Consider the following 57791-nt stretch of genomic DNA (forward strand, 5'->3'; position numbering starts at 1 on the left):
AAATGGGTCTTTAAAAACATTTTGGAAATTTCGGACAAAAAACGTTCAGACAAAACTTTCCGTGGAAAAAACTTTCGGATGAAGAAACTTTAGACAGGGAATTTATTACCACAACCTGACCAAGTGCCTAACCTTAAATCTCTCAAGTAATTTTGATTACTTAGCATATAAAGAGTATTCTAATAAATTTTTCCAAAATCTGACGAAATTTTCGTGCGAGCTTAAAGAAAATTTACATGAAGCAAAGTGAGAACCCTGTATAAATCTGTCGTCCACTCAGTACTCGATACTTGGTTATGTCTCCTTTGTGGGATTTTCGCTTGTCCATGAGTTGAAGAATACTGTCCGTCACCCATTCTTTCTTTTTCCTCTTCTGTTGTTTTAGTAAAGATTCTTTGGCTGCTTCGATCAGACTTGATTTTACATTCTGCCATTCCTTTTCAATGATATCCTCGATTTGCTCTCCTTGTTGTGATAGAAGGCTCAGGTATGCATTCTTGATCTCTACCAAGGCCATATCTCCAGTAGTTCTGCCATAGGGGCCCCATAGGGCTCTGCCCCCGCGTTTAAATCTCCCATGCTAAACTAAACACAGTATCATCCGAATTGGCATAGCTGCGTCCTTTACTGATCTCTTCATAGAATATTTCAATTTCTTCATCAGAGTGATCTCACGTTGGTTCATACGTTTGCAAAAGAATAGCAAGGGACGCCTGCACGGGACAGTGTTGGTGCTGAGAGCGAATTGTAGAATTTCCTGCTAGCATAATCGAGTATTCCTGGTTGGGGAGGGGGCGAAGGGGGATCACATAATAAAATATTAACATGGATATGTGCCACCCGTACAGCTGGGTTATTTTTACCATAAAAGATTCTAAACATAGAGAAAAAGTTGACGACACACATACAAATTGGTATTAAATGGTTTTGTCACTATTCACAATGTTTGGTTTAATAAAAATCATGGCTGTTATAAATGGGCTGGTTTTAACATTTTGATGGCATATTAAGTTTTAATACGGATTTATCCCCCTTCGGTTTTTGGAGTACATCCGAGGGAACAGGTCTTTTGTTTATCTACTATCATCTTGTGACCCACCTCGTCACAGGCAAACCTTTCAACCTTTGGGTTTTTGCTGGTGTTATCATCTTTATATTACTATCTAATGAAAATTAACATAACGAGAGTGGTCAAAGTAGTCATCAATTATCGATAAGATTATTTAATCTTTTCTTAGGATTTTTATATTTCAGGGCACTGCTTATCCCCTTTGCCCCTCCAGCCCCCCAGTGTAGGCGCCCCTGGCAATAGCACCAAAATAAAATACACATACATAAATACATACATACATACATACATACATACATACATACATACATACATACATACATACATACATACATACATACATACATACATACATACATACATACATACATACATACATACATACATACATACATACATACATACATACATACATACATACATACATACATACATACATACATACATACATACATACATACATACATACATACATACATACATACACATATTGCAGGCCGCTTTTGGGGCCTGGGGCGTAATACAACAGTCTATAAATAGCACTTGGAGTCATTTTTCAGGTGGGGGTCTGCATTCTTTCTTTTTGAGCATATCAAACTGCTCATCTCGACCAATTTTTCAGCTGGCATTCCAACATGCAACAACATATTTCGAATAAATGCTTTTAGGGCTTGGGACCTAGTGAAAGTTTGAAAATAGCACTTGGGGGCATTTCTCAGCTAGGGTCTGCATCCTATGTTTTTGAGCATATCAAACTGCCAATGTATTCCAATTTTCATGCTGGTATCACAACTTACAGTGATATTATTAGAATAAATGCCTTTGGGGCCTGGGTCTAAGTACAACAGTCTTAAAATACGATTTGGGGGCATTTCTCAGCTGGGGTCTGCATCCTATGTTTTTGAGCATATCAAACTGCCAATGTATTCCAATTTTCATGCTGGTATCACAACTTACAGTGATATTATTAGAATAAATGCCTTTGGGGCCTGGGTCTAAGTACAACAGTCTTAAAGTACGATTTGGGGGCATTTCTCAGCTGGGGTCTGCATCCTATGTTTTTGAGCATATCAAACTGCCAATGTATTTCCAATTTTCATGCTGGTATCACAACTTACAGTGATATTATTAGAATAAATGCCTTTGGGGCCTGGGTCTAAGTACAACAGTCTTAAAGTACGATTTGGGGGCATTTCTCAGCTGGGGTCTGCATCCTATGTTTTTGAGCATATCAAACTGCCAATGTATTTCCAATTTTCATGCTGGTATCACAACTTACAGTGATATTATTAGAATAAATGCCTTTGGGGCCTGGGTCTAAGTACAACAGTCTTAAAGTACGATTTGGGGGCATTTCTCAGCTGGGGTCTGCATCCTATGTTTTTGAGCATATCAAACTGCCAATGTATTCCAATTTTCATGCTGGTATCACAACTTACAGTGATATTATTAGAATAAATGCCTTTGGGGCCTGGGACTAAGTACAACAGTCTTAAAGTACGATTTGGGGGCATTTCTCAGCTGGGGTCTGCATCCTATGTTTTTGAGCATATCAAACTGCCAATGTATTTCCAATTTTCATGCTGGTATCACAACTTACAGTGATATTATTAGAATAAATGCCTTTGGGGCCTGGGACTAAGTACAACAGTCTTAAAGTACGATTTGGGGGCATTTCTCAGCTGGGGTCTGCATCCTATGTTTTTGAGCATATCAAACTGCCAATGTATTTCCAATTTTCATGCTGGTATCACAACTTACAGTGATATTATTAGAATAAATGCCTTTGGGGCCTGGGACTAAGTACAACAGTCTTAAAGTACGATTTGGGGGCATTTCTCAGCTGGGGTCTGCATCCTATGTTTTTGAGCATATCAAACTGCCAATGTATTTCCAATTTTCATGCTGGTATCACAACTTACAGTGATATTATTAGAATAAATGCCTTTGGGGCCTGGGACTAAGTACAACATTCTTAAAATACGATTTGGGGGCATTTCTCAGCTGGGGTCTGCATCCTATGTTTTTGAGCATATCAAACTGCCAATGTATTCCAATTTTCATGCTGGTATCACAACTTACAGTGATATTATTAGAATAAATGCCTTTGGGGCCTGGGACTAAGTACAACAGTCTTAAAATACGATTTGGGGGCATTTCTCAGCTGGGGTCTGCATCTTATCTTGTTCAACGCCTAAAACTACCCTGGTGGACGAAGTTTTATGCTGGTATCCGATTTTGCACAACATTTTGGCTAACAGCCCTGACTAATGCATGCGAGTACCTTCGAGGCATCTATCGAAGTTTCAAAGTTTTGTAGAAGGGCAATATTGTGCTGTCATCAGAGAGCGTGCCGTGCATAATAGTGAGTCAGTAGATATGCTAGAGGGTATGCCAAATTGGTAGCCCATACTTGGTAGCCCATACTTGAGAATGCTAAGCATAGTTATTAGATACTTAATGAAAATGAGAGAAAAACTTTGATATTGCAATCTTTGAAATTGGCAAAAAAATTGGTTTTTGATACACATCCTAATATCCTTATCCTAATATTTAAACAAATGAACATGTTGTCCTTCAATGATGTACCTGAAGTGAGATTCGAAACCATGTTTCTACAGAATAAGACACGAGAGGGGAGGGGGGGGGGAGGGTATTGACACCCCCTTTGGGATTTCACCATGGAAACAATATAAATACTCTCCTAAGTTCAGAAAACTTTTACCTCTTTTGATTCCAACCCTCTACTTTACGTTCGCGCTGTTTTCCTGGACATTTCTAAAGCTTTGGATCGAGTATGGAACAAATAATTAATGTAAAAACTATGTTGATGTGGCATCTCTGATAATTTGCTATCTCTATCTCGAAAAAACGAAGACAGCGCACACTCCTCAATGGTTAATCGTCAGAATAGTCTGTCCCTCAAGGATCTGTTTTGGGACCACTCTTCTTCTTGATTTATATAAATGATTTAACTGATAACATTAGGGTAACATAAAGCTATTCGCCGACGATACTTCACCGTTGTTCGTGATACCGAGCAGGCTGTTCTCGATACGAATCAAGATTACCTTTCAAATCCTGACCCTTTGAAGCAAGCTCTTGAGTTTATGTTCTTTAAGAAACACAGCACCGAAGGACATAGCCGATTTGATAACACACACAAGACCATAAACATTTAGTAATGACCATAAACATTTTGGTTTCATTTTGGACTCTAAATTGATATTTTCTAACAATATTTGGTCAATTGCTTCAAAAGCTAGACAAGGTGCTTGGACGCCCTCATGTTGATTATGGTGGTGTTATTTAGAATATCTCGTCCACAACATGAGATAAATGTGATAACTGTATAGGGGAGCTGAGATTTGTCCAATACTTTGCTGTTCGTGTAATAACAGGTGTACGTGCAGTTCAGTTTTCACGAGAAGTTTTCAGGAGGATTTCGATTCAACGTTTCTTTTGGAACCTACACTATAAGGGTCGAAATAGTTGAACTTTCGAAGAAATTTGAAATTTCAACTCAGCATCTACAAAAATAAGAGAAAAGGCAAAACAAACATAGGTATACCTAAAATGAATTAATACTTTGATAACATCTAATACAGCTGAAAAAGTCTTAAAGTACATATAATAGCTCTAGAGCTTCTTCGTAAAAACGTAATACAAAACCATAAAAACAGATTTGATGGAAGAACCAGACTTAAAACAATGAAATGTTTTCGCCGACGTTCGCTTAATGCCAAAATATCTCGTCAGTCGACCCTCCAAGTTGACAATAGGCTCTGTTACGCATTTGTTATAAAGAAACCATTGAGAGCAAATGCTACGTTGCTGATTGATATGTAACAGTAGCATATTGTGCAATGCAACCAATGAGGATGTATGTGACGACTGAAATTTACATATCCTTTAAAGATCTGAAAAAACAACGGGATCTGAGAAAAAAGCTTTAGGAAACAGGTTCAGCCAGCACCAAAAACCCAACTACTAACGTCAAATGAACATCGCACACCACTAGGCATTTGTCGAACAGAGCGTCATAACACAACACTGAGCTTCAGCTGGTTGAAATAGAGATAGGGCGGTTGTGCTTCCTTTCAACATATATGCATTGCTGAAAATGAAGGATAGACCGTCGCGTTGACTGCATCCAAATGACTGCAGTTATGTACTGCAAGCAGGAGGAAACTTCGTTGTCAAAGCCATGCTCCTCCTTGTTGCTATTTGAACAGCTGGAGGCAGTGTTTTCAACAAAGCCTCTACGTCAAATCTAAAGTTTAAGAACTCGGGTACTGCAAACGACAGTTCCCCAGATGATGTGTTTGATCGTTTACTCTTCAACTCGCTAGAAAAGGCATTTTGGGGAAGTTTGTTCGGCTTTTTAGCTCGGGAAAGCAAAGAGTCTTCAAAATCACTGGGAGATCCTTCAATATACCAGCCTCTCGACTTTTGCGCCATTGTACTTTCGTTAAGTGTTTTGCCACCTCTTATACCGCCAGCAAAAAATGATTCAGGAAACAGTAGATTTCCGTCTATTTTTTTCACGGGCACTGAACGAGCTTCGACCGAGTTCATTGCTTCGTCGCGTTTCGATAACAGAGACAAGAACGCTTCGTTTTCCTTCTCCTTCGCTTCAAAATCTCCCTCGGTTTCCTGGTGCCATTCCTTCTGCAACCCACTTGACAGCACGCCAACAAGCGTGGTGGGCTGAGACGACTGCACAGGAGCAACAGTACCCGTTAGTAGTCTTCGGATTGCTTCTGGTTGATTATCGGCTTTTTTCTCGGCTTTTTTCTCGGCTTTTTTCTCGGCTTTTTTCTCGGCTTTTTTCTCGGCTTTTTTCTCGGCTTTTTTCTCGGCTTTTTTCTCGGCTTTTCTCTCCCCTTTCACTGGACTCTGATGTCTGAATTTACCTGCATAAATATATTTCATTTATTAACTTTTTCGCTAGATATTAATTTATAGCCTTTAAAAACAGTAAAATTCAGCAGTTATTATTGTACAGCCGTCCCTGGAGAGAGCTTGTTACAAATATTTTTTCCAAGCCACAGATTTTTCAACGGTCCAACGTGCCTTTACTCTGAATTCTAGATACAGAACAACTGATTTTCAAAAAAATTCTCGCCATGATTCTAGAAAAGAACCTAGCCATCTGGCTTCCATCTGGCTTATCTTTGTAAAACAACTATTAGCGGCAGACTTATCCTTCTTTATCAATGCCAATTTATCAGCCGCTGGTTCCACTAAAAAATCGCATGTTGACGACAAAGTTTAAAAAGGGTCTTTCTATAACAGGGACCTGAAAATAATGTCACTTTCTACTAGACAAAAACACTGACCAGGTGCACTTTTACCAAGAACATCCCTTAATATTTGCTCCTCGTCAGCGCTTTCTTCGCTCATAAGCGGGTGAATATTCAACTGGGTTTCCTGAAACCTCCTTTGCTCTTCCTCCTTTCTTCTGCGTAAAAAATCATCATCTTGCACCCCAACTCCGAATATTTGCTTATTCGGTTTTTCGTGGGAAACTGGCGTAAATGCAGACAGTACTGAATGGTTTAGTGGTAAGGACACATAGCTTGGAAACGGCAGATCTGTTTTAGCCTTTTCTCTTCTTTGCTTCACCCATTTTCTTAGATCTCTATGGAAAAAAACAAGTAGGGCACATATTGTAAAACGTATAAGGCATTTTTCATCTAAAAAATAAATAAAACGATAACTTTTGAGGGTGTAACGTGCTGTAAGGAGGGTGAAATCAACCGGAAGATTAAAGTAAGGATGGACAACCTCAAAAGGAAATTGAAATAAAAGATGAAGAAGGTATTTTGCGGTTGAAAGAAAGAATAATTACTTCACAAAAGGCTGGACCATGAAGAACGAGGAGGGATTCAATCCAAGTACATCGCGACATACAGTGTCTTTCTTGTGAGAAGGAAGAGCATCTATGCGGAACCACTGCACATCCTGTAAATGGGACAAATTTGTTTAGCAGGAAGCAAGTATTGCACGATGCTTGGTTGATAATCAAGGTTTGACAATTCAAAGTCTTTTTTCTATCCAATGTGCCAAAAAGCAGTTTTCCCGCATGCTCAAACTGAAAACATGCATCAAATTATAAGGACAAGAAGTAGTTTGATGGCAAGCAATAAAATGTTGAGATGCAAAATACATTTATACAAAAATTAGATTTAGTGACATTCAAATAGGCAAAAACGAGTACCTCGATTTCTTGTCGTGTCTGTGGCTCGAATTTTGAAGAACTTGGAACTCCGGGCACGATGTACAGTCGAACCTAGCAAAAAGAAGCGAAATTGACTCAACAAGGAATGAAAGATTAGGTGAGTTTATTAATAAGAAAATTATTGGGAAAAAGGCATGAACGGTCGAATCTTTTAATTTTAAGACGGCCCCGACTGAAGGTGTCATAGCTCACACTTCATTATACGAACTTTCGAAGCAGAGCTTTCAAGCTGAGAGACGAATAATAATCATATTCCTTACATGAGTTCAATTCAAATTTAGAAGTTTATTTGAAAATTTGATCGGGTACCTCAGTTGGTAAAGTGACGGCGTACAGTATTGGAGGCTTTGAGTAGCAGTCGCTTTAAAAAGGTTCACCGATAAGAAAGTTGGATTTCAATGATACAGAATTTAGCCAAACATTAAAAACGACTAGCTTCAAGGGATGCGGCCAAATTTGCATATGGAAAAATCTTCGCACTGAAAAGCAATGTTTTTAATTGCAGCGACACCCTGGACTTCAAGCAATAGAAAACATTTGAGAAAATCTTACAATACCATAAGAAAAACACACACAAAGTTGTTTCAAACTTACAGCTTTAAAAACTGAATATCGAAAATAAAGAAAAAGAAAAGATCCTTACCCTGTGATCATGAAAGTCCCTCTCTAAATATTCGTTTTTATCGATGTAATTTGTTATATCGAAACCCGTCTCTTCGATCACCTTTGTGCATAAATGAATACAATAAAATTACACGAAAGGAACATAACTGATTTGAATCAATCATTATGTGAAACATGATCAAACCTGACATTTAAAATCATTACATTGTCAGAAGAAGCATTTCACACTTTTGCTTTATAAAAGGAGATAATGTTGAAAAAACCATGAGAACACGAAGGAAATGTAGCACAGGGAAGACCCATATAGAGACTGAAGAAGCTGGCACAAAAGATAAAGTTGCCGAAAGAAAAGCAAAGCTGGACAATCCGCAGTCAATGGTTTAGATAGCCAGATATTAATCTTTCTGCCTTTAACAAACAGGGTTCATGCAAAAATAGTAAAATTATAAGACAACAAATGACAGTAGAACAAAACCTTTTTTAAATAAAAGATTCCATTAAAAATTCTGAAATATTTAAAACAGATTTAAATATTCAAACAATTTACTCAAATATCGCTGACCTCTCTTACAGCACACTCAAAGTTCTCCTCATCCTTGTTCACTTTTCCTTTGGGAAATCCCCAGCTAACTCTTTTGTGGAATGGCCTAACCAGTATGCACTAATAAAAAAGAAAAAAGTTAAAGGATTCACACCTAGGAAAAACTCTGAGACCATAAGAGTGCATTAAAATTCCTAACGAGAAATTGCCGCTAGAAAAGAATAAGAACTTTTAATGTGAAATGCAAATTAGCGGCTTTGCCAATAAATTAACAATATCAGCAATAGGAGGTAAAACTAGGATTTAAGAGAATTCTGGTTAATGCATTACTTACATGGTCAAGGAACTCATCTAGCATGATAGCACCGTAGACGGGGACCTCCAGTTTGTATTTTTTCCAGTTTGTAAATATTTCTTGCGTACTAATATTTGATTTATTCAAAAACGGAAACTCCGAGAAGACTGCATGAAATTAAGGAATAATTTTCAATCACAGGATGAATGCAAGAATGGTAGTTTCTTTATTAGCAGAAGTACTGCAGAAAAATGCAAGGCTTGTGGCAATCCTCTGATGGAAAGTGTTCTTAATGCATCTGTATAATAAAATTCATTATTTCATTTGATGTTTATTGGCTAGAAGACAATTCAGATACTAAAGGTCAACTTATTTTTAGTTGGCGCTACTTGGGCACCGCTTGGAAAGGCACCGCTTGGGAAGGCACTGCTTGAGAAGGCACTGCTTGGGAAGGAACTGCTTGTGAACGCACTGCTTGAGAAGGCACTGCTTGGGAAGGAACTGCTTGTGAACGCACTGCTTGAGAAGGCACTGCTTGGGAAGGAACTGCTTGTGAACGCACTGCTTGGGAAGGAACTGCTTGAGAAGGAACTGCTTGTGAACGCACTGCTTGGGAAGGAACTGCTTGGGAAGGCACTACTTTGGAAGGCCCCGGAGTTTAGAGCAATGCCCTAACGAAAAAAGGGAAGGAAAATCTAGCTTGTTCATGTTAGCTTCGAAGAGTATATGAGATAAGAACAGGTTGTAACTGTCTGAGAAGCAGGAAGAGGGTAGGGTGTTCCAAAGTTTACAGGATTAGGAAAGAAAGGATGAATTGATAGACAGAATTCGCTAATTTAGTGAAGAGTCTCACTAATTTGGAGAAAAATGATTTTGCACGAGGAGTTATCGTCGTTTACTTTCAAAGTAATTGGAACCATGGTGCCTGGGATATCACTTCACTGTTTGCCGTCGCTATTTCAACATGCTATAACTATTTGTCATGGCAACAAGCTCTATTAAAATACTGTTGATTATCGTTATCTATTTAAGAAGAGTGGTTCAGTTTCAAAAATGGAGCTCTTGAAAACAAAAAATAGAAAATATGTCTTTGGGGAGCTTTCGGTTGCAGTTTTTAACTCAAATGAGTAGAACTGCAATAGTTTAGATGCTAGTTAAATATTAGTTAAGGAGCATTTGTCTCTTAGTTACTTTCTGAAAGTTTAGGTTTTTTGCATACTGCAATGCAATTAATGTTACAATGCTGTTGTACAACTCTGTTCCTTGCAATTCTATCAATACAGTCCTCGTATATCTAAAAAAATCCACATTTATCCATCTAGATATAATTTAGTTATTGACATAATCAAGGAATATCTGTAGATACCTTCCATAAAGCTGAAAAGCCATAATAAATATTAATATCTCGTACAATTGTTTTTAAATGGTTTGCTTCTCAACTGTGTCCAACAAACCTAATAACTTAATTGCTTGGAAGTGCTATTTACAAGTCGACAGATTTACGGCCCTGCTTTCCACTACCTATAACAAATTCCGCATTTCACTGAAACGGTCATTGATAAAAAATAAGTGTTAAAAGTATTTCAATATTCTGATGCATCTATATAAACCCCATTAAAAGTTTCGCTTATCTAATTTAACAAAAATTACTTTTTTAATTATTTTTAAAAATTAGGGTAGATGTACAAGAAAAAAAGGTTTCAAGAAAAAGGATACTGATTTTCATGAACTCTTGTACTCCACACCCAGGTAGTAGTGGATTTTCTTGACGATAAAAGTCAAGGTAAAACCAATGTGCAAGCTCAATTTGAAAGCATATTCTGACAATGTCACTTTTTTCTTCTTCTGGTATATTAATAAGAAACCGGCTAGGAATAAAAAAGGATAGTTTGTAACAATTCATTGTCCCACAAAGCTGCAAAGATAGAATTCTAGTATTTTTCATATTATTTGCATCTGTTTTTAGATAAAAGAATACTCAGAGACAAGCAGAGTCAATGGTAACAGGGCCATTCTACCACACCAGCTGAAAGTTAGACCCATTGTGGAAAGGTTGAAAGCTCTTTTGTTCTGTGCATTTTTTCTCAAGCGAAAATGAAAACTGACTAACTAGAAATCTATTGGTAAAGTACATACATTTGATTTTTTAGTTGACTGCTAATTGTGTAAAACAAACAAGATAGTGCAGGGAAGGACCGGCTAGCCCTAGTGTGAATAGTTTCTGAATAGAGATGCATGTAGATTTGTTAGGTTGAAGTAAACCTAGACAAAAGACAAGGAATTTTGACATCATGATATGCATGTAGAGTGTTAAGGAAGTGATGGTAAGAAGTTTCTGTAAGAGAAATAAACAAGTTGGAAAACTAAATGGTGATAATGAGGAAGAAAGGAACAAATGATGTTTCAAACAAAGGCCTGTTTATAGTTATTTTGATTTGAAATTTGAACTCAACAGGGGTCAAAGGGTTTGGTAAAATCAAGAATAGATAAGTGCTTTGATTATTCTGGAACTTGATATTTAAGCCAAAATCCTGACAATGTGTTTAGCCTTTTTGAAGTGGTATGCGGGTTGACATTTAATTTCAACATGAAAACTCACAGAATAAATAATTAAAATTTTTTGCTTTCAAAATAAATGAAGGGGTGCAATATTTTGCACACTTGGGAAGCTGCAAGTGTGCCCTAGGGCATGCACATGCGATTGCAAACCTTTCCCATGAAAGCCTGCACCATATTCTCCTCATTACCGTCAAAGCAACAGCTAAGCAGCCCTAGGGACAGTTAAATAGTTGCATAAGAGAAGAAGGATCCATATTGCCTCAACAAAATATAGAAACACAACAGCGCTATTCCAGCTTTGTTTAAACCCAAATAAAGAGGCTTTTCTCAAAAAAAGTGACAAAGACCATGATAGGCATTATAACAAAGGATCAAGGAAAATTTCAGAATCAAAAGAATGCCAAGAAGTTTGCATAAGAACAACTCCAAAACATCACCTAAACAGAAGACGCAAAATTTCTACAGAAAAAAGACAAGAACTTCATTACTTTGTAAAATTTGTTGAAATGCTGTGGCTCAGTCTTAATATAAGAATCAGACAAAGCATCATCCGAGGAGACCGTCAGAGTCTGCATGGATAAAAAGAGAGGCTGTGGGTAAACAGGCTCATTGGTTGTTTGGTGTTTGTTGTCAGTACTACTAAATTAATATTATTCAATGCAATTTAATTATCATATTTGAGAAGCCCCATTGTGATGTCACAACATTGTGATGGTAGTTTAATATTGATGTTTATATGGCATAACCTACCTTCTTTCTTCTCACATTTTATTGCTTGTTTCAAGGTTTTTATTGTAGCAAGGTATTCTTGACTCTTATTTTCAACACTTATTTTCTATAGAATGATTAAATCTGCTGAAATGACAGATCCTCAGTTTCTAAACTTTTCAAGAATCTTAAGGAGTGCTCCTGCTAAATTTCAGCCCAAAAACAATTCCTGTGATTACCCCCCCCCCCCCCACATCCTTTAAATTTGGATGTTCCAGGTCCATTAAATTCAGCTTGAAAACTTTGACAATATAATGATCCTATTGACATCAAAGCTTCAAGCTGTCTAGTTGTAAGAAAAACATACCTTTTTTGTTCAAAATGAAGATGTGAGCGCAAAAGGATGTGTTTTGCTGAATTCAGAAACAAATGATTTACTGTGACAGTCCCATGTCTTAGACTTACGCTACAGGCCCTATTTGAACATTCAAGCTAATTGTTGGTGTAAACATTATATTTTGTTTACTGAAGTCTCAGTAACATCTGAAGAGTGAGTTGTTCATGAAACAGGCTTGTAGAGAAGAAACCTGTGGTTCAATTTGCTTCAACTCCAAAATATATATTTTGCTTGCTATATAATCCTTGGATTCCTATCAATGATTGAACTATATTGTCTACATAAATCTATATAAATCTTATTGGGCATGACAGGAAGTTGTAACTTCATATTTTCATTTTATTTTCCTTTAAAACATTTAGAGTAGTAACAGGCTAAATCAGCTCCAGTTGAAAAATAAATTTAATCTGCTTGATCAAAAATATTTTTATCTAATGTATGTTTCTTGTCATCAGAGGATTATGCTGAGCCCTTCGTGCAAAGGACCTTGTTGCAATTTCTGAAAGTTTTTAACGTTTAGGGTACTAGGAACTAAGTAAAGATTTAGATCAATGAACTAAATTTGAGAAAGAAAACATCTGGTGGGGCACATCCAATCCAGACGATATTGAGATGTGACTGGCGATATTAAAATTGTTGCAAAGTATGCACAGAATCCAACATCTGAAGTCAGCATACATGAGTATTCAGCGGCAGGTGTAAAACGCAGGTCATGCAGGTTAACAAAACGCAGGTTAAATCGTGCGGGTCAAAATTAGAGGCCATAGGCCTGAGGTTCTTGGCTTACAACTGTTTGCGAAAAAGTCAGAAGTCACGCAGATTTTGGTAGAGAATACAGGAGCAGTAGGCAAAGGTTGGCTAAGATAACAACACTTTTTATAAAAACAATTTTTTAAAAACAGAAGCCTCAAAATTAGTCAAAAGCTAATAACGAAAAATAAAAACAAAAGACGCCCGCCCTACATCAGAACTTTTTCCTGACAACCACGTTTTTGAGATTTTGTCCCGATCTTAAGATAATCTATCATATTTCGTTTTATCATACAGGGGCTCTGACGCAGGTTGGAAAGTGAGGGGCGGCAAAGGAGAATTTAACTATCATAACAAAAGATTTTGAAAAAGTCTATTGTTTTGCAAAAACATGAGGGGAAATAGCAGCGAGCTGACCACGCCCCCCTTCGCGGAGGCGCTGTCATAGTCAAAAGAAAAAGTTTATTTCGAGGGGCAAATTACTCTTTGTTCCCGTTTCCATTTAAGAATCCGTTTGTTTTATCTTAAAATCCCTGGGAATCCTTTTATGTTTGTGAAAATCTCAGTTTATATAAGCTAAAGCATAACAACCACACTCTGAAATTTATTAAAACCATCAAATAGATCAATTCTAATGGTAAATGTTAGGTTGTACTGTAAGGTGGTAAGAAATGCTTCAGCGCGTGCATTTTCCAGTCATCTGGAAACATAAAGAATCAAAAATTTCCCCACCCTTTATCGTTTGCTTGTTTATTGCTCTTATCAAAAAAATCTTGGTAAAAACCAAACCTATATTATTTTAAAACTTGAATGATTGAATGGCCGTACACAGATTTTCAAAAAATTTTAAATGGGGCAGAGGGTCCCTTAAATTTTCGAGTATGCCTATATTTGATATAAATTAAAAATCTCCTATGCCTACACGTTTTATACATAGGAACACTTGGCTCTAGTTTTCAGTTTGCCGTTTGTTATTTTTTCGCATAATTTCAGCCTCACTTTTTTGTTTCGTATTTTTGAAATGGAATTTATTTTGCATATTAGTGTCCGGACTTAAATCCCTTGCTCGGGCTGATTTTTTTAATAAGTTTTTCAAAAAGTTGTTTCAATCTTCGTTTTCTTAACCCTTTCTTATGTTTTGTTGCTACTGCTTTTTTCAATTTTTGCTAGTGTATTTTTTCTTTTTCCTGTTGAATCACAGACCCTTTCTATTGTTTTGTTGCTACTGCTTTTTTCAATTTTTGCTAGTATATTTTTTCTTTTTCCTGTTGAATCACAGACCCTTTCTATTGTTTTGTTGCTACTGCTTTTTTCAATTTTTGCTAGTTTTTGTTTCTTTTTCCTGTTGAATCACAGACCCTTTCTATTGTTTTTTTGCTACTGCTTTTTTCAATTTTTGCTAGTATACTTTTTCTTTTTCCTGTTGAATCACAGACCCTTTCTATTGTTTTGTTGCTACTGCTTTTTTCAATTTTTGCTAGTATATTTTTTCTTTTTCCTGTTGAATCACAGACCCTTTCTATTGTTTTGTTGCTACTGCTTTTTTCAATTTTTGCTAGTATACTTTTTCTTTTTCCTGTTGAATCACAGACCCTTTCTATTGTTTTGTTGCTACTTCTTTTTTCAATTTTTGCTAGTATATTTTTTCTTTTTCCTGTTGAATCACAGACCCTTTCTATTGTTTTGTTGCTACTGCTTTTTTCAATTTTTGCTAGTATATTTTTTCTTTTTCCTGTTGAATCACAGACCCTTTCTATTGTTTTGTTGCTACTGCTTTTTTCAATTTTTGCTAGTTTTTGTTTCTTTTTCCTGTTGAATCACAGACCCTTTCTATTGTTTTTTTGCTACTGCTTTTTTCAATTTTTGCTAGTATACTTTTTCTTTTTCCTGTTGAATCACAGACCCTTTCTATTGTTTTGTTGCTACTGCTTTTTTCAATTTTTGCTAGTATATTTTTTCTTTTTCCTGTTGAATCACAGACCCTTTCTATTGTTTTGTTGCTACTGCTTTTTTCAATTTTTGCTAGTATACTTTTTCTTTTTCCTGTTGAATCACAGACCCTTTCTATTGTTTTGTTGCTACTTCTTTTTTCAATTTTTGCTAGTATATTTTTTCTTTTTCCTGTTGAATCACAGACCCTTTCTATTGTTTTGTTGCTACTGCTTTTTTCAATTTTTGCTAGTATATTTTTTCTTTTTCCTGTTGAATCACAGACCCTTTCTATTGTTTTGTTGCTACTGCTTTTTTCAATTTTTGCTAGTTTTTGTTTCTTTTTCCTGTTGAATCACAGACCCTTTCTATTGTTTTTTTGCTACTGCTTTTTTCAATTTTTGCTAGTATACTTTTTCTTTTTCCTGTTGAATCACAGACCCTTTCTATTGTTTTGTTGCTACTGCTTTTTTCAATTTTTGCTAGTATATTTTTTCTTTTTCCTGTTGAATCACAGACCCTTTCTATTGTTTTGTTGCTACTGCTTTTTTCAATTTTTGCTAGTATACTTTTTCTTTTTCCTGTTGAATCACAGACCCTTTCTATTGTTTTGTTGCTACTTCTTTTTTCAATTTTTGCTAGTATATTTTTTCTTTTTCCTGTTGAATCACAGACCCTTTCTATTGTTTTGTTGCTACTGCTTTTTTCAATTTTTGCTAGTATATTTTTTCTTTTTCCTGTTGAATCACAGATTGCCATGTTTCTTATGTTGTTCTTATTTTTGGCATATTGGCCTGACTCCATACCCATACCCTGTCGCAGAATCGACCCTGAACGCGTACCTGATTGCATAAAGATTTTTCTTTACAACTAATTGTTTCAAGAAAATTCCTGCAATGTCCTCCTTTAAAAGCCATACTTGCAGTGAAAATTGTTACTAATTCCCCACCCTCGAATACGCCATCCCCGAACATGTCATCATAAGCCCTCATAGAGGCTGAATCCAGATGAATACAGCATTTGGGATTCAATTGAAGACAATAAACATGTTGATATCTTTTGACTTAAATAACTTTTTGTTGTTTGATATATTGCTACTAAAATTTAAATGAATTAATAGTTTTCAATGGGTGTAATTCAAGGTTTTAGGGTACCCCATAAATTTTACCGATTACCACAAAGTGACACCGAGCACCGTGATCCGTAAGCCCGAGAATAGGAGCATCCCCTCCTCCTCCTCACCCTCACTTTTATCAACCTGCATGATCTGCGTTTTACACCTGCCAAGTATTCAGATGACTTGCAACTTTTCTCCAGTTGCACAACTCAATCAATTGAAGCCTATAATCTTTGGAACAATGCTGTAAAACAATATTAGACTGGTTCACACAGAATAGATTAAAAGCCAACCCAGATAAACTCCAATTCATTATCTATGGAACAAAGCAACAGCACAAAACATCCCTGCTCAGCTCAAAGCTATAACCATAAAATTAACCATCTTTTACAGCAACATCAGTTGTAAAAAGTCTTGGGATGAAACTTGATAAAAATTTGACATAGAAAGAACATATAACAAGCTTAAAAGGAACCTGTGCTGGGCAACTCGTTCAACTGTCAAAAGTAAGAAGATTCATTTACAAGGAAACATTTAAAGAAAATTGCCAATGCAACATTTATTTGGAAAATAAACTATGGTGACACAGTATATGCAAGTGCTGCCAGCACCAAATTAGAGAAAGTCCAACAAATTCAAAACCTTTCTGCAAGAGTATAAGACAACTTAATTGGATAAAAAACTGAACAGATGAGTTATTTTTATCGTCTCTAGATGATGTACAAATGCTCAAAAGGAATGGCTCCTTTATATTTATCTGAAAATTTAAATTATGATAGAAATATTCACAGTCATTATACAAGACAAATGAGCCAGACTGGAAACTTTGTTTCTTGTGCGGACAAGTTCACTTTGAAAATTTGAGACTATGTGCCTGAAATCATACATTCTTGGCAATTTTTAGAGTAATAATGGTCAAGATATTAAATAGGTTTTTTGCACCGCCAACATGCAAAAGCACGCAGATGTGTGCACAGGCAATATATTACAGGCGCTCAAAAAGGTTTCCAGCCAGGAAAGTTAGTAACTTGCATGTTCAAATGTCAACTTTAGCAAGCCACCGCTTTCTTCTTAGGGCACGATATATAATTTTCCGTATTTCGATAGAGTATGCCTAATTTAGTTTTTGAGCCGATTATGGCAACAAAACTTCAGAGTTACTCTCTATTTTTACTCCTTTAAAATTGACAAACAAGTTTCTTGGCAAACCCTGCTGCAATTCTTTGGTTCCTTTATGGAAACTTTTTTATGCCTGTTTTGAACTTTTCTCCAGTAAACTGCTTTTTTACATAAGTTGCAAATTCTTTGGGTAGTAGACTTCGTGTAGCCCACTTGCTGTGCAATTTCATCATATGAATGACCTGCCTGGCGTAAAAACTTCATGACTATTTGCTTAGCTCCATCCATATTTTGTGTTTTAATCAGTGCCAAAAGATAAACATTTTTTGTGCCACTGAGAAAAATTTCCCAGTGAACTTTCTGCAAACAAAATTATTGCTTGTTTATATATTTATTTTGCTTATTTCCTGACGCCATCATTTTATTTTGCCGCCAAAATTTGATCTTGCTTTTTTACTAACATGGCATTTGTAAGAATTAAACCCATAATTTTGCCTGACCGTTCGAATAAGTTTAACAGGGGAGTGTAATATATATGTATCAGGGATAAAAAGGAGGAAAGCTGGATTACCTGCAAAGGTCTTCAAGAATGTCTTTGCGAATTCCAGAACGTATGCTAGTGATACCTACATCATTTTCTGAGTGAATTAGTGCCATTTTCAACACGCGCAGACTTGAAAATCAAATGCAAAATACTTTCAATAGGTGTTTCCAGTTACTTTCCTTTTAAGATTTCCTCGTTATGAAGATGAGACTTTAATAACATCTTTCTGCGGCCTTGTTTCCCAGTGATCGAAGGATGAAAGCAAAGATGGAAAGGAGAAATATGTTTGTGCTGCAAAATCTTTCACATTCGAGCACCTTAAAGTCGTTCGTTTTGATCTTATGGATTTATTCGACATTTATTTTTGGTCTTTTAGTTTTTAGAAAGGGTTTCCTTTTAACAAGAAATGAAATGAAGAACCATAGTTTCCAAAATTGGCACTCAGTGGACTCTCATCTGGGGTACAGGCATAACAACGAGTATCGCAATTGGCAAACTTTTTCAAGACTTGTTCTGGTTGTCATTGATGGATTGAGATTCGATTTTATTGCAAAAAGTACCAATGAAAGTACCAACTTTTACCATAACAAGATGAAGCTCTTACAAAGTTTGTTGGCCAAAGCTCCTGAGAGAACAAAGCTCTTTAAATTTATAGCAGATCCACCAACAACAACTATGCAAAGACTTAAAGGGCTAACAACAGGTAAGGAATCTCAGCAATCCATCATTAAATCGCCTTTTAGGTGCTAACAGCAAGGCGAACACCTTTGGTTGCCGCCTCCAAATCCAAATTGAACACATGATATTCCAGAAGCCAACTTTTGTAAAAGATTCTAACAGGGTCAAGGTCAGGATTGTGCAGGTACCTTCCTGCGAGAAAAATTATGTAATTTTTTCAAAACCCTGACATAATCCCTTTCGCACTCTAATAGAACCGTGAATATGTAAGATATGTAGGAATCAAAATATGTAAGAATTGCAATCAAGCTTTTTTATATCTCACGAACACATGAAAGCAACACATTCAACATGTAAACATTATGATCTCAAAGAGCATAGGAATATTAGCCAAACTGTAACACTTCCTACCAAATAGTATACTTATTAAAATCTTAAACCCTTTCTTTTCTCTACACACTAAGACCCCCTCACATGATAAATAACAAGCCTAGCTGAAACTCAGATCTGCTTGAAATTCATTTCAGTCTGCAGTGTCTGCTCTTGAAGTGCTTACATGAGAGAGGGCAAAATACTTGTTCAGATCAGTCTGAAATTTTAGGTAGACTGGAAGTCCACATATGTGAACTGAATTTTTTTCAAATCAGGGTTAAATGGAACTCATGGAGAAAATAAATTGCACCCTGTGATGAAAAGTAAAATTCTGGGATGCGTAAATGATTGATTTAGTGCCATTAGACCGTTGTTCAGGCCAATTTAAAAATGTTCAATGATTGGGGAATCAATTCACCTCACGCTATCGAATTGTTCATGTGAGGGGGGTTAAACTATGTACATTAACTGGAGTGGTGCCTACCCCAGCTCCCTTCAACCACTACACATAAGTTTAAAGAAAGCAGCAAGATTAATCCTCTTCAAACAAAGAATTGAGCATAGTACTTTTCTTCAATCATCAATTAGGTTTCTTGAATTTAACAGACATTAATTTAATGAGAATGTGCTAAATTTAAGTACAAAATTTCAAATGAAAAATGTCATGATTTCTTCTGCGATCAATTCCAGGTTACCAGTAACAAAACCCTATTTGCAGACTCGCAAAATAACTGTTAAAAATACTTCAAGCCAGAAGGAAAACCATCTATAAACCGTGTAATTGCCACAAAGTATAGCAAAAAGATTTATTCTTGCTGAAGTTTGGCTGATTTTGCTAAAATAATTTCCATGCATTTAACCTGATCTGTTCCTAAAAGACAATACTAAATTATCTTTGTTTTTGGGAAGTCACTTAGTTAGACTCACCCTGTATTAGGGTTGTTGTAAGGAGAGTTGCTGTTTGGCAGGGTTGCTGTTTGGCAGGGTTGCTGTTTGGCTGGTTGCTGTTTGGCAGAAGTATTTTTAATGGTGCTCTCAATCATGCATATAGCTTGTTGCTACTAAAGTAAAGTATTTGCTCTTGATAAGGTTCTTGATTTCATTACCACATTTAAAAGTACTTGTTTATTTGTTTTTCAGGTAGTTTACCAACCTTTGTTGATGCTGGGTCAAATTATGAAAGTGGTGAGATAGAAGAAGACAGTCTGCTTTATCAGTTTCATGCAGCAAACAAAACAATGGTATTTATGGGTGATGATACATGGATAAGTCTGTACCCAAGTTTTTTCAAACGGAAGTTTCCATTTCCTTCATTTGATGTCAAAGATCTTGACACTGTTGATGATGGCATAATAAGTCATATGATTCCAGAAGTTAAAAAGAAAGATTGGAATGTTCTTATTGCCCACTTTTTGGGGGTGGATCATTGTGGGCATAGATATGGCCCAAACCACCAAGAGATGGAAAGAAAGTTAACACAAATTGATTATTTCCTCAGGTATGTTTTTCACCTTAAAGGCACATGGCAGATATAAAATGTTTCTTGTGCCAGAGGTTTGGGCAAGATAAAAATATCAACAAGAAGTATCGGTTGTGAGATTTGGCATATGCTTGCTTGTTCATCTTTTGTGTTGTTTTTTTGCTAAGTGACAGAAAAATTGTTTGCTGGAAAATGGAAACAATTTGATGTTTCACTGTTTGATGAACACCACAAAAAATTGAGAAGCAATTTTTAGCAACTCGTAAATTCACATGAGCAGTGTTTTAGGACGTTTCAACAATTGAGAAGTTTTTAAACAACTTGACTTTATAACCATCCTGTGTCTCTAAATATATGAGTGATATTTGATCTATAATTCTTGCAGCATTTTAATGATCTGCCATAAATCCTTCCGACTTTCGTTGTACATTGACATTGCACTTTTAAGTAGCATAAAAATGATTTTTTTGACAACAGAAAACATTCATTTGATATTAGCTTTGCAATGCAGAAAATACTTTCTTTGCTCAGGGCTGACTCTTTGAAAATATGATAAATGCAATTCATAAAATTCGTGAAAGATTGGAAAATTTCCTTGAAGTATTTTTGGAAGGGACATTTCTTATCTTACCAAAGTTTGTCTATTATTGCAAGTAAACATATGTTTTTTGTTATTAAATGCAGAGATTTGATACAGCAGCTGGACAACGACACCTTATTATATGTTTTTGGGGATCATGGAATGACCCAGAGTGGAGATCATGGAGGGGACAGCGATGACGAAGTGATGTCTGCACTGATCATTCACAGTCAGAAGACTTTGTTTCGATCACGATCGGTAAGGGTCTTGCTACATTTGAAAAAAATGCGACTTTGATGACCTTAGCAGTTTATGATTAGGTTACGACTTTGACGTTCGGGTATGAAGGATGCACCTCTCAGTGGCTAATCTTTAAAATTTAACAACGATCTCTCCAGTACTAGGAATGCGGTTTTGGACAGAGGAAGCCAACTCGTACTTGCACAAGTCGAAATTTTCAAACAAACTGTGACTCAGCCATATAACGTGCTTGCAAGATAAGGAAGACAGAAGAGCAGGTGCACCAAAACATACTGTGATATTGCAATTTTCAATTCACGAGACAAACAAGTCTTCTTTTTTTGAGGCCTTTTTGTATCTTTCTTTACTACAATAAAAACTTTTTTGTGGACATATAACATTCCACGCTCACTTGGACCTTTGAACTGTTTGGGAGGCTAGAGGTCGCTGATTGATCAGAGCAAGAAAAAACCAATGAAATGCCTCATTACCTGATTTATTCATTAAATAGCCTCACCTATATCTTGTTTATCCGGCTGCGTAAATGCTCTGAAAAATGTAGGGCTTTTAAAGTCTTTTAGCATGCAGTAGTATTTAGTACGCAATACATATTTTTATCGCCCTTGTCTTTTCGTAAATCTTGACACTGAAATTGAATTGAAAAATGAACACGATGACTTGGATAAAGGCATTTGTTGATATTCACATTTAGTCAATGACAATATCGATCCAAGTGAATATTAACGGCGATTCTGTTTAATTATCTGTCATGTTACTTGTCTATTGGTTCTTCAATATTATTTCTTATCAATGTGTAAATTTCATATTTTCAATTCTTCAAATTGAATCTTTTTTATTCTCTAGGAGAAGAGTCACTTGAATGTGACAAATGTTGCTCAAGTAGACATCGTTCCGACTCTGGCTTTGCAGATGAACGTTCCTATTCCATTTTCAAATATTGGTTCTATTATCGAAGCCTTGTTTGAAACAAAGCAAGATTATGTTCAAGGTGATCTCCACAAAATAGACGAGTATATGAAACGAACTATACAAGGCATTGAAAATGGCATTAGCGTTCTTGGTGCTTTACATTTGAACGCATTGCAAGTGTTCGGATATGTGAAAGAATATTCGAAAAGCTCAAGTGACCTACCGAAGGAAAAGGTCAGCATTCTCGAAGAAATGTTTCATAGCGCAGAGCGAAAGTTTTCTTTTCTTTCAAAAAGTCACAGGGAAATGTCTAGAAAGCATTTTGAAAGAGAAATTACTATGCCAATTCTCACACAGTTACTTTCTGATGTTCTAGAAAACCAGCAAGATTTTAGAGCATTTCTGCATGGCATTTTTCATGCATACCAAGATGTCTGGGTCAAATTCAATACAGCATTAATGATTGTCGGAATATTTTTCATGGCCATTATTTGTTTGGTAATTTTATGCTTCAGCATCCAGTCTAGGTATTCAACAAAGGATGACGTGAAGTATGTGCTCTTTGCATTCCATTTGAAGCACATAGTTGGCATTACCAGCAGTCTCATCTCGTGGCTAATTCTTCTTCTGAGGCATCCGTTTCAAGAATATGGCATTACCATTTCTTCATGTTTCCAGTTATTTTCCATAGTTTGTCTAGTTTGGCATCAAGGCTTCCTCGAACTACCTAACCTCTGGCGTTGTAAATTCGGCCTAAGTTTTATTGACTATTCTGCAATAATTTCTGTTGTTATTTACACAGTGTCTCAGTTCTCCAATAGTTACACTGTTTGGGAAAATTCAGTGCTATTGTTGCTTATACAAACATTGATCTCAACTTATACCCTCAGCTATCTTCAAAAAAACTTGCGTTCAGGTCAGGAGTCTCGCAAAAGTAAAAGGCAAGATAGGAAACAACAAAAACAAGAAGAATCGTACAAAGGCGACATCGCTGTTTTTGTTTTTTGCCTGTTCATGTCGTTTTCCCTTAGATTGTCTATGTTTTGGTGGAGCTGTAGGGAGGAACAGAGTTACTGCAAGGCGACGTCTTTATTACGGCGTCTTGATTCGGTCTCTTATAGCGATTCCAGCAACATGATTCAGCTGCGGCTTGCCGTTGCGTCAAGCTGCCTCCTAGCTGTTATTATGACTGCTTATTTCTGGTGCAAAAATAAAGGGAACCTTGTCGGCACCTCTGCAGTATCCACATCAATTAAACTATTTACTCCAGTCAGTGGTTTGTGCATACTTCTACACTGGGTCCTTCAAATTCCCGGAAAAAGCAAGCTCGAAAAAGTAATGGACCTTTCTTGGATGCAACAGGTTTTATTGCCGAGAATCGTGTTTTTATTTTTGTTTATATCAATTATTCTCTTAATATGGAATCCATTAAGCCTGCACGCAGTTTTTAGAGGTGGACATTCATCGCATGGCAACATGCTTTTTTCTGAAAGCAGTCTTGAACAAAACATACATACTGTGTACAAAGAGCTGAAAGAAAGATTCGGAGATGATAAAAAAAACATCTCGCAAAAAGATGATTATAATCCGCCCATAGTTTTTGGAATGAAAGATGTTTACACATCAGCATACGTAGCTGTTCTTGCACCAGTTGTTCTATTCCTAATGTTGTTACTTGGGGACGGTTTGGCAGCCAGTGTTCTGTTAATGGTTGTGTCTGCTGTTTGCCTGCTTTGGTTGCCAGAAATTAAGCGTCCTCTTCGCGAAGGTAAGAAGCAATACGACAGTAATGTCAGGCTTATACCTGTCTTTGGTAGCTATGTGTAGCATTTTACTGCATTATACGATGCATCAGAATAGTATTTGGCATAAATTTACAGTAGCATAAAATTACAGTAAAATAAAATTACAGTAAAATAAAATTACAGTGACATAAAATAAAAGTGACATAAAATTACATTGACATGAAATAACACTGACATAAAATTACACTGACATAAAATAACACTGACATTAAATTACAGTGACATAAAAAAACATTGACATAAAATAACAGTGACATTAAATTACAGTGACATAAAATAACACTGACATGAAATGACAGTGTCGTTTCGTGTCGCTTTTTGTGGCTCCAGGTGTAGGTCCAGGTGAACCTGCGTACTTGTTTATGACAAAGTACCCAGGTTCTTATGCTTGTTCTTGGCCGAAGCATCGATTTATCGGTTTCCTTGCCGAATCATGACTTTCTAACTTTATTCGTTTCAGGACCAAGTACTTTTAAACTGGTAGCCTGGGCTCTGGTAACATCTTACTGGTTTTTTGGAACTGGTCATCAAGCGACAATACCTTCGATTCGCTTCGACGCTGCATTTGTAGGACTTCAAGGAGATATTGGGATTTACATACCAGGTTTGTAACAAGTACTGTTGCTACTTGCTACTGAGTTCTGTTGTTGTCATCAAATTTTGCAGCCATTAATGTTCTTACCATTCTTTCGTTTCTTTTTGACTTAGACTTACGAATTTCCTTTTTTTGCTTGCAAGTTTAACTTGCCCCGTACCGCGCCTATGGCTGATTTGGCTCTACGGATCTCAAATCTGACTTAATTGACCATTTTCAATCCCATTCCTCAGATCCTGGAAACTATGGTTTTCTTGATTATATGGTCACAGATTTACTACCTCAACATATTCCTATAAAGAAATACCTTTGCACAAATTATGTGTCCTTTACGATAACAAAACTGTGAAAAGTAATATTCCATCGCAGTAGGATTCTGAACAAATAGAACAAGGCGAAATCTGGTTAGAATTTTGAGGCTTGCAAATGGCAAAGAAAGTGTGTTTAAATGTTGTGCAAAGCCAATTAAACTATTACAAAAATATGGACCTGGAAGATCGTACTGATAATCAGAAGTTCTGGAAATCTTTCAAACCAACCCATACCAGCATCCACCGACAAGCTACGAATATTTTTATCTATCACTCTCACTGAAAATAACGAAATGACCACAGATGATTTCAAAATTTCGAAAATTTCTGAAGATTATTTTGCAAATGTCGCACAAGACATAGAAGTTACTAAAACGAGTGTTCATCTGTGATCCACAGTAAATATGGAAGATCTTATCTATAGAAGGTCCTAAAGCTGTTTAAAAAAATAAACACCATCCTAGAATTAAGAAGATCAAGGAGTTTTTCATTTACCCCAAATCGTTTCAATTCGAGCAAGTTAGTGGTAATGGGGCCTTTTGTCAACTTGAATTATTCAACTTGAAAAATGGCTCCTTTAATTGTCCTTGTTACTTACACTTTAAAACTCGCCTGTAAGTATGTCAGGCTTATACCTGTCTTTGGAAGCTATGTGTAGCATTTTACTGCATTATACGATGCATCATAATAGTATATGCGATCATCCATTGTAAGTTTTATTAGAAAAATTATTGATCAAAAATATAATTTTCTATTTATTATTATTTTAGTAAGCATCAATCAGCTTTAGTTTAGCTGAAATTCCTGTGTAGAGAAGTTAAAAATAAAGTGAAATGAAATTCACTTTCCTAGCATAACTATTGCGTCGATGCTGTGTAATCGTAAAGAAGATTGGCAACTGCTCATTGTCGTTTTAACCCTCTCATTTCCCGTGCACACTTTCCATTATTATGATTTCTTACAAATTTATCATGCTGATTATAAGCAGTTGTCAATATGGACTATCGAGTTAAAGCTAGAAGGCTCTTACATTGCTGCTACTGTATAATGTCTTTACTGTCAAACCGTCGTCAAGTAGAATGAGACACAAAGATAACATTTTCACCTAAAAGTCTGATATTTTCAAAAATACTGGTCTAAAAGTACAGACAGCTGTAGAAATCTACTAATTACTTGCACACAAAAGAGCTATTTGAATACTAAACACATGTTTCATAGCGAGGATTTAGCTGTGAAAGTCTTCTTTGAAAAAACAAGATGTTCATTTCATTAATAACTAAATAAGTCTCTTCTTTGCAGGGATCCTGGTATTGTTTAATCAATTTTCGTCAGCTGTTTTCTTTTCTGCGAGTCTACCATTGCTTTGCGTGTGGAGTGCACGTGCTGATGAAGAAAATCGTAAAGAAGCTCCAAATGATGACTGCAATAACATTGGTGAGATGCGTCTACACGATGATCCATCAACCTCAGAAAGGCTAATGCTCCAAACAGTTCTCGCCTGTATCCTCGCTTCCATGTTAAAGGTAACTGTTTAATCTCTTTTCTTTACGAATAAAACCTTTTAACCGACTCTACATTTTTGTTTTCTTTTTCGTGGTAGAACTGCGACAGGCAAATGTCTTAATTTCATCTTTATAATATTCTAGGTGACTGTACAGGCCTGTGTTGCTTCTTTACATCGACGGCATCTTATGGTGTGGAAGATTTTTGGTCCTCGATTCTTGTTTGAAGCAGTGAGCTCTGTATTCTCAATTCCTTTTTTGATACTAGGATATATCTACTTCACTCGAATTCATCAAACCTTGCAGACATGGACACTTAAGCTGAGATTCCTTTGCAAATAAATTGGCTCCTAAGCAATTTAACTGTTCAAGATATATTTTTGTATGGCGGGCTTTTTGAAAAAAATAATTAAGCCAACAATTCAACGCAATAATTTCTGTTATTTCAGTGAGGCCTTATTAAAATTGGTGCGATTTTTCATTTCATAAAGAATTGACTAGCCCATACATGGATTAGGCGCAAGCCACATTTTTATTCGTTTAAAGAGAACATTGAAAGAATAATCGTAAACCAAAATTAAACTTTAATAATCCGAAGTGGAGCAGCTGTGTTTTGAGCAGCTGCCGGCGAACCGCACGACGAAATTGCATTCGTACAATTCAGATAAAGTTTAGAAACTGTTGATAGAAATTTAACTGCGGACTTGAAAAAGTTTGAATGTGTGCAATGGATGTACCAGGCGGATTGGGGTTGTTCTTGATTGTTTTGCACGGTGAAAGATACTTTTTATTTAGTCTGTCAGAGTACCCAAAGAGAGAGCTAGGCCAAAGAAAAATTGCGTGTCGTTTTCTGCTGCAGGATAAAGAAGATTCTCACCGTACTGTAAAGTTCGACCACTATGCTGATGACTGGGAGTTAGACAAATTTCTCAATACCTTTCGCGTTGATTTAGTTTTGGAAAAACGTTACTTTGTGCTCTATGAATTGAGTTCAGAAAGAATTTCCTTTTTTTATGGCTTTCTACGATCACTTACGTGGAAAGATATTATCTCTCATTTCGAGAGCATGATAATCTTCAGCTACTTGAGACTTTGCACAAATGTTGCCTTTGATTTGACACTTTTGAGAATAGCTGACGGGGAGTTTTGCAAAATGTGTGACGCAACTATTGACGTGCTAGTCGACTGTAAACTTGCAGCATTCTTTAGCTCCGAGAAAGAAGAATTCAACGAGTTAAGAGACAAAGTCAAAGCAATGGCAATAACATTTACAGAAACTGCAACAGAAAGCAGCGCAACTCTTGGTATCGAGTCGGCAGCACAAGCCATCGGGCAAGTTGCAGCCGGAGTATTTGTCACAGTTCTAGTGGACATTGCATTGACATCCCATTGCGTGTACAAGGCGAAAAGGGCCAAAGATCAAGGAATAATAAATGCAAAGGAGTTTGAAACGAAAATTAAAAAGAAGGTTTGTGAATCAGGATTTCAGTTTATTGGAAGCACAACTGGAAGCGTCGTAGGGCAGATGATTATACCTGTTCCAATATTTGGTGCTTTTATCGGAGGTCTCTGTGGCAGCTTGATTGGCACTGGAATAGGAAAAGGCCTCAACTATGGCCTTTTTGGAACTGACTGTAAAGGGGAGAATGAGATAAAAATAGAGGCCTCGTTTGGCTTAATCCTAAAGACACTGAGAAGACTTAAGGAAAGGAATCCCAAATCTTTTATCATTTACAACGAAACAAGTGTTAAATTCGAAGAGATGGATCTTGCTCAAATTGCGAAGAAAAAGCCTTCGTTACAAGTGCGAAAGGCAAGCAGAAAAATTCCCTCTCCAATCCAATTTTTGTTTAATGGTTCCCGAACCAAAGACGAGCAATCTAATCCCACATTAATATCGGACACGTCTAAGTGTATTACGAAACGATTTCGACGATATAGCGACTCAACTGGGCTTTTTAGGGCAAAGGTGAATAAAAATGACAAGAAAAAATTCGAGAAAAAGAATTCTCTAAGTACCGATAGCATTGATAAGGATAATGACGATGAAGTATTTGTTGGAAATGGTAGGTTTACCCTCGCAGAAACTTCGCGCGATGACGCCATGACAGAAAATGTTTTGTCTTTCAAGTGTATGATGATAAATGAGAACATGGAAGAAAAGGTGGTCCTAGATAAGGAGGAGTTGCATGATTGGCCAGGATCTTTTACGGGATTTAGTCAAATACGATCGATGCTGAAATTTGATAAGCACAATCACCCAACTACTGACGTATCAAAAAAGGTTCAAATTGGGAAAGGTAAAGTGCAGCAAACCTCTTCTGGCACTCGTGGCATCTGTGATGCAAAAAGCCATGCACCATGTGTTGCCTTGAAAACGGTGGTCGAGCCTTGTACGCCAGACACCAAAGAACCAATTGATGTTCAGGAACGTCGGTTTTCGGATTTGCCTGAGATTACCATGGAAATGGGAGCGAACGACAAAGAAGATAAAAATGCTTTACCGCGTGTGATAATAAAGAAATTTGCTGACATATGGAGTAAAAACTTTAAATTTGCACCATACAAACAAACATCAAGAGATTCAGCAAACAGACATGACAGCACGCTGGCTGAACCAAGGAAAAAGGCAGAAGAAGAGTTATCTCCAGAGAAAAAAAGGGGCGGCATGCTGCGTAGCTTTATGTCTGCTAGTTGTTTCAGTTCAGAAGTTGGATTCAAATCTGAAAACTCCGAATCCAAGAAGGAATTGACCTTAAGTTCGAGGGAAACCAGAGGCTGCAATGAGAAAGAAGATACACGATTTGTATCAAACTTCGAGGAAGAAATTTTAATGGAAGTTAGAGATCAAATGAGGGATACCCAAGAGGAAATAAAAGCCATTGGGCAGAGAAAATCATTTTTGAGCAATCATCTAGCATACAGAAAGAAGCTTTGTATTGCACTGGAATCAGATGGTACGCAGCAGACTAAAGGACTGGCAGGCCAAGTAACAACTGCAGCAGAAAGTCAGGTGCCTTTATAGTAAAGAAGCTGGGGTGTGTTGTGTTGTCCACTGGGCATTGACCAACAAATCTTTTCACACGATGATTGCAAAGAATACGGTATTTTCATTTCGACAAATGAAAATCTGTACAGATTGCATGCGTGTATTGTGAGGGTGCGTGTGCGTTCATGTTTATGCTTGAGCGTGGATTTTCTTCTTGTGTGTTAAATTTGTTCAATATCGAAAATGTTTGAAAGAGGCTAGCCCCTTAGAATTATTAACGAGCAGACGAAAGCTTTTCTTGTAAATTTCTCTCTATTTACATTGCACGGTTAAAATGCTTTTGTTATTCATCGAAGAAATTGGTTTGTTGTTCGAGCGGCTCTGTTGTTTAATGTTTGACCGGCTCTGTTGCTCTGCGCACACCAAGCCTTTGCCGTTGGATTGTATTTCAAAAATATAAATGCTTTTGAGATATTATTTGAGGCTTACATCGTTAGGATCGTTTACTACTGGGTTATGACCTAGGCTGGGAATGCTATTTCATCGAACAAATTCAATAGGAATCTCGTTTTTATGAAAACCAAATATAGCTTATTTGTAACTAATCTGACCTACTCTTAACATTTTCAACTTTCAAGATACACAGAGTTAAGACCTATCCTGCTATAAATCCGATTTCGGAATAAAATATTTTGCAAAGCCTACAGTTGCCACTTCTCCTTTCCAACATTAAATCCGTTTTTTTTAATGTGGAAGGTACCTGATAGTGTCGTTTGATTCATTATAATCTGCCTCAATTTACCTTTAAGGTAATATATGGTTCCAACTACGAGGGACGTGATTTGCCCCTTTGAAAGCCGGACATTGTTTTCATATGCTAGATTGTAGCTAATAATTCGTTTCCTAATTACATAGGGGGGGGGGCTCTGCTAAGGCACGAAGGGTTTCAATAAAGGAAGAAAACGATAAATAATCATAGAATGTTTTTTCGATCTAAGATGTGGCAAATAAAAATGTGCTTTTGAAAATCAAAATAATCTAGGGAAAGGTAGTTTTATGGGTTGTAAGTATGGTTTTTGAGGGATTTTAACGTCACTTTTTTGTTCAATAACATAAACTGAGTCGATTGGATCATTTGTATAATATGAATTATATACGTCATGTCTGTGATCAACTGTCATCTGAGTCAGCTTGGTGAACTGCAACAACTTGTAGGGCCTCAATTGTGGCCAGAAAAAGCTGGGGCCAGAGAAACATGCGGATTTTCTCCGAGGGCTTACTTTTTCAACTTTTACATAGCTTGTGTCAAAAAAGTTGCACAAACTCATAAGTTCTATATTCTATATTAATAGAATCTATGTAGTGCGCTTATCTTCATGAAATAATGCGCTTATCTTTTGGATAATGGATGAGAGGAGAGAAAAAGGAAAGGCGATGATAACATTTAGGAACATGATGCTGGTTTGATGTTAGAGGGATTGGCTCAATGTGCAATACCCGACGGATTTACACGCCCAAGGCCAGGGATAACTTTCTGAGGGAGGGGGACTAAAAGCTTCAAACTGTAACAAAGTATATAAAGCCAAAAGATGATTTACACAAAAGTTTGCAGCATGCGTTTCTTTTACCAGGTTGGATAAGAAGACAGTGGTGCTATTTTTAGGTTACAACGTTTATATTCGTTAGATCGACTTAATGCACTTGACGTATTTTAAAGTGGAGCCAAAATTTAATGATTACGTTTGTTTTAAAAAGGCCGCCACCATGGTTAGCGGCAAAAAATTTTTATAATTAGATTAAAATAGTCTAGGGAAGGCCAGAAACTGCATCTAAAATAGAATTTGACGGGAAGAAAGCTAACGGTTCCATTGCTCTATCTATTTTAATGTTGACATGAAAAGAGAGGGTCTTCCAAAGTTTTGAAATTATCTTAGCATAATAGTGAATATTCAACTTTTTACAAATGAATGAAACCAAAATAAGATGGAGAGAAAAGTAAATAAAAGACAGTTTGGCAATAAAGCATTAGCCAGTGCCCTAGTCCACACACGCTACCTCATTTGAGGAGTTCCGTAACCAATCATTACAGATAGGTTTTTCGTTACAAACTTAAGAACACATCGAAGGCATGTTAGAATAGCCTCTTTTTAGGATACTTTGTGTGCCTCGTTTCCATCCGATCCTATTTGGAACCGTTCCAGGCGTTGCAACGGGATCTCAATGGGATCGGTTCCAAATGGCATCTGTTAGCCAGGCGTACTCATTAGTGAACGGCTAGCAGTTCAACCATCAGGTCCCGTTTAAATGCGACGCCTAACGGTACCCATTTTGAAACGGTTCCATTTTGAACACATGTAAACGCAGCCTAAGTATCTGATACGTAAACGCAGCCTAAGTATCTGACACGAATAGACACCGTATTAGCTTGCCCCTAGGGAGGGATAAAATATTTTGAGTAATGTATGCAATGCGCAGCACCCTGCAAGGTTCTATCATAAAACATCCAAACAAGTGGACAGTATCTAAAGTGAGCAGTATTTGCAAAAACGAGGTTCAAGGATGAGAATCGTGCGTGTGAGTTTGAACGAACGTGTGAACTTTTTAGGTCATCACAGTCAGAGCACATATGAATTATTTTCAGAAAATCGTTTTGGTCATCGTAAACTGAACGGCTTAGAAAATGGTTTGGTTGTACCAGCTGTATTGCACGTGAGCAGTTACAGCAAAACTCTAAATTAAGCTTTCTTTTAAAAACCTTAAACAACGGTTTTTATTTGTAAATATATAGAAATAACTATAGGTAATGAAGATATAACAATGAAAAATACCTTACCTCAAAACCGCCTTGTTTTCTAAACGTTTTTAAGCGCACATTCTTCATAGTTATAAGCCATACCCTTTCAAATTCGCGATATAATAATAATAATAATAATTCATTTATTTACAGTAGGCGTTCTTTACAGTAGTAGCTAAAACGATAAGCTAATTAAAGCCTACTATTTACAGAAATAAAAATGATAATATTATACAGTGACATAAAAGCTATTTAAAGAAATAAATGAAAATACCTAGGATTTAATTAGATAAATAGTTGAAAATAATTATGTTAGAAAATTCATGTCAAGAACCCGACCTGTGCTACAAAGGTTCTACATACCCTGCAGCTGCAAGTATCCTTCCATTGTTTAATCTTTACCTTAAAGGTGTTAAGAGTATTTAGGTTTTTCAAGTTTTCTGGTAGATTGTTCACTAATCTACTGTTTCTAAGACGGTAATGGCTGCTCTTTTGTATGAATATTTCATTCATAAAAATAATTCATGATAAAGACAATCGGAGGCCTTCGAAAAGTGTCCCTGCAACGCTTACGCTATTCAATGATATATTGTGCCTGTTTGTGCGATAGCCTTCCCGAAACCCACAAAGGAGTATGGTCATGGAGCTGTCGTTACTAAACAATCCATTACTACACATTTGTGCCTCTGTGTGCGATAGCCTTCCCGAAACCCACAAAGGAGTATGGTCATGGAGCTGTCGTTACTAAACAATCCATTACTACACATTTGTGCCTCTGTGTGCGATAGCCTTCCCGAAACCCACAAAGGAGTATGGTCATGGAGCTGTCGTTACTAAACAATCCATTACTACACATTTGTGCCTCTGTGTGCGATAGCCTTCCCGAAACCCACAAAGGAGTATGGTCATGGAGCTGTCGTTCCTAAACAATCCATTACTACACATTTGTGCCTCTGTGTGCGATAGCCTTCCCGAAACCCACAAAGGAGTATAGTCATGGACCTATCAATACTAAACAATCCATTACTACACATTTGTGCCTCTGTGTGCGATAGCCTTCCCGAAACCCACAAAGGAGTATGGTCATGGAGCTGTCGTTACTAAACAATCCATTACTACACATTTGTGCCTCTGTGTGCGATAGCCTTCCCGAAACCCACAAAGGAGTATGGTCATGGAGCTGTCGTTACTAAACAATCCATTACTACACATTTGTGCCTCTGTGTGCGATAGCCTTCCCGAAACCCACAAAGGAGTATGGTCATGGAGCTGTCGTTCCTAAACAATCCATTACTACACATTTGTGCCTCTGTGTGCGATAGCCTTCCCGAAACCCACAAAGGAGTATGGTCATGGAGCTGTCGTTACTAAACAATCCATTACTACACATTTGTGCCTCTGTGTGCGATAGCCTTCCCGAAACCCACAAAGGAGTATGGTCATGGAGCTGTCGTTACTAAACAATCCATTACTACACATTTGTGCCTCTGTGTGCGATAGCCTTCCCGAAACCCACAAAGGAGTATGGTCATGGAGCTGTCGTTACTAAACAATCCATTACTACACATTTGTGCCTCTGTGTGCGATAGCCTTCCCGAAACCCACAAAGGAGTATAGTCATGGACCTATCAATACTAAACAATCCATTACTACACATTTGTGCCTCTGTGTGCGATAGCCTTCCCGAAACCCACAAAGGAGTATGGTCATGGAGCTGTCGTTACTAAACAATCCATTACTACACATTTGTGCCTCTGTGTGCGATAGCCTTCCCGAAACCCACAAAGGAGTATGGTCATGGAGCTGTCGTTCCTAAACAATCCATTACTACACATTTGTGCCTCTGTCTGTGTGCGATAGCCTTCCCGAAACCCACAAAGGAGTATGGTCATGGAGCTGTCGTTACTAAACAATCCATTACTACACATTTGTGCCTCTGTGTGCGATAGCCTTCCCGAAACCCACAAAGGAGTATAGTCATGGACCTATCAATACTAAACAATCCATTACTACACATTTGTGCCTCTGTGTGCGATAGCCTTCCCGAAACCCACAAAGGAGTATGGTCATGGAGCTGTTGTTACTAAACAATCCATTACTACACATTTGTGCCTCTGTGTGCGATAGCCTTCCCGAAACCCACAAAGGAGTATAGTCATGGAGCTGTCGTTACTAAACAATCCATTACTACACATTTGTGCCTCTGTGTGCGATAGCCTTCCCGAAACCCACAAAGGAGTATGGTCATGGACCTATCAATACTAAACAGTCCATTACTACACATTTGTGCCTCTGTGTGCGATAGCCTTCCCGAAACCCACAAAGTAGTATGGTCATGGAGCTGTCGTTACTAAACAATCCATTACTACACATTTGTGCCTCTGTGTGCGATAGCCTTCCCGAAACCCACAAAGGAGTATGGTCATGGAGCTGTCGTTACTAAACAATCCATTACTACACATTTGTGCCTCTGTGTGCGATAGCCTTCCCGAAACCCACAAAGGAGTATTGTCATGGAGCTGTCGTTACTAAACAATCCATTACTACACATTTGTGCCTCTGTGTGCGATAGCCTTCCCGAAACCCACAAAGGAGTATGGTCATGGAGCTGTCGTTACTAAACAATCCATTACTACACATTTGTGCCTCTGTGTGCGATAGCCTTCCCGAAACCCACAAAGGAGTATGGTCATGGAGCTGTCGTTCCTAAACAATCCATTACTACACATTTGTGCCTCTGTGTGCGATAGCCTTCCCGAAACCCACAAAGGAGTATAGTCATGGAGCTGTCGTTACTAAACAATCCATTACTACACATTTGTGCCTCTGTGTGCGATAGCCTTCCCGAAACCCACAAAGGAGTATAGTCATGGACCTATCAATACTAAACAATCCATTACTACACATTTGTGCCTCTGTGTGCGATAGCCTTCCCGAAACCCACAAAGGAGTATGGTCATGGAGCTGTCGTTACTAAACAATCCATTACTACACATTTGTGCCTCTGTGTGCGATAGCCTTCCCGAAACCCACAAAGGAGTATAGTCATGGAGCTGTCGTTACTAAACAATCCATTACTACACATTTGTGCCTCTGTGTGCGATAGCCTTCCCGAAACCCACAAAGGAGTATAGTCATGGACCTATCAATACTAAACAATCCATTACTACACATTTGTGCCTCTGTGTGCGATAGCCTTCCCGAAACCCACAAAGGAGTATGGTCATGGAGCTGTCGTTACTAAACAATCCATTACTACACATTTGTGCCTCTGTGTGCGATAGCCTTCCCGAAACCCACAAAGGAGTATGGTCATGGAGCTGTCGTTACTAAACAATCCATTACTACACATTTGTGCCTCTGTGTGCGATAGCCTTCCCGAAACCCACAAAGGAGTATAGTCATGGAGCTGTCGTTACTAAACAATCCATTACTACACATTTGTGCCTCTGTGTGCGATAGCCTTCCCGAAACCCACAAAGGAGTATGGTCATGGACCTATCAATACTAAACAATCCATTACTACACATTTGTGCCTCTGTGTGCGATAGCCTTTGTACGGAAATGTGCCGCACACAAATCGCTAAACTCTAAGATTCGCCATCTTGTCTCGTGCTCTCGAAGATCTAACTAAAAATAACTGAAACTCGGTCCCAGTTCTCTACTGTCCTAAACTGTCCCAAAATGTCCACTACTAATCAACATAACGAATGATAATAATAAAGTACCGTACACAAACTCCCCTAAAATTTGAGTAAAGTAACATACCTGAGTCAAATTTTATGAAACCTTTACGGTACGCAGTTGTCCTCTTCAATCTTCTTCCAAACAAAGTCTCGTCTTCACTTCTGCATCCACCGCAGCTCTTCTCTTCTCTCTTGTTGTCACATTGGCCTTGGCATCGATTGCTCCGTTGATTGTTTCAACTGTTATCACATTGACTTTGTCATCAGTTGCTCCTTTGATTGTTTCCACTGTCTGTGACTCCTTCGCTTGACAACTAATCTCCAATGGGCAGATAGCTTGAACCGGTCGCTCTATGAGATGTCCTTTGTGTCTCAAAAGCACTCCCCTGACTACGTCGTCTCTTCCTTTCACAAGCTCTTCTACTCTCGCTTTCTTCCACTGCCCTTTATTTCTTTCATCACCAACAACTAGTACTACTTCTCCGATCCGTGGCAGACATGCACTCTTCTTTCTGTTAATACGATGCACTTCCATTAAACTGTTGATATACTCTTTGTTCCAACGTGACCACACGTGCTCTTTCGCATTCTTCAATCTCTTATACATCTTGGTCACTCTTTCTTCGTCTACCTCCACATCTTCAAATGTATGTGAATCCTTCCCCCACATGATTATGTTAGGTGTTAGCACTTGCTCCTCCCCACTTTCACTTTCTACATATGTCAATGGCCTGTTATTCAAATGCCTCTCTATGTCCATGATGACTGCTTCCAGTTGTTCAAATTGCAAATGCGTTTTTCCAAGGGTTTTGTACAATGTCTTCTTTAAATCCTTAATTAATCTTTCATACATCGCCCCCCACCAGGGACTTTTCGACAAGTTGAACCTCCAAGTGATGCCTAGAGTTGCCAAATGGTCTTGCAATTTTTCACTTTTTCGTATCAATTTTATCCACTCAGCTGTTGTCTTGAAAACACTTGCGTTGTCAGAGACTATGACCTCTGGTCTCATTTTCCTTGTAATGAACCCATTTAACTTCCTCTGAAATTCTTCAGCAGTTTGTGACCTTGTTACCTCTAAATGAACTGCTCTCATCACAGCACAAGTGAAAATAATCACTTAAGCTTTGATCTCTTCTTTGCTTGTACTCCCCCTGCACTTGAGAGGCCCGGCAAAGTCAACACCTGTGTTCTGGAATGGCAGGCTCTGAACTGTACGAAACATTGGGAGCGCAGCTGTTGCTGGTGCTTCAAATGGTTTTGCAGAAAATACTTTGCACACATTGCAATTCCTGATTTCTCTCTTGACCAATGTTCTCATCTTTGGTATCCACCATGTCTCTCTCAGTGCTCCCATTGTATTTGCTACTTCCATATGCATAACTTTCCTGTGTGTGTGTCGAATCAGTTTCTCAGTAAAGAGACTCTTCTCCAAATAGATTGGTTGATACCCTTGAATCCTTCCCTGGCATCGAAGCATACCTGTTTTCTCGTCTCTTATCAATTTCCATCCAGGTTTTTCTTTCATCTCTATAATGTATCTTTGTTCTCTTACTACCCAATGATCTCTTGCACTCATAATTTCCTCTGTGGTCAGAGGTCCTCTTGTTACCTTCTCCTTTCTCTTCTTGGCAAGACAATTTTTGATAAATCTCAAACACCATGATGTGGTTCTAAGTGTTCTCCAATAGCTTTGACGCTCTAAAAGCTTATCCCATTCATCACTCTCTGTCTCGTTTGTGAATAAGATTGCCTCTTTAATTGGTCTTTGTTCTTCCAAGTTTCTTGTTGAACTCTTCAGCACTGGTTGTTCTGGCCATTCTTCTTCATTTAGCAGCCAGTCTGGCCCTTCAAACCACTTCTTTTCTACCATTTTCTCTATGTTCGCACCCCGACTGCCTAGGTCTGCTAAATTTTCACTTGATGGGCAGTATTTCCACTCTATTCCAATTTCATTCCCTATCTCTGTAATCTTTCTCACCCTGTTCGCTACAAATGCTTTCCATTGTTTCCCTGGATTGTTTATCCAAAATAAGGCCACCATACTATCCATCCACACATTGATTGATGTTATTGGCCAATTCTTCAATGCTTTGCAAATGTTCTTGGCCATGTTTGCTGCCATTTGCCCCCCAACCAACTCAAGTCTGGCTATCGAAGTGTTTCTCTTTGAAATTCTTGACTTTGAAGTGAGTAAGCCCTTTACTTTGCTTGATCCTTGTTCCACTACTGCAATTGTCACAGCACAGCATGCCTTTTCACTTGCATCTGCAAATATGTGTAAATTCACTGCATCAACTGCTCTTATTTCTCTTACTAAAGTTCTTGGTATCTTTAATTCTCTCAGCTGTCTCATCCATCTCAAATAATCTTTCATAAGGGGTTCAGAAACTTCAGCATCCCCTCCCTTGTTCTCATCACAGGCCTCCCTGAAGATTCTCTTTCCTTCTACTAGGGTTGGTGAAATGATTCCCAAGGGGTCATAAATTCTGGCTAATTGACTCAATACAGTGTTCTTTGAGACCTTATCCTCTTCCCCTTTGTTTATGGGTACCATCAAAGTATCTTCTTCCTTGTTCCAAACATGCCCCAAAATCTTGCTTGGATTCTCCATATTTTCACTTTCTAGGCTTTCTATGTTGGATTCCCATTTATGAATTTGAAACTTTGCATCCTCTAGTATTTCAGATGCCTCTCCTTTAAATCTTTGAAGCTCTTCAATGCTCATTCCTGTACACATCAGATTGTCTACATATGTATTTTCTCTGAGCATTTCTAGGGTACTGGCTAGCTCTGTGTTAGTAAATTTCTCATAATGGTGCTGCAAGGTTCCCCCCAACATAAATGGGCTGGCTTCCCCCCAAAAGGGACCCTTAGAAATCTCAGGTGTTCTTCCTTCCCACTCAGTGTGAATAAGAATCTGAATGCATCTCTATCCTCTGATTTAATTCCAATTTGTAAAAATGCCTTTTGTATGTCTCCTAGCAGCAGATATGGTGTCATTCTTGCTCTGACCATAATGTCCCAAATATTTGGCTGCAACGCAGGTCCCTTGTACATGCAATCATTGATGCTGTTTGTTGTTGGCGTTGGGCGTGCACTAGCATCAAATACCATTCTCACCTTTGTGGTAGCAGCGCTCTCTCTTACAACTGGTTTGTCAGGCATGTAAAATATTCTTGTTCCAGATGGTTCACTTGGAACTCTCTCCACAACTCCCTCTCTTAACTGATTCTCAACAATTTCTGTGTATTCTTTCTGCAGTTTTTCATCATGCCTCAGTTTGCGCTCAACATTTTTCAATCTCTTTCTGCTCTGCATCTCATTTGTTTCTGCCAAATTGCTTCCTGGTATCCATGGAACATTAACTTCATACCTTCCATCATTTTGTCTGGAAATGTTCTCTTTGAACTCTTTGTAAACATCTAATTGGTCATCTTCTCCCCTGTCTTCAACCCCAAGTATGTCAAGGCTGTATAATCTCTCATATTCATTTCCAAGCTCTCTGGTGAACATGCAATTTGTGCTAGAAAATTCTCCTCCATGAATAATCCAACCAAATGATGTGCCTTCTACAATTGGTTCATCATCATTCCCCTTGAAAACTGTCTCTGTTCTCAGTTTGCTGTATGTTTTGTCTCCAATAATCATGTGAATTTTATGTTCCCCTGATGCTGTTATGTAGAATTCTTTGTCTTTGGTGTGTCTAAACTGCTGTTTCAATTTCCTTAAATCTGGCCTTTTGACTGTTGTGAAATCATGCATTTCTACCCCTGCAACCTCAATATGTTCTCTGGCTTTCTTTCTAATGATTCTATGGTCATCTGAAAGATTGGCATGGCTTTTCTTGCTGTTCCATTGATAGTTGTTACATCTTTTGTTTCATATCTCTCAGGTTTTGATTTGAGCATCATTAACGCATCCTTAGAAATGAAATTCCTTCCTGAACCTGTGTCAAGGAATGCCCAAATAACCTTTCCATCAATTCTTACAGGCAAAATTGGTGGGAGTGTTTCCTCCACAGAAGGTGTGAATCCTGTTAAAATTGAACCTTTTTCACTTTCACCTTTCTGCTTTTCACATAGGCTGCTGTGGTGTTTAGCCTTACAAAAGTAGCACCCCCTACTTAGACACTTATCCCCCCTGTGTCCTTTTTTCCCACAGTTGAAGCATAGCTTATTTTCTCTGAAGAAGCTCCTCCTACTCTCTATAGTTTCCTGTGTTTTGTAATTATCACTCCAATGATCTTGATCACAATAAATACATTTTCTTGAGTGTTTCTCCTTTGTTTCACCTGTATACCAGTGTTTTTCTCTTTTTTCCACTGGCTTTCCTATTTCCTCTGTTTTGTTTCTTTTCAACCACTTCTGCAAATTATCAATAAGCTTTGACATCCCCCAGCTTTCCCAATCATCATCCAGCCTTACCAAATCAGACTTGACATTTGGCAGCTTGTTTAATGTTGTCATCACAAATCCTCTCAACATGTTTTCTTCATCAAGTGTCAGCAGGGCATCATAATTCTTTGTGAGCTTGTCATAAAATTCTTGAATTTTCTCATAATTTACTCCCTTTATGGTAGGTAGATTCACAATTTCATCAATGTGTGTGTTTATCACAGCATTCCTTTGCCCATATTCCTTTTTGAGCCTTTCCCAGGCAGTTTCAAGCCCAACTTTTCCTGGTTTCAGATTTGCAATTTTATCTCTTACTCTGGGATTCACCATCTCTAACAAATATCCAAATTTAACTTCATCACTAAACCCCTTACTTAAAACTTGACTTGTGAACATGTTTTCAAATCTTATCCAGTCAGCTATTGTGCCTTTAAATGGTGTGACTCTCAGCTCTGGCAGTTTTGAAAAGGTTGCCTTAGCCCCACATTCCATTTCTAGCTTTTTCTCTGCAAGTTTAATTTCAGCATGCATTCTTTCCTCCCATAAAGACTTCTCTTGTAAGTATCTCTCCCTTCTTATTTTCTCTTCATGGTCTGCTAATTGCTTTTGTCTTTCTAGCATTCTCTTATCTTCCCTTAGCTGCTCAATTTGCTTCCTTTCAAATTCCCTTCTCAGACCTTCCTCTCTTGTTTGAGTTTCTATTTGTGTTAAAGCTCTCAACATTTTCTCATTTTGCTCTAACATTCCTGTATATTTATCTTTCACATCTATTTTCCACTGCCTAACTGACCTAGATGATTCCCCTTGTTCTAATTTCATCTCTTCAATTCTCCCTGTCAAATCAATTATCTTATTGTGGATTACCTTCACCCTATTTGTTGCTATCTCCATTTCTACTGTGTCTCCAATTTCTATGAGCTCATCTGTCTGCTCTGTATAATAATTCAACTTCGCTATTTCCTTCTCGATATCAATCTCTGGGCCTAAATTTTGCCCATCTCCTGTTGCTGTTTCTGTTGATGGATTTGCCATGATTCTCCCGGTATGTGTCCTGGCAGGGTCGCCACGTATGTACGGAAATATGCCGCACACAAATCGCTAAACTCTAAGATTCGCCATCTTGTCTCGTGCTCTCGAAGATCTAACTAAAAATAACTGAAACTCGGTCCCAGTTCTCTACTGTCCTAAACTGTCCTAAAATGTCCACTACTAATCAACATAACGAATGATAATAATAAAGTACCGTACAGAGCTGTCGTTACTAAACAATCCATTACTACACATTTGTGCCTCTGTGTGCGATAGCCTTCCCGAAACCCACAAAGGAGTATAGTCATGGACCTATCAATACTAAACAATTCATTACTACACATTTGTGCCTCTGTGTGCGATAGCCTTCCCGAAACCCACAAAGGAGTATAGTCATGGACCTATCAATACTAAACAATTCATTACTACACATTTGTGCCTCTGTGTGCGATAGCCTTCCCGAAACCCACAAAGGAGTATGGTCATGGAGCTGTCGTTACTAAACAATCCATTACTACACATTTGTGCCTCTGTGTGCGATAGCCTTCCCGAAACCCACAAAGGAGTATGGTCATGGAGCTGTCAATACTAAAAAATCCATTACTACACATTTGTGCCTCTGTGTGCGATAGCCTTCCCGAAACCCACAAAGGAGTATAGTCATGGACCTATCAATACTAAACAATCCATTACTACACATTTGTGCCTCTGTGTGCGATAGCCTTCCCGAAACCCACAAAGGAGTATGGTCATGGAGCTGTCGTTACTAAACAATCCATTACTACACATTTGTGCCTCTGTGTGCGATAGCCTTCCCGAAACCCACAAAGGAGTATAGTCATGGACCTATCAATACTAAACAATCCATTACTACACATTTGTGCCTCTGTCTGTGTGCGATAGCCTTCCCGAAACCCACAAAGGAGTATCGTCATGGAGCTGTCGTTACTAAACAATCCATTACTACACATTTGTGCCTCTGTGTGCGATAGCCTTCCCGAAACCCACAAAGGAGTATCGTCATGGAGCTGTCATTACTAAACAATCCATTACTACACATTTGTGCCTCTGTGTGCGATAGCCTTCCCGAAACCCACAAAGGAGTATGGTCATGGAGCTGTCGTTCCTAAACAATTTATTACTACACATTTGTGCCTCTGTGTGCGATAGCCTTCCCGAAACCCACAAAGGAGTATGGTCATGGAGCTGTCGTTACTAAACAATCCATTACTACACATTTGTGCCTCTGTGTGCGATAGCCTTCCCGAAACCCACAAAGGAGTATAGTCATGGACCTATCAATACTAAACAATCCATTACTACACATTTGTGCCTCTGTGTGCGATAGCCTTCCCGAAACCCACAAAGGAGTATCGTCATGGAGCTGTCATTACTAAACAATCCATTACTACACATTTGTGCCTCTGTGTGCGATAGCCTTCCCGAAACCCACAAAGGAGTATAGTCATGGACCTATCAATACTAAACAATCCATTACTACACATTTGTGCCTCTGTGTGCGATAGCCTTCCCGAAACCCACAAAGGAGTATAGTCATGGACCTATCAATACTAAACAATTCATTACTACACATTTGTGCCTCTGTGTGCGATAGCCTTCTCGAAACCCACAAAGGAGTATGGTCATGGACCTATCAATACTAAACAATCCATTACTACACATTTTCTTTGAACGGGAAATCTTATTCAGACAATTAGAAATATTTTTAACGCAATAAAACCTATTTTCCTTTAATTGTGCAAACTCAAACTCAAAAATTGTTTTCAGCAAACACAACTGTTATTTACATTATATCGACATAAAATATAATTGCTAGAAAATTAAAAGATTCGAAAATTAAGTAGGTGCATATTTGATTTTCCCGTCATTTTCGTCGTGAGTTTCTCGTCGATTTAACATTAATAATGTTAATAGAACAATGTATAATTTCTCTCAGTCTTTTGCATAATTGTATTAACTGTAAGAGAAAGAAGTGGTAGCGTTTTACACGTCAGTCACAAAAGCGCCAATGCCGACATGTAAAGATATTAACACTTATTTGTAAATTATGTGGATTAGGCGGTTTACAAGGTTTCAGAACTGTGTGTTTCATTGAAGAAGACGATAAAAAGTAATAGAATCCTTTTCCCTTTTTAGCAACAGAAAAGATCGAGGGGTTTTAACAATTCAATTAAGGGTTGTTTTGACTGAGAGAGGGGAAGATAAATGGCGTCGCCTAAGGCGGCTGCAATGTCCCTTTCAGATTTTGTTCAGTCCTTTCGTCAACCTTGTTTTTTCCAGCAACTGAAGGAAAAGAAGGTAGGACACAAATGTATCACGAGTTTGACGTATCACTTGTTCTTGACAGTTGACTCCCTGTCTGCAATGAACGTTTGTTTTCTTTCATTCTCTCTACTTTTGTATGTTGGCGTAACATTGCTTTCATAATTTCATTTTGAACTGCATGGCTTAGGTCGGAAAATATATTTTTTTGCTTCATTATTTATGCATAATTCTTTGCTATTCCTTGGTTGCTGTGTCGCAATCTGAAATGATTTTGCAAGGATGGAAAAACCAAAACACAAGTTAGAATTTCAAATGAAAAGACAGAATTCGACTTCAGGGAAATTTCCATAGAAATTCATTAAAAAAGACGTTATACGACGTAAGATGAGTGTGCAACGGTTTACTGTTTTTTTGCATCCTTCCTTCATTGTTTCAATTTCTTGAGCTCTTGCTTTGGGACTCAAATTCTGAGATTTGCAAAATTTTGCAAGCAATATGCTGCAAGGTAGACTTTTTAACATCCGGATGAAATGCCTGATAAAAAAACAGATAAAACTAATCATAAGGTGAAAAATGAGAAAAGACATTCATGACAACAAAAAATAAGTTAAACTTCACGTTGCAGTCAAATGGATCAGCGCAAATAGATAGATATGGAAGCAGCAAATTGATGTTACTTTAGTGCTTTACTATTAACTACATGGTTAGTACATTGAAAGAGTATCAACCGTTCTAATGAAGAGGAGAAAAGTAATACGGCTGCTGAATGTTTCTTCCTTTTACAAAAACATGTGAAACTTTTACAGAAAAATTCTTTGCAGCATTTAAATGTTGCATTTTAAACATAATTCACAACATTCTGTTTTTTGTACTAATAAGTGCAAGTGTTACACGCAATCAGTTGATAGACTCTGAAACGCTTCCACCATCCATGGAAATGAAGAGACACAAGTCGAACCTCTTTTCAAAGAAATCTCTTTGAAATAATCTTTGATTTACATAACAAAAGTAATGTCATGAGCCAATAACTCTTTGTAACAAGCATTAGTTACTTCATATACCTGCCACCATAGTTGGCTGACTCCTTCAGTTGAAAGTTTTAACTCAGTGCACTCAACTGCAAGTTTCAGAATTGCCAAGGAGAGAACACTGGGCTTTTCCTCTACACAGATGGGCAGATGAAAAGAGTCTTGAAGTAAATTCCAAGCAAATTGTGACACGCCAGCTCTGCTCCACTCAGACAGATCTGCCCACGAACTCAGTGAACTCAGATAGCTCAGCAGATACTAGAATACAAAGAAGTCTTGATTTGCTTTTTCTTCAAAAATCTGATTAGATTCTGATGTAACCCTTCTGCACCTATGGTAAATACCTTATAAATACTTTAACGTGACACAAATGCTGTTTGATATTCCAAATAATATGAGCAAATTTATCTAAATATCTGAAAAAATTTAAATGGTTGTTAATTCAGTAGCTTTCGTAATGGTTTGAATTCTCGGAAACGAATGGAATTTGTTGGAAGGGAAAGATATTTTTCTGTGCAATTATTAAAACGTGCAGCGGCTTTGCATGAAAGAGGAAACCCATGTCAAAGCAAATAAAAAGGAATGTGGGTCAGAGCCATTAATTTGAAAAGGAACATGGGGGGAGGGGGGGGGGCTACAGAAAAGTTCTTTATAGAGATTAGACGAAATGATTTAGACATATTTGAAACATGAATATCAATTATTTTTATGTTTGCAATTCTTGAAAGATTCCAGCATTAACCTTTATATTTTTTTGCAATTGAGCCTTATCAACCACAAAAAAGGAACTTTAGAAAATCAATGTTTCTCTGCAAACAACCTCTCCCTTTTATTATTCTTTTACATTTCTAATAGAGCAATTTAAATTTTTTTATCAACGCCAAGAAAAGTTAGTTTTTTTTGCCAAATTCGAAAAGTAATGCTAGATGAGGCCTAACTGTAGTATGCATCTGAGGCGAAATCAAAATATTTGTGGCAAAAGTCTTCTTATTAAACAAGATTTCAGAAAGCTTGCAGGAAGCTACCATCAAAATTGATTTGCAGGGCTGTGTGAAGGACCTTACGGCATTTTAGAAAAATATCATACTCTGCTTCTGTTTTGAACATGGTAACATTCTTAATATGCAAGCGGCGCTAATTGGGCAACCTCAACAGTCGCGTTTCTGATTGGCCTATTTCAATCCACAACTGGGTATAAGGGTATATATATTTCCTCAGACGTGTCAAGCGAAAAGCTTTAGCAACATTTTTTAAAATATTTGCTTTTATCAAAGCCATTTTGAATTGATTTAAACTATGTTATTTAAATTATGGCCAATTGAATTGGATGTTATGAGGTGAAGGAAGTCAGGATAAGATAGAGAAATTTAACGAGAGGGCATTACGACTAGCCTACAGTAGAAGCCCGCGTGTAAGAATCTACTTATTCAGAGTTTGGCTAAACATGTTCTTACAATTTATCTTTGTACAAAGAATTACTTGCTGAATCAAAAGAATCTACCATACATATCCAGTCAGCTATAATTTTAGCACTTGAAGTTTATAAAACACTTAACAACCTTAATCCTGTTTTCATGAAAGACTATTTTGTACCCAAAAAACAAGTCATAACCTTCGACTCAAAATCCCTCTTGACATTCCTAAAGCCAGAGCTACCAACAATGGCATCAGATCATTAAGTTTTCAAGGGCTAAAAATCTAGAATTTGCTCCCAAAATAAAAAAAAGCAGCACAAAATACAACAGAATTCAAGAGTTTGATTAAAACTTGATGCTATTAAAACCAGTGGATATGCTCTTTTTTCAGTAAATAATCTGTCTAATGCAATCCTTGAAATTACGTTCACTATTGTAAAAACTAACATAAACGTTACCCCGATACTGGACCAAATTGGAGGTCCCACTCTGTGTCAGTTGTGGTAAAATTCTTGAGACTGGGTACCGTAGAGCCTGGATGGAATTAGCCCCTCTTAATTAAAGAAGCTTTGGCTGGGGCTATTGGATATCAAATTTTATTTTCAGTCTTTTAATCATGGACCGAAGTGGTATATTTACTGAGCTCCGATGCAGGCTTATTACGCGGAAAAATTTGACTTTTTAAGATAGGATTTATTCAAGGTTAGGAATTCCAGAGTGGAAATTAAAAAGGGGGCCAATACGAGGGAGGGACAATTTTTATAGAGACGCTTGAATAAATGACAAGAATATTATAGAGAAAAGATATCATAAAGAAAGGAACACTTCCAAACTTCTCTTGTAACCAGCTTATCTTCAGGTACATATGGCAATATATTTATGCAGTCGGATGTACCTAGTGGCATGATTATGCGACAGTGTATGAATTAGCATGATTATGCAACAGTGTTTGAATGTGGAGTCAGCCAAATGTATCATGCTTATTGCTCGCCAAAGAATCCTTTGCAATGAAATATACAAAGAGCGAGCAAGTTAAACCATCCTTTTTATTATACAACTCTAAATTACGACATTGACATAATCCTTTTGTACATAAAATAGCTTCGCCAACGTTTGCCTCAAGTGTCCTTCCACCAACGATCTGCTGATTTCTTTCCATTTTTGCGCAAACGCCTGTACGCCTTGATCTTTAGGCCTATGGCCACTATTCTTAACCCCGTTTTATTAGCCTGCATGACCTGCCGTGCCTTCAGATATCATTGAAAGCCTATCATTGAAACGTGAAATTTGAATAGTTTTTTGGTGGTAGAGAACTTGAAAATGGCTTTGAAAAAAGCAAACTAAGTTTCGTCTGACACTCCCCAGAGCATAAAACGTCAGAATAAGGGTCCGAAAGAACATGATGAAAAATATATACCCAGTTGTGGATCGGCCAACCCGAAATTAGCCAATCAGGAAAACGCAAGCAAAAGACTGGTATAGTTGACCAATCAGGCAACAATCAGGCGATTTGGAAAGCCAAGTAGTCAGAAATGTGCTTTTAAAAGGGAGAACACCACTTCCTCACATTTTCAGTTATTGAAACTTGAAACTTTTTTGTGACGTATCATCCTCATCTTAATATAAAGGTAAAAAATCAATTCTCTAAACAATAAACATTTTTTAGGACTAGATAAATTGATATCGGTTGGCAATTACCCAAATGATCAATCTCATAAATATACAAACTCCTAACAATAGAGGTTTTATGACAAAGGACTATAAATACCTTGTGAGGACTGTCAAAAGAAACTCTGAATTGGAATACTCTTAGAACAAATTGTTCACAGCTAAGAATGCTGTCCCGGAGACACCAATATTGTTCTCCAATTTCTAATGGTGGATCATGTATGTGCAGTATTCTGCGAAAAAATGAATATACATGTAATTCACACACAGTTATTTTCTAATTCATTTCATTCAACCGAAAATAACAACATTTATTTAGCAGCTAATTAAATTTACTTATAAGAGCCTTACATACAGTAATACTAGTCAGTTTAGCATTTTGCGAAAATAAACATGTGCATGACAAACAGGTGAATAAATCAATTAAGATAAAATGAATATGGTACGAGGAGTACAAAAAAAATATCATCAAACTTAAAACTAGATTGCTAATGCTATCAATTCTAGGAAGAAAATGCAAGCCTAGGCATAATCTTGGCATCAAGTAGAATGAAAAACCACCACTACAGTACAGTTACTTTAAAATCCTTGGGGAGGGATGGGAAGGGATTCTTATCTGCAAACAAGCTATTATACTGACACAGACTTTACAAACTATTTATACTGACACAACTTCACATGCAACAACCACTTGAAATCACTATCACTCTTGCATACGCAACTCTATTGTAACCATCTTAAAGACTCTTTTCTCTTTCTTTCTCCTGGGATTAAAATTCAGTTATCATGATTAAGCCGTGCCTTTCTTTAATCATGTCGTCAAAAATTCTATTTTACCAGTCAAAAGATATTATTTACCAACTTAAAAGATAAAATAACTTATATCGGCTTAAGTTAATTCTGTTTTGTAGTAGTTCTATGTATTTTTAATTTCACACCATTATAAACATGAACTGAGTACCATAAAAAACAAACATTGATTAATAGAAATTTCCACATATGCAGATATGCAGAGGCCGAATAGATCTGTGCAAGCCATTGCTATGCCAAACTGCACTGTGTTAGGCCATTGCTAGTTACACCATTGCTACACCAACAGATAGGACAATCCTACCCCAAAAGGTATGCCAATGGTTAAGGCCACGTTTTGTCACAACCCTACCCAAGCATTAACCACACCACTCAAAAGGGCGTGTAGAAAGCCTAATAAAAGTTTTTACATAGTTGTTGAGGCAAAATTCGATTTTTCGAAATGGAGAGCTTTAACCATTACATTAAGAGCCTTATGTCCTCCTAAATCAATTTCACAGTTGTAGTCACAATGTCTAAGAGCAAATAAAACTTCATCAACATAGAAATGAGGGGATTGGTGGAGTGCTTTTATAATTTTTGAAAAAGCATGCTTTCAACCATGACTATTATCTGGGATTGTAGCCAGGGGCGGAGTGTATTAGGACCCGACGTTGCTAAAACGAGGAACAAGCGGAACAACCTAGTAACAAGCGGAACAACCCAGTAACAACCCAGTAACAAGCGGAACAACCCAGGAACAAGCAGAACAACCCAGTAACAAGCGGAAATGTGAATTAATTGTTTAGTAAATACCACATGGGGGCGTTTATAATCCAACTCTCTGAAGTTCGTGTGGGCTAGAACTATCAAGAGGCCGTCAATCATGTCTTCATCTGTTTCGGAGGCTTTGTGATTTTGCCAACGGACAGAGAGAATCTATCGACCCCGGATCGGGACGAAAAATAAATAGTAAAGCATGCCTAAAGGGGTATGGGGAATGCTCCCCCAGAAATTTTTGAAAATGGTGGCTGCTCTGGTGGCTATTTTGGTTGCTAAAATAGCTATGCTGGGTAAACTGCTCTGGCGGCAGTGGCTAAGATAGAGGGAATCAGAGGGGGGCAACAAAACCCTGTAGAGCTAGACCGAGGGGCAATTCACTCTTGAAAATTGCGTACAAGATTTTACCAAAACAAAAGGATTTCTAGGGATTTTCAGATAAAGCAATAGGATTTTCATAAAAGGTGTACAAGATTTTCTTGGAGTGATTTGCCCCTCGAGCTAGACTCCTATTTTGTCGGAAAACCTCTGGTCTTCTGGAAATTTTCTATGTTTATCTACTTGCTATGTTTTATAGGAAAGAATTTAAAGTTAATGAAAATAAGAATATCTGAATATGTCAAAATATTTATTTATTTCAGTTCTGATGTCGTTATATTTTGTGTACTTAGATATGATTGTATTTAGAGTGTATTATGGCTCTTCAACTAATTTTATTTAGATAAATAAATTTTTTTATGATGATGATGGAAACGCCAAACATCGGTTGCGTGTTTGTCACCCTACCATCAAAATTTCACGATATTGCGCCATTCAATCGCCTGGGGAGAAAAATGACATTGATGTGCCTACAAGAAAGATCATGCCCTGTCGTGGGATAAAAGTCGGAAAATCCAGGAACCAGGAAACTGATGGTTTGCCTAGAATCATTTTTACTGAGGCGGAAAGTTAACCTCTTCTTTAATCCAAATTATAAGTTGTAAGAGGTTGCCCATTGTATTCCTTCCCATGCAGTACATTGTTATAAAGGAAACATACTACAGTAAGACCATTATTGGTGGGGCTTCAGAAACCCCCCCCCCCCCAGCCCCCCGGCTCCGACGGGCCTGAAAAATGTGATTGCAACAGGGCTACATGTACAGATTTACACTATGGCATGCACATCTATTTGCAACAGTGTGTCTGTTGTGATCGAATGTATACGCATGCTTTACTATTTATTTTTCGTCCCGATTCGGGGTCGATAGATTCTCTCTGTCCGTTGGCAAAATCACAAAGCCTCCGAAACAGACGAAGACATGATTGACGGCCTCTTGATAGTTCTAGCCCACACGAACTTCAGAGAGTTGGATTATAAACGCCCCCATGTGGTATTTACTAAACAATAATTCTCATTTCCGCTTGTTTCTGGGTTGTTCTGCTTGTTCCTGGGTTGTTCCGCTTGTTACTGGGTTGTTACTGGGTTGTTCCGCTTGTTACTGGGTTGTTCCGCTTGTTCCTCGTTTTAGCAACGTCGATTAGGACCATAAAAGTTTTTGGGGACAAAACATGTTAAAACCCAAGTGTATGACAATCTTTTGCATGGTTTTGGAAAATAGTGGGGGGGGGGGGACAAAGTGGTCCCAGAGTGTAGCTGCCCATGTCACATTGTAGAAAACCTCTCAGCACTGCTCTAACTTCAGCAACAAGTACATTAATATTTATTGATCAAATTGGTGTATAGGTCACCTGTAGCAAACATTGACTACATCCCTTATCTTTAATGGCTCTTCCTCAATTTTTGATGCAATATAAATTGATGTCGAAGCAAGGACCTGGAAAGAAAAACAAAAATGAATGATCAGATATATGTGGCTTTTTGTGCATGTAAATCAGCCCCAGGGATCATTTTTGCTGTATTTTGCTGCTTTATTAAAGCATCTTGTAATTATTAATCAATATTTGATGGGTGTAGTGACCATTTTCCAACTGTAATAATTTCATCCATAGTGAAACTGTCTTTTACATCTTGTATTGTCTTTTTGATATGTAGGGACCATTCTTTAACTGTAAATGTCTTCTGTTGTATCGCTGTCACTTTATCCTTGTATTGTCTTGGTATCCAAAGTAGTGCAGAACTTTACAAAAGAATTTCACAAGGCAAGTTTTAGTATGGGAAAACATAAAAAAACCAGCAGCATCCTAGCTACGTGCCTAATTCTTTGTTTCACCTCTAGATTATCAGTAGCCAGTTCTTCACCTTTTTACAAATTTGTTTATCATCAAATCTAAATCATTTCCTATTACAAAACCCCCTGTAAGACTAAAGTGCAATTTTGTCAGAAAATGTCTGATCTTGTCAGAAAAAAAACATTGGTTTTACATGTCTTGTCTCAAAATGTGACATTTTGAAAAAATATAATATAACAATTTCTTCTGCTTTTTTGACTAAATTAGGAAGGTGAAATGATCCCTTTCAATTAGGTAAATAAAAGTAGAGTTCTTGCCTTCTAAGGGTGCTTTGTCAGTGAATTCTCACACTTTTCACTAAGTAAATGTTTCACTGACTGTGTTGGCTCATGGGGTCTAAGCACTCCCCTTGAGGACAGCCTGAACTTAAATTTACCTGTTTATTTAAAAAAATGTGTAGAATCCTTTAGTTTAGACTAGGGTCACTCCATGTCAAGTCGCCAAGAAAAAATGAAAATGTCAGCCACCATCTCAGTTTTCATATATTATGTGCCAACATATGTATGTTCATATATGTTCATATATTATGTGGTTAGAATAGAACATTCTTCCAGACATCTTTAGTACATTTTGAGATATTTGAGTAGGATCTTTCAAGAATTTTGAGATTAAAATGAACAAAATCTGTCATTTTGAATGTTCATACAGAGGACACCTATAAACCTAATTCTAATATCTGAAAAGACAATCTGATGAGAACATATCAAATGGAATTATTTAAACAAATTTAGCTTTGAGGATTCCAAAAATGATTTCAAAATGAATGATATCAAAGACAGGCATCAAAGACTGACAGACATCAAAGATTTTATTTACATGCTACCAAGACAAAAGTGTTGGTACACCTGCAAAGTTACTCAATGACAGATCACACAAAAACTTTTACTGTTGACTGATTAAGCTATTGTTTAATTAGCCAATGGCAATAAAACAAGATAGCAATTGCCAGGAAGAACAATCTTTTTCATTTTTCTCACTAATGACTTTCCTTGTTGTTTCCTAAACTCTAACTATTTTTGCAATCATTTTCTACAAAACTTTCTGAAATCTTCTGAATCAAAAGACCATTTACCCTAAGTTTTATCACAACTTCTCTCTCATTGTCCTGTTATTACTTTGATTTCACCACTGCTACCATATTTTCTTGTAACTGCATAATTTCTTTTCTAATATGGAATCTAAAAATATTTCAAAATCCTCAATAAAATTCAAAGAATTTGACTCCTTGTTTAGCACGTTTATGTTTCCTTTTGAGAGGAATGTTACAGCTTAAAGCCGGTTTTCAACTAGGTGGAATTTTCCAAGTGCAGCAGAGCAGCCTTTGTATTTGCATTGCTTATTTCTAACAATGGCTGCTTCTAGTTTTACAGCTTGACTTCAACTTTTCTGCCATGTCCTATGGCACCAACCAATCAAATCGCTCAAAACATGACTATGCTCAAAAGTTTGACACAAGAGGGAAAATCCAGAAGCATTCAAATCATTACTTGGGCATTTCTAGTGACTAAATATCTTGAAGTACCACACAACCTCTCACTTTCATATATAGGTTCTCAAATTTTTTGCTTTTTTCCCCAAAATATTTGAAAAACAGTTCTTAATCAAAGGTCATTGTTTGTCCATTCTACTTTCAAAATAGTGTCTAGGGTTATTGTTTCCAGTTGAAATTGGAAATCCTTTTCCATGTTAGTGCATTGTTTCATAAATTGCCCTGGCATACATGGCTTCATCAGATGCCAGGCAAAATATTAGTATTCATTAAATCTCATTTCATTTGATGTTGTGTTGCTTTTTTCCTGACTATTTTTCGAAAAGTTATAAGTTTGCAAAACTTCAGTATTTTTAGATGCCATTTTGATTCAGGAGTAGCAATACTTTTGTCCTGGTAGTGTAGAAATACCAACAGGGATTGTAAAATTGAAAGACTCCCAAAAGATTCCAAATTTAGTTCTTGTAGTTAGATTTGAAGTATTGAAATCAAAATATAAAACTGTGACTTGGTGTCTCTTCTTGTTGAAAGTAGCTGCCATTCAACTGGCAGATTTCAACGATAAAAGGTGACCTATTACTTAAGCACTACAAGGAGTTTCTTTCAAGAGTCACCGTTTCGAGAGTCAAGAGTATAATATATTTGCAGAAACCAGTGGCGGACACTTGGGGGGGCGAGGGGGGGCGACCGCCCCCCCAATACTTTAGAGAACAATGGTATTTTATTCTAAAACAATGGGGAATGTGACGTCATCTTATTAAAACAATAGGCTTGCCCCCCCAATATTTGACCAAGTGTCCGCCACTGGCAGAAACCTTATTTAATGGAGAAGACTAGAAAAGTACTATCACAGTATGATTAATGAAACATGAATTTATATGGATCACAAGATTTTTTCTGATTTAGTTACGTTCTATGGCCTGATATCGAATTGGAAATAATGAAAAATGTCAAATGCTAGGCCTGGATCAAATGTTGCATTTTACATGTGTCAAATACAATGCAATTATATTCAACTTGCATGCAATCCAAATATCAAATGTTGAATTAAATGTGTTGAATAAAATAAAATTGCCTTTTTGAAAAGGTGCACAGAATCAAGGCTAGTGACAATAGAATCTAGCCATGTGCAAAAGGTGCACAATTTGCACAGTACAGAACTTATACAACAACTTGCTTTGTTACGTCTTCCCTCAGATTGTTTAAAACACTTCTGATCCATCATCTAGATAACAGTGTTAAGCTCTCTCAGAAAACAAACATCTTGTTCCAATTGAATTTGTGTTAATCTTGTTGGAATCTGTGGCAAAATGGCACCAATAAAAAATGTACACAGGGCCATGTTATATTATCAAAATATAGACGGAAAATGATAGAACAAGCACTATATTGCGAATGTAAGAAGACATATTTTATTACAAAACTTGTATCATGATCCTTACCGGTTTTTTATCCATCTTGCAGAAGACTTTAACGGGCAAATACAGGGTGTTTGAAAAATGTGTAGGAAGAGTACAGTGAAAAGAGATCCAAACAGACATTTAGAATGAACATTTAAAATATATCTTTCAAGGAATATTTAGTATGCAACGCATTTGAAAACGATCCAACACAGGACGTCTTCATTTTCATTGGATATTTAGCAGAAATGGCAGATTGCAAAACCACAAGAAATACAAGTGTATTTTGTGCACTTTGGGCATGAAATTCAAATATCGGCCATCATGGAAGCTCTCAAAAACTTAATTGGCAAGGACAATCAACTTTTGAGTGCTTGAGGCAAGCCATAGTACGCATGCTGAGTCTCGAGATCGGCTTGTAACTAATTATTCTAATGATGTACTTAACTATGCATTGTATTCGACACATAAAATGCAACGTTTGAATTGAAGTCGCACCAATGTGGCATAATGCGACATGGTATGTCGAATAGAATCATTGTAGTTCCATCCCATTCCATTCCATATTGATAATTCAAACTTTTAATTACAATATACTGATAATGCGATTCAATAAGCAGAGTTTTAGATAAATACTTTTATAGTCTACAGTACCTCATTGTAGTCTGTAGGGCGACATTGCTTTTGACAACAAGGGAGACAACTATGCAATTTGCGGTGAAAACAATGATAGATTGAACATGCAGAATGTATTGTAACAGACGATAGGCTCAGACGCTTTGAAACTTCAAATATTAAAGAGGTGTCCTCAAAGTGATTTTCCAAATAGGACCATCCGCCGTTTTCGCACATTCTCTCTCCTGTGCTCTCGCCAAACTGGCTGTTTTGCTACCACCACTAGTCTGGGCTGTTAGAACATGAATCGTGCCAATTGTGATACAAGCATGAAAATGGGTACACTGAGGTAATTTCACACGCTCATGACGATGCCGAAAAATGCCCCCAAGTGCTATTTTTAGACTGGGGGTACTTGGCCCCAGTCCTCGAATTGGGCCAATCTCCATATGTCATTACTGATTTATGAAAAAGGTGGGAAAGGAAAGATTTAGGTGCATTATCATACATTAAAATGTATTAAGAGAAAAGGAAATGAAAAATTGCCCTTTATGCTATTTTTAGAATATGAAATTGGTACCCATGTCTCTATTTAGGCATTAATCTCTAAATAATTACTCTCTTTTATGTGAATATGAAATGAGGTTTTCTTCATTTTTTCAACAAACTGAAAAGTAATACGAAAAGATGTAATTGACAATCTTACCCCTTGATGCTATTTTTAGAATGGGGTACTGGATCCCAGTTCTCGAATCTGGGTTCTACCTTCATAGTCTAGGCTCTAAGCACAGTATTTGACATGAATTGTGCAAATTGTGGTACCAGCATGAAAATGGGTAAACTGGGGCAATTTGACATGTCGATAATGATGCGTTTTATTCTTGTTATATCTTACTGTTATTATTCAAACTTAAAATCGTTATTATAAACGCGTCAATTTGGATACATGGCTCGATAGCTTGCCCAAAGTTCTTTCCGTGTGTCCATCAGCCTAAAATTGTTTAATTTTCATTGCTGAATTATAAAATATTGCGGTTGACCATTCATTGTTATTTAGTCAAATTAACTTGGATATTGTATATTTAGTAAAAGTATGTAAACCAGTATATTGTAATTAATCAATTTTATGTTAAAAACAATATTTTGAGTTTGCGTTTTGAGTTTGAGTTTGATTCAAAAGCTGTGGAATCAAAGTTGTCTCTGATTGGTGCAAATTGTTTAATTCTCGATCAAGCTCAACGGTGCGTGAATTTCATTCCCATGAAAATAAAGTTGAATACAATAGGGGACAGACTGCCTGTCATGACCAAAACAAGCAATCCTCACTTCAATAATTTCCCTTCTTATGTTTGTCTATCTTTATCTCTAATCATCTATCTATTATCAAGTAACCAGTGTCACCATCATACTAATTCCATTGTCTTTTAAGTAAAAGATTTAACAACATCCACTTCTTCTATTAGCTCCCCTTTCCTATTGAATTTGCTGACATTTTTTTAAAATTGGCCAACCTGAACACCCCCTTCTATTAGCATCCCCCTTCTATTGAAAACTGGCCGACGTGAACACCCCCTCTATTAGCACCCCCTTTCTATTGAAAACTGGTCGACATGAACACCCCTCTTTCTGTTAGCACCCCCTTCTATTGAACATTGGCTGGAATGAGCACCCCCCTTCTATTACCTCCCCTCTTCTATAAGAGACACTAGAGTATGGAGGAGGAGTCAACCACAAAAAAAATTTGTGAGTCAAATGCATATATCCGCGAATTGCCCCCCCCCCCCTCGAATAAGCCCCCACTGCTACCGAAAATTCTCGAATTGAACCCCTCAATTTGACGATTTTCGCAATTTGAGGTTACCTTCAGCGTTTTATTGAATTACCACAACAAATTCATACTTTTGGTAGTGATTAATTAAATGCTCACAAAGAAATTTCTGCTAAAATAAACGAAAATGGGAAAATGTTTAAAACCGTGCCCTTTAGAACCTCGAAAAATGCATGTAATGTGGTAAAGAAAATGTTTACATATGAAAAAACCAACAGTAAATTAGGTGTTCTTGCTCACAACGTGAGCTTTTCTACGTGCATTAACGTTGACAAAATCCTTCATAAGCTTTGTTTTGTCAATTTTCTTTGCTTCCTTGTTCTCAATTGACAAAGTTGCTAGGTCGTCCAGTTTCTCCTGTGACATTGTAGATCTTAGATATGTCTTTATCAGTTTCAACTCTGAAAATGATCTTTCTGCCGATGCAACAGTTACTGGCAAAGTGACGAAAAGTGTTAATAGCTTGTACATTTCTGGAAAGGATGAACTAATACGGCTCTGAAGCACGAGGTTATTAACTTCTAGAAGAGTTTTCTTGACTGCAATCTCCTTTCTGAATTCGGTTGCAAATTATCTCATTTCAGAATCTAATTCATCTGTAAAGTCATTTGGATATTTTTCACGAATTACTCGTACTGCATTTTCAAGCATGTCAGGACTCAGTGTTGCCAGGTTGTTGGGGTAGAGACAGCTGAATAATGACGTCACCATTGCTTGTTCTTTAACCTTTCTGTCAGTTGCATCAATGCTGTATCAACAGTCTTGTAGAAAACGTTTATCTTAAAACTTTGCTCAGGATCCATCAGTCCTCCATCTACAACAAGTTCATCTGATTCATATCTTGCCTTCCGACCCCTCTTTTGTTGAAACTCTAGCGATCCATCACAAGATTTTGCAAGTGCTGTGGCAGTCAGCATTATAGACTGCCATGATTCTCGAAGATATTGGAGCTCCGAGAGTGCAATATTAAGGTATCTAAA

The 57791-nt window shown here is 37.4% G+C and overlaps 4 protein-coding genes and 1 non-coding gene across 7 annotated transcripts; 1 reads left to right on the forward strand and 4 right to left on the reverse strand.

Moving 5' to 3' along the window:
- Positions 1-4637: 4637 nt before the first annotated feature.
- Positions 4638-18065, reverse strand: LOC135687811 (uncharacterized). Its single transcript, XM_065204478.2, has 9 exons — positions 17924-18065; positions 10490-10641; positions 8813-8940; positions 8500-8598; positions 7957-8037; positions 7293-7364; positions 6924-7036; positions 6412-6713; positions 4638-5985 (listed from the first exon to the last, which is right to left on the reverse strand). Exons 1-9 carry the CDS (start codon positions 18007-18009, stop codon positions 5237-5239), a joined length of 1782 nt encoding a protein of 593 aa, XP_065060550.2. The 5' UTR covers positions 18010-18065; the 3' UTR covers positions 4638-5236.
- Positions 18066-18151: 86 nt separating this feature from the next.
- LOC135687808 (GPI ethanolamine phosphate transferase 3, catalytic subunit) lies at positions 18152-26731 on the forward strand. The gene is made up of 7 exons (XM_065204476.2): positions 18152-18599; positions 20087-20444; positions 21111-21264; positions 22111-23944; positions 24442-24585; positions 26187-26410; positions 26534-26731. The coding sequence occupies exons 1-7, from the start codon at positions 18152-18154 to the stop codon at positions 26729-26731; spliced, it is 3360 nt and encodes a 1119-aa protein (XP_065060548.2).
- Positions 26732-35726: 8995 nt separating this feature from the next.
- Positions 35727-36954, reverse strand: LOC135690956 (uncharacterized). Its single transcript, XM_089114561.1, has one exon. It carries the CDS (start codon positions 36952-36954, stop codon positions 35986-35988), a length of 969 nt encoding a protein of 322 aa, XP_088970687.1. The 3' UTR covers positions 35727-35985.
- Positions 36955-36978: 24 nt separating this feature from the next.
- On the reverse strand, positions 36979-41518 carry LOC135693574 (uncharacterized). The gene has a single exon (XR_016145109.1). It is a non-coding gene; the product is annotated as an uncharacterized LOC135693574 (transcript).
- Positions 41519-43896: 2378 nt separating this feature from the next.
- On the reverse strand, positions 43897-55418 carry LOC135687206 (cyclin-Q). Of its 3 annotated transcripts, none has more exons than XM_065203711.2 (5): positions 55023-55418; positions 50979-51064; positions 47782-47914; positions 44623-44856; positions 43897-44104 (listed from the first exon to the last, which is right to left on the reverse strand). In XM_065203711.2, exons 1-5 carry the CDS (start codon positions 55218-55220, stop codon positions 44003-44005), a joined length of 753 nt encoding a protein of 250 aa, XP_065059783.2. In that variant the 5' UTR covers positions 55221-55418; the 3' UTR covers positions 43897-44002. The 3 variants fall into 3 exon arrangements, with proteins under 3 accessions (XP_065059783.2, XP_065059785.2, XP_065059786.2); XM_065203713.2 differs by having other exon boundaries at positions 44632-44856; positions 55023-55412; XM_065203714.2 differs by lacking the exon at positions 55023-55418 and adding an exon at positions 54411-54995.
- Between the last annotated feature and the right edge of the window lie 2373 nt (positions 55419-57791).

The sequence above is a fragment of the Rhopilema esculentum genome, chromosome 20, assembly GCF_057945365.1.
Source record: "Rhopilema esculentum isolate cy_ngs chromosome 20, ASM5794536v1, whole genome shotgun sequence".
Classification (NCBI taxonomy): Eukaryota; Metazoa; Cnidaria; class Scyphozoa; order Rhizostomeae; family Rhizostomatidae; genus Rhopilema; species Rhopilema esculentum.

Bases quoted from the DNA above. Each gene is read 5' to 3' on its own strand.
- LOC135687811 (XM_065204478.2), bottom strand. From the start codon at position 18,009: ATGGCACTAATTCACTCAGAAAATGATGTAGGTATCACTAGCATACGT. The intron at 10,642-17,923 runs GTAATCCAGCTT...TTTTATTCCTAG, and splicing joins ATTCTTGAAGACCTTTGCAG to CCGGTTTCTTATTAATATAC. The intron at 5,986-6,411 runs GTCAGTGTTTTT...ATATTTATGCAG, and splicing joins TCTTGGTAAAAGTGCACCTG to GTAAATTCAGACATCAGAGT.
- LOC135687808 (XM_065204476.2), top strand. From the start codon at position 18,152: ATGAAAGCAAAGATGGAAAGGAGAAATATGTTTGTGCTGCAAAATCTT. The intron at 18,600-20,086 runs GTAAGGAATCTC...TTTGTTTTTCAG, and splicing joins ACTTAAAGGGCTAACAACAG to GTAGTTTACCAACCTTTGTT. The intron at 21,265-22,110 runs GTAAGGGTCTTG...TTTATTCTCTAG, and splicing joins CTTTGTTTCGATCACGATCG to GAGAAGAGTCACTTGAATGT.
- LOC135690956 (XM_089114561.1), bottom strand. From the start codon at position 36,954: ATGAGAGCAGTTCATTTAGAGGTAACAAGGTCACAAACTGCTGAAGAA.
- LOC135687206 (XM_065203711.2), bottom strand. From the start codon at position 55,220: ATGTGCGAAAACGGCGGATGGTCCTATTTGGAAAATCACTTTGAGGAC. The intron at 44,857-47,781 runs GTATTTATAGTC...TTTGTATTCTAG, and splicing joins CTTTTGACAGTCCTCACAAG to TATCTGCTGAGCTATCTGAG. The intron at 44,105-44,622 runs GTAACTAATGCT...TTTTTTTATCAG, and splicing joins TATGGTGGCAGGTATATGAA to GCATTTCATCCGGATGTTAA.